Raw genomic sequence first — 72089 nt, 5'->3', positions numbered from 1 at the left:
TTCCTTTTCTTTTCAGCAAAATCAAGTTAGGAAGCCTGAGTAGAAGGAGGGGTGGGGGGCTTGGCCTGAATGGCCTTTTCGGGCACATTGCCTCTAGCATGTGACTCTAGCAGGTCCAAGAGGCTCGATCTGCTTTTGCATTGTATCACAATGGTGTCAAGGACGGTGGAATCCTCCTAAATGTAGCTTGCTTGAGTTGGGGGGAGTTGGCTGAAGTCAGCAATGGGAGGTTCGGAAGGCAGAGGTTGGTTAAAAATCCCAAAATCGTCCTTGGATCCTGAGATTTCAACTACTACTTCTTCTTCTTCCTTAACGGTTGCTTAAGAAAGGGTTGCTCCTTCCTCGGCTGTACGCAGAGAGGGTAACTCCACTTGCTGTATGCCCTTTGGAATGGGGTTGGTGACGAGAAAACTGGGAACTGCAACGTTGATCTGATGCAAGCATGGGTCTTTCACCTTGATCACACACTTGGGTGCCTAGAAGCTGGACGAGAGTGGATTGTAGCCTAGGATGAGGTGGGCCGCTCTTAATTGCCCGTCGGTGTGGACGAAGATTTCCGCCTTGAGTATCTTCATCAAATCAGGCTCGTTAACAAGGCCAAAGTTCGGAATAGCAGAATGCTTATCTGCAAATTTATTAAAAACCAAAAGTGTTATTAGAAAACAATACATACAAAAGGAAAAGTAAATTACAGGTACCAATAAAAAGGTTGAGCAAGTAGAATGTTAGTAAAAAAAAAGAAAAGGGCGTTGTTAGAGTAACAGACCTAAACCTAAGTACCCCACTTGGTGTACCCTCTCGTGTTGGGCAGTGGAATCCATTATGCCATTCCCATAAGACGATTAAATAATCCTTATCCATTCCCTTGTTGGACTCAGGGAGGCACGATATAAGCCTAACCTCGAGGGCTCTGGTTTTCAGATAGTACCCTTGCCCCGTTAATTTGTGAAGGTTGTAAACCCAGTTGACATCATGGTGGGATAGGTTCATATTCATTCTTTCGTTAAGGGCATCTACACTACCTAAGATCCTAAACATCTTAGGGGTGCACTAGGTGGGGGAAAGCCTTTATTAGATAATCCCTAGTAACTCTACCCATATGGATTCTCATCCCTCACTCTATAAAGGCAATCATAGGGATTACTACTTCTCCCTCCTGCCTCCTAGTGTACCATTCCCCCTATTTACAATACCTAATGGAAACCCCTTAGGAAATTTGGTATTGAGCCTTAAAGCTCTTTATACCTTTCGGGGTGTCTACTAAGTAAGCAAATCTACCCATGTGAAATGAAGACTGGGGCTAATAGAGAGATGAGGTGGAATTAGAGGAGCAGAGGAAGAAAGGACTCTAAAATGAAAATAAACAAAAGAGAAGGAGAAAATACTAGAGACGACTTACAAAAAGGAAGAAAGGCTCCTCGGACTAGCTCTTGATATTTGAAGGTGCAAAAAGTGAAGTAGTTAAAGTCCTCAAGCAATATATATGAGAAAGAAAGGCAAGCAGGAAAACTCCCGCTCAAGTCCCTATAAAATCTTCAACTGTCGAATCTCCATCGTACCGTAGAACGTAGGGAATATGGAGCCGCAGAAAATAAACGCGAGGAGCGTCCCAGATGTTAAAACATTAAGAGCGGGCTTTGGGCAGTTGAAAAGACACCTACACAGACAAAGGTGACATATGGTAAAAGTAGGGTAATTGTAGTAATATCGAAATCCTCCTTTTTTTCGAAGAGCAAAAGAGGAAAATTTCGAGAGGATATTGTAAGGAGGATAGGCCCAAATGTATATTGGGCCACGGGCCCTATCTGAGGACAAATGCCACCTCGGCTTAACAGAGTAGAGGTCATAAGGGATGACATACCGTCAGGAGCAACATTCTGGGCAGTTCTAATGGAAGGAACAAGATAAGGGGAAGGTAAGAAATATCTAAAGGAAAGCTGCTACCAACGTATTAAATGCTCTCTAACTAAATTTCTAGCCGCATTAATATGGAAGTGATATATGAACAGTAATGTTTAGCCTTACAACTACCCCAAAAAGCTTCAGAAAGGTGCTGATGGGACAAGAATGAGGGTCAGCCATTTTATCTACACGTGAAGGGGTGAGATAGAGGAAAGAAGGGTAATATAAAGAAGAAAAACCCCATTACAATGGGATCTGGGAATTTGTAATAAACAATACTATAGCACTAAGAACTGGGATTGTAACCAAATCTAAGATAAATATATTCAAAGAATTACTCTCCTCGGACTTCGCCGAGGAAGAATCTCTTTGCAAAAACTTGTTTTTCTATGTTTTCTTACCATCTTTAGTCCGTTGCGAGCGTGATCCAATTCATTGAAACCTAGTTTTTAGTCCACTCTCTATAAATTCTTTGTATTGGGCTCTTTGGGCCATAATCATTTTACCTTTTGGGCTTAGGATCCAAAACTTGCCCTTACATTTTTCAATTAAAACAATTGATTTTAGAATAGGGAAGTGAATAAGAAATAAAGAAAAGTTAATTATTCTTTCTTTTTAGGAGGGTAATTTTGGAAACATGAACTTAACCAAAGGATAGGTTAGTACACAACATTTTTAACATTAAGTGTGTGTGTGTGTGTGTGTTTGTGTTTTTCCCTTCAAATTAATGTTAAGGGGAAATGTGTGTGTTAAGGGGAAGTGTGTGTGTGTTTTTTTTCCCTTCAAATTGTTGTGTAATTACCCATTTTATTTTTAAAGTTAAAGTCGACTGGCAAATTTTATTTGATAGTCAGAGTATTCGCATCAGTTCGTGTATTTTTTTTTTTTGTTTATTTTAGCATAAGCATCTACTTTTTTTTTTTATTTAACATGCTCTTACTTTTTTAAACACTCTACATCAAATTATTTATTTTACATTACAATTTATTAAAATATCAAATTTTCTTAAATTTTTTAGTTGTTTTTCTTTTTTCATACACAACAATTACCATTCACTTTCTTCATTCATTATCGAGATGCATAAAAAAATAAATATAAAATAAATAGCGTTAGTGTAAATTTATACGGTTACTATAGTAATCATGTATTTTTACATAGCTTTGCATGACTTAATATGAGTGAATTTTAGGGTTATAGGGCTAAAATGCGGTGTTTTTCTATTACACAAGCATTTCGATTAGAGCATTAGCATAAGATGTTCTAAAAAAATTATATTTTAACATAATTTTGGTTAAAAAAAATATATAAAAAAGTTACTTTATTTATTTTAGTATAAAATTTAACATTATACTCTACATCTCATCTCTTATTTTAACATGTCGCCCATTAAATAATCGAAATAACATCTACCATCTATTAGAAAACAACAAAGTAAGTGAGAGAGGAGAGAGGAGCGTGAGTTAGTAGAGAGGTGAGAGAAATTTAAATTATTAAATATTTTGAGCACATATAGTTAGTAGAAGTGTTCTGTGGGCTGTAGCTAGGTGCTAAAAATTTTGGCATATGGCACAACTTTAAATACTTAAGGGGTTGTTTGATAATATTGTTCTAGTAATGTTGTTTGTATTTTTTAAAAATAGGTGTAGTTGAAAGAGTATATAGAAATACGTATAATGTTATTTAAACACCGAAAATTGTTGCTCAAAATACCCTAACAAATTGCCCTTTGGTCTTTAAACTTAGGGATAATTACAGTAAACCCACTTGATGTTTGGCCCATTTGCGCTTTGCCTATCCGTGGTTCAAAACTTATCACTTTGCCCACCTGTACATCAATCCGTTACCCCCCCGTTACCCACCTCACCCTCAGACGTTAGGAAAACACCCTTTTATGCCAAATTAGAACATAACACGGATCAAACAACACGAACTCACTCTCTTTTCCTCACGAGCCTTAGAAACACGAAAATCCCTGTAACTGAGCTGGGGTTTTGATTTTTCTGATCGTGCTTTCGTGTGAGGGTGAGGTTCTGACTTTGGGTTGTCTTGAGGCATTGAATATTCGAAGATAGATCATCACCAGGTACAACATTTCTGCTTTATGGTTCTGAGCTGGGGTTTTAAGTTTTGATGATAGCTTTGATTCACAGGAAGTTGATAATTGATGTCTTCTTCGAGTGAAAATTACTCAGGTTCAAGTAGGCATATGTGTACATATGAGACTTGTGTGTTGAGAACAAGTCTGACAGTGGATAATTTTGGGAAAAGGGTTTTGGGTTGTAGCCGATATAAGGTAAGTATACTTTTTACTTAATCTAGCTGATTCACGTGAGATTGGAATGTGATGTGTTCAATTCAATCTATGAACAGATTGGTCCCAAGTGCCCTTTAGTTAAATGGATTGATAATTCCACTTGTATGCGTGGGAATGAAACTGCCCATTTGGTGCAACAAAAGCTGGATTTACTGCGGAGTGAGCTGCAACTTGCACATGAAAGGGAAAGAGAAGCTACCCAGGCAGCAGCAGGAGCTACCCAAATGGCAGAAATTGCTCAAGACAGGGCAGCAAAAGCCATTGAGAGGGAGAGAAAGTTTCGAGTTTCCTCTGTTTAAGCTAAGGAGATAGCAATAAGAGCTTTAGAGCAAGAGAGAAAGTGCAGAATTGTACTAACTCTGTCATGGTTTTTTTTTTTTTTTTTGGTTATGTTGTTTTCATATTTTGGCTCAAGTGAGAATGTTGGAATGATGAGATTGAGTTTGCCTAATGGGTTGTAATGTAAGCTGGTCCTCAATTGTATTGTAATAGAACTATGAAAGAATTTTTTGAGAATGAGAACTATGTAAGGTGGTAGATGATATTGGCTTGAAGCCACTTAATAATATAAGCCTTTTTAAGATAAAGTGTTATTTATGTTAGATGCTGTTGGTATTTTTGTTTAAAGTGAATTGGCTACTTGTGAGCTGTGAGTTGTTGGTGTTGGTGTTTTGTTGGATGTTGTGAGTTGTGTTGGTTTGTGCATAAAGTGCATTGTGTGAAGACAATTGTGTTGAAAGTGAATTTAAAGTGCATGACCATCTGTCAACTTGCAAGAAAAGACAACAAATGCACACATACACCTTCTATTCAACACATACACCCTGCACACATAAAAAACTCATATAATAATAACTCATATGACAAACTGCAATAATCAGAATAATAATTCTGAACACCTGTCATTAAGTTGGGAAATTGTATACATATTTTAAGGTGGTATTGAATAGTCTTTCATCAACCACTAGTAAATATAAGGCATTTGGTACAACAACCAAAACAGTTGCAGCTGCCCAATGTTTACAAAACTTACAAAAATACAAAAAGTGTTTGAATAGCTATATAAAAAAGTGTCTTGCCATTGTTTGCCCTGCCATTATCTACAAACTACATAAAACCCTAACACTACATAATCCTAATACATTATACATAGCAACAAAAGTGTCTTGACTTAGTCTTCATTTACTGCCCCTGCCCCTGCCTCTCCCACCACAGCTGGCCTTTCCACCTCTTGTTCTACATTTTTGAGCCCTAGTTGCATCACCCCTTCCTCTCAAAGCAGCTCCTCTGGTACCAGGTGGTCTTGTAGGCTACAAAGTACAAGAATTCACATGTTAGCTACCAATATCACAGTTTTATGAATAAAACATCAAACCTAACACTACAGTACCTGTGATGATAGTGCTTTACTATCCCATGTTTCTGCAGGGGTGTGTGGTGTTGGCTGGCTTGAAGAGAACCAAGGAGCTCCTCTAACTGTGTACCTGAAGTCTAAAGAATACCATTGACTTGGGTTCTGTGACCATGGAGCTGGTGGCCCTAACCATGGAGTTTGTGGCTGTAGAGCTGGAGCTTGTGGCTGTGACCCTGCTGCCTATTTGGATGAGGATGAGGCCATAGTGTAAGGCTGATGTGTTGGTGGGGGCTGAGCTGAGGATTGGGTCTGTGATGAAGATGGGGTCTGGAATCCTTGTCGGTGTGTAGAAGGCCTTCCACTTCCCTGAAACCAAATATGAGCATGTTTTTACAGTGTCAGCTATTGGAATTTTGCATTTGAATAAAAAAAATTTGTAAAAACTTGCAGATTTCCCTTTCTGCAATCTTTGCCTCCTCTCCCATGCTGTCTCACCAGTGACATTGACCTTGCATCCCCTTACATTGTGCCCTTCCTGTTGACACCTTTCACACCTCATAGGCCTGTTTGCTCTAGACACCTTATAAGGGTTCGACTTATCAACATTTCTCTTCCTCTTCATGGGTGGCCTGCCTGGTGGCTTATAGACAGTAGGTGCAACAGGCTTGGGTTGGCCACTTGACATCCACTCAGACTGGTTAGGCATGGGAGGTATGGGTGTCTTGTATGTCTCCACATAAGCATCCTTGTAGTAGCATGGATGGGTGTAGTCTTTTGGTTTCTCACAATTCACAAAAATGGCTGCAACTCCATGCTTATAGGGGATTCCTGTCAAGTCCTATACTCTACAACTGCATGTCCTATTTACCAAGTCCACCACATGCCTTTCCCTCTCATTGTCAACCTCATACACAAACCTCCCAGAAGGAACTGCACAGAAACCCTTACACTCTAATTTTAACTGCTCCAACTTTTTTTGTATGCTTGGACACAAATTGCCACCATACTTTTCTATGCCAGTCTTCTTTATATACAGTCTGCTCATAAGCCTAACTCTAATCCACTCCAGCATTGATAAGATGGGCTTATCTCTAGCCGTTACAATCATAGAGTTAAAACTCTCACTCAGATTGTTTACCATACAATCTGTCAAAGCTCTTGAAGAAAAGTGGGATCTGGTCCACTGTGTAGGCTCTATATCAACCATGTACTTCTAAGCTTCTTCATCCAAACTCTTAAGATGGTTCATCCCTCTCTCAAATTCCCAGGCTGATGTTGTGCCAGCACACCTCCACAGTACACTCTTCAACTTCATGCCCTTGTGGTTAACCTTGAAGTTGTTGTATATGTGCTTCACACAATACCTGTGCTCCACAGTTGGGAATAGAGTTTCCATTGCAGGTAAAAAGCCCTGTAATCAAGTAAGCATTCAATGTCAGCAAGTAAGCATGTAAAAAGGTAAGTATATAATGAAGCCATGAACATGAGCTAGATGATAATACCTTCTGCCTGTCACTGATGAATACTAGATTGAGCTTCTCTGGCTTGCCAATGTCATTTACAAACTGCTCCAAGAACCAGGTCTAGCTATCCTTGTTCTCTTGCTCAACCACAACCATTGCCATTGGGAATATATTATCATTTCCATCATTAGCAGTGGCAGACAATAATTGCCCACTAAACCTACCCTTCAAGTGGCATCCATCTAGCCTAACAAAGGGTTTACAACCACCTAGAAAGCCAACCTTCTGAGCATTGTACCTAATGTACATCCTTTTAAACTTGGGCTCTACATTCTCATTTTTCATCTCTGTTTGCAGAATCACCCTACTTCCTACATTTGTCCTTAATATCATTTCTGCATAATCTCTAAGTAGGCCATACTGAGCCTCTTCATTCCTAGTAATCAGCCCCCTAGCTGCCTTCCTTGATCTATACACCTGATTAAGACTTAAATCAGTTGAAATCTTCTGCATCACATGATGCTTAACACTTGAGACCTCCCAATTAGGATTCTTACCAAAATTCTCCAAATACCTCTTTGCCACATAGGCTGATGTAATTTGCCATTTTTTAAATTTTAGGGGGCAGGTACACTCAGGATAAAGTAGCTTGATCTCAAATGTGCACTCTCCAGTCACCATTGAGGCATAACACCTCCATCCATAATTGTTATACAATGTACATAAATCTTCTTCTTCTCATTCAACTTCCACTTGACATAAATGTGATGCTGAATCACATACTCCATCAAAGCCTTCCTAAACACCTGGGAGTTTGGGAATTTCATCCCTTTTGCCAACCTAACATTTTTCATATCAGTCCTCTCATTGAACTCCAAATTGCCAGGCCCTTGCTCATCATCAGAACTATCCACACTTGCAATATCATCTTCTAAAGCTGGTTCAGCCCACTCTTCATCTAAATCTATGTTTGAAGGAGGAACATTGCTTGGGCCAGGTGCATCTGTGTTTGGCTGAGGTGTATCAATGTTTGGATGAGGTGTATCAGTGGTTGGAATAGTGTTAGGCTAATGTGGCACTGTGTGAGGTGGAGAAGACTCACCAAAAATGTCATCAGCAAAGTCTTTTCCTTCCAGACCTTCATTCAACCAATCAAACTCCTCCTCCAGACCATCACCCTCTGCAGCAGCTCCTGCACCACCCCCTACACCAGCCCCTGCACCCCCTATAGCAGCCCCTGCACCAGCTCCTACACCAACCCCTGCACCATCAAGAACTTCAACTGCAAGTGGAGCATTACCACTTTCCACATACAGTATGATGGTGTCTCTTGGCCCTCCCTCATTGGACTTGCACATGGGTACCACATCTTGATCATCTTCTATGAGTCTTAAGACTTGCTCCAAGTTGCCCCCAGAACCTAAATAATGAACCCTACACGGTTCATCAATCCCCAATTCCTCACATATACCTTTTATTTCAAAATAACTAAGCAAATCAGGATCCCTATACATTATTTCAACTTTCCCACCAACGTATTCTAAACTAGGGTTCCACAGAAAAGCACCCTCATAATGTACCTCCAATTTTAATTCAACATCCATTTGCAATAACAAATTACCAGTTGAAACGTATACAATTAACAATTAAAGAATTGTAAACAGTTGCATGTTTCTGTTTTGCTTTTGGGATGCAACGCACACAGAGGGACCACATTTTCAGATTTTCTGATTTTTTTTTTATTCTATTTTACTAAATAGCACATGCAAACACTAAAATTTAAACCCAATAGAAACTTGGGTCCACTGTGAGACACAATGACCACGATAGACAAAATGCCCATAAACAAACACAAATCCAAAGAACAGGTGGTCACATTTTTCATAAATATCAACAAACACAACCAATATTCTCATTCCATTACATGTAACATTGACCATTGATTGATTACTCAAAAAACAATAAAACAACCACAAGCTCAAAGTAAAAACCCAAACAGTGATTGATTTCTTACCAAGATTTTAGTCCCTCAAACAACCCGTTGCTCGTCTAGGTTTACACTTGCAACAGTATGTCAATATCAGATGCAGAATGGATTTTTCGCGTTTCTAGGGCTCGTGAGGAAAAGAGAGTGAGTTCGTATTGTTTGATCCATGTTATGTTTTAATTTGGCATAAAATAGTGTTTTTCTAACGTCTGAGGGTGAGGTGGGTAACAGGGGTAACGAATTGATGTACAGATAGACAAAGTGATAAGTTTTGAACCACGGGTAGGTAAAGCGCAAACGGGCCAAACCTAAGATATGTTTACTGACCTCAGATATGTTTCCTGTAATTATCCCTTAAACTTGTAATTAGAGGAAGGAATATTCGTATCCGGTTTTCTTCAAAAGGAGATTCGGCTGTGCCAAGCTACAAGCCTCATCAGAAAAAGTCATTTTAAAATGAAAAAACCCAGTTAATTCGATCATTTCAGCTCAGTCTTTACCCACCTCCTTGTCTGAAGAGTGTTGCTCGTCGATCGTTCTTTCTCTTCACCCATCACAGCCGGTAAACCGTACACCCATCACCGGCAGTGACTTTGTCGGGCAAATGGAGTTTTTGCTTTTATTTTTATATATTTTTTGATTTCTTTCTTATTTTCTCGCTTTTGGGTAAAAAAATTTTCAGATCTGGGAAGTTACTTTGTGTTTGAAGTGTGTAGGTGTTTTGTGTCCATTTGGGCTTCTGAAATTCAGATCTACAGTTAGCTTCTGCCACGTGTTTGTTGTAGTTAGCTCTTAACCTTTATCTTCGTGCTTTCATCTAGGCTCCTGTATTAGGGGGTAAGTTTGGTTCAATTTTTTTTTTTTTTTTTTTTTTTTTTTTTTTTTTTTAAATTAAGTGTTTTGTAAAAACCGTTAAAAAGTTGGTTTCATCGCTACTTTTGAAGTGAAGGTACTCAGAAAAAGAGAGCAACTTTCGCTCCTCAGTCCTCACTGGGAACTAGGAAGTGGAAGTACTCAGAAAAATAAAGAATAATTTCAGTCCTCTTTTCATCTCTTCCAAATTTCAGTCTCTTCTTTCTCTGTCTTATAAGTTCCAAATTTCAGATTCAATTCCATATCTTTCAAAGCTACGCAATTCAGGTTGGGGATCAAGTGGTTTCTTCTTCCTTTAATTTGTTTTCTTTTTATTCTTTCTACGGTTCTAAACTAATTCTAATTGATCTTTTTTTTTTTTTTTTTTTTTTTTTTGCATGTCAGATCTATAATTTCTAATGGATTTAATGGGCATGGAAACGGACTCCTCATCTTTCCCAAGTTCCTTTTCTTCTTCTGTCGCCCGATGGAAGTATGATGTGTTCCTCAGTTTCAGAGGTGAGCACACCCGCAACACATTGGCGGACCTTCTATATGATGCTTTCAATCAGAAGGGCATTAACGCCTTTAAGGACGATGAAAAACTTGAGAAAGGAAATACTATTTCGCCAGAGCTTTCAAGAGCAATAGAAGAATCGCGATTTGCTGTTGTCATTTTCTCAAAAAACTATGCATCTTCGACTTGGTGCTTAGATGAACTTGCAAAGATCATTCACTGCGAGGAACACATGGGAATGCAAATTCTGCCAGTTTTTTATGACGTGGAGCCCTCTGATGTGCGGAAGCAAATGGGAACTTTTGCACAGGCTTTTATTGAACATGAAAAACGTTTCAAGGAGAATATAGAGAAGGTGAAGATGTGGAGAGATGCTTTGACTCACGTGGGCAATCTCGCTGGATGGCCTTTAATGAATAGGTAATTTAATTTTAATTGATATATTTATTTGTTTTAAATATTCTGATTACCCATTTCATGTATATGACTTCATTTTGAACCTTTAGCAGATCTACAATACATACATGTTTGCATTTCTATGAATTTTATCTTGAGCCTATCCATTTACATCATTACATGGTTTTGTTTCAGTAAGCGGAATTGAACACCAAATATCTTCTATGATCTCTCTTTATTGCAGGCCTTTCTCACAAGTTATTAAAAGCATTGTGAGGCTTATATGGCATAACTTGAATAATGATGCATTCTCAGAAGTTACCAAGGGCCTAGTAGGAATATACTCTCATGTGGTGGAATTGGAGTCGTGTTTAGATGTAGGGTCAAATGATGTTCGCTTTGTAGGGATTTGGGCGATGGGGGGAATGGGTAAGACAACTCTTGCTTGGGTTGTTTATCATATGGTTTCTAAAGATTTTGAAGGTTGCATTTTTATTGAGGGTGTTCGGGAAAATTTTGAAAAATATGGTTGTGTTGCAATGCAACAAAAAATTATTGAACAAATTTTGATGGAAAAGGATTTGAAAATAAAAGATAAGTATGATGGAGTTAAAAAGATCAAAAATGTGTTACATCATAAAAGAATTCTTCTTGTTCTAGATGATGTAGATAAACTACACTCGTTAAACATGTTAGCTGGGGAGCATGATTGGTTTGGCCCGGGCAGTAGAGTTATCATAACAACAAGAGATCGGCACGTGTTGGAGACACATGGAGTAGATGAAATATATGAAGTTAAAGGATTGAATAATGAAAATGCTCTTCAACTTTTTTGCTTGAAAGCTTTTAAAAAAGAGCATGTCCCTGATGATTATATAGGGTTGTCTAACCATTTTTTGGAATATGCTGGAGGCCTTCCTTTAGCTCTTGAGGTTTTGGGTTCATTTTTGTTTGGAAAAAATATTGCTGAATGGAAAATTGCGTTAGAGAGGCTCAGAGAATATCCTAATCCAGAAGTTTTGCATGTACTTAAAATAAGTTTTGATGGACTCCATTACTTAGAGAAGGAAATATTCCTATATATTGCATGCTTCTTTAATCATAATATGAAAGATCATGTTGTAGAAGTATTGGATAATCTTGGCCTTTATGCTAGTATTGGATTGAAGGAACTCATTGATAAATCTCTTTTGAAAATTATGGATCACAATGTAGTGTGGATGCATGATTTAGTTGAAGAAATGGGTAAGAACATAGTTTTTCGAGAATGTCCTGGTGATCCTGGGAAGCGTAGTAGACTGTGGTTTTATGAGGACATTGACAAAGTATTAAGAAAAAATGAGGTAAGAGATTATTTAGAGAAATTGAATTCATTCCCTACCTTCATGTTCAACAAATTTGAAATTTGAATTGTTTTGCTAATAATAGTTTTTTGCAAATTATCAATTCCTTCTTGAATTTTGATTATTAGGGAACAAAAGCAGTTCAAGCTATGGATATTTGGGGTGGTTATTTTCTTGAAGGAGAAGGGGCAACTTGGAACCCTGATGCCTTTTTGAAGATGTACAATCTTAAATTTCTTAGAGTTAATTCCATTGACTGTGTCCCCACACATCTTCCTGATGATTTAAGAATTCTTGATTGGACCAAGTATCCTTCAAAATCTTTGCCATCAAGTATCCAGCTAGATGAGCTTGTTCAGCTTTGTTTGCAAAGGAGCAAAATAGAACAACTTTGGATAGGAATAAAGGTAAGTGTGTTCTTAAGTATCCTCTTACAACTTTGCTTTTAAATCACAATAAACAAACACTAGGAAGCAAATCATTCTAACTTTTTTTTTTTTTTTTTTTCCTTTTAACAGCATTTTCAAAAGTTGAAGTTCATTGACTTGACTGATTCCTCAAACCTGATCATAACTCCAGACTTCACTGGAGTCCAAAATCTTGAGATATTAGTTCTAAATGGTTGTGAAGAATTACGCGAGCTTCACCCATCCATCGGACTTCTTAAAAAGCTTGTTCGTCTTGATCTAATGTGTTGTGAAAAACTAGTTGGTCTTCCTAGCACCATTTGTTGTTTGAAATCACTTGAATCTCTAGATCTTTCTAGATGCTCAAATTTTGAGAACTTGCCCGAGAATCTAGGAAATGTCAAAGGTTTAAAAAGGCTAGATTTGAGTGGGACAGCTATAAAAGAGTTGCCTTGTTCAATTGAATGCTTGCCAAGGCTTACTTCATTGAATATACATGATTGTGAAGATCTTGTTTGTCTTCCTAACACCACTTGTGGTTTTAAGTTCCATGGTGCTCTTGATCTTTCAACATGCTCAATATTTAAAAACTTGCCAGAGAACCCATGGATAATCGATGGTCTAGGGAAGCTTGATTTGAGTAAAACAGCTATAGAAGAGTTACCTTCATCAATTGAACACTTGATTGGCCTGACTTCATTGACTCTTAGGAGTTGCAAAAATCTTGTGTGTCTTCCTAGCACCATTTGTAGTTTGAAATTGCTTGAATCTCTAGATCTTTTTGGATGCTCAAATTTTGACGAGTTGCCTGAGAATCTAGGAAATATCAAAGGTTTAAAAAGGTTATATTTGAGTGGAACAGCTATAAAAGAGTTGCCTTTATCAATTGGCTGCTTGACAAGCCTTACTTCATTGAATATAAGCGATTGCAAAAAATTTGTGCATCTTCCTGGCACCATTTGTAGTTTGAAATCGCTTGAATCTCTAGATCTTTCTGGATGCTCAAATTTTGACAACTTGCCTAAGAATCTAGGAAATGTCAAAGGTTTAAAAAGGCTAGATTTGAGTGGAACTTCTATAAAAGAAGTTCCTTCCTCCATTGTTCTCCTTAAAAATCTTGAACAAGTTCTTGTCCATGGATTGAAAGAAACATTATTTTCATTTAATTCCATGCCAACGAGTCAATTGCCTTCCTTATTAGGTGTGCATTCTTTAACATACTTGGATCTTTGTGACTGTAATCTTTCGTCTATCCCCAATGATATTGGCAACTTGTCTTCTTTAGCACACTTAAATCTATGTGGAAATAATTTTGTTTCCCTTCCTAAAAGCATCTCTCAACTCTCTAACCTTCAAACACTCAATTTGGAGGGTTGCAAAAGGCTTCAATCATTGGAAAATGTTCCATTAACTGTTGAATTCATAATTGCAAACAATTGTACTTCACTGGAGAGATTGCCAGATCTACAAAATCATCCTTTTAGGTCATGTCCCTCCCGTTTGCTTTTCACGTATCTCAACTGCTTCAAATTGGTTGACAATATTCAAAGTGGAAGTAAGCTGCTTAAGGTCTCTCTCTCTCTCTCTCTCTCTCCCTCTTGCTATGTCTTGGTCTCTCTGTCTCTCTCACAAACATTATGCATTGTATTTTTCAGGGACAAATTGGTAGACTACCAAACATGTTAGAGATTATTATTCCTGGAGGTGAAATTCCAAAATGGTTTAGCCCTGCAACGTTTATTTTGAAAAGTACCCCACGAAGTAAGCTTCAAGTGTTGACGGGTCATACATGGAAGATACAACTACAAGTGCCGTCTTGTGGGTGTGATGAGCTGATGGGAATTGTGTTGTGCATTGTTTTTGTACCCAACGGGTCATATCAAAGCAATTGTGCATTTGAGGTACATGGATTTCGAGGGGCAGTTCCAGTAAAATCCAATTTTGCAATAGATTATGGTAAATTTGAGTCACCTACCATACTAGACTCTGGATTTATGACAAATTATGGTAAAGTTGAATCACCTCACCTTTGGCTGCTCTATTTGTCCACTCACTATTCTGGCTCCAATTGGGGAGAAACATTTAGTCAAATTGATGCAAATGGAACTCATCAATTTGAGATTGAAATATCTTCCCCAGAATATGAGGTGGAGAAAGTTGGGTTCCATTTGGTATACAAACAAGACATCGAGGATCTCAATCAAACTATGGCACAATGCTGCAACAACAGCATGCTCTATGAGGATTTGGGTGATCTCCATCATGATCATTACAATTCAGCTGTAGAAGGTTTCAAAAATAAGCGAAGCAATGATGGGGATGACGGGGTTGGACCTAGCAGAAAAGGCTACTCTAATAAGAAACCACAGCCAGAGAGGATTCAGAGACTCGGAAGATTTATGGCTGATTCTGAGGATTCTAGTCAAAGGGAAATTTTTTACTTCAGTAAGTCATCATCTTTCTTGTTACTATTACAATTTACAAGTCATCATTTTGGGACATATATTAGCATTTTTTCAAAATTTTAACTTCAAAGCATTGTGCTTTCCTCATATTATCAGAGAACTTAGAAAAACATAAAATGCATGTTTGGTTTAACATATATTCTTCCAAATGTCAAAGACAATTATGCCTTTCCATAAGATGTCTCTCCGTCCCTCAGTTTGTGAGGCTTGGATGAGATACTCATTTCTACGACTACGATATATACAATGACAGTACATTAATCTCCCATTCATATTATATTTGATCTCTGTCTGTACAATATGGATAAATGTTGACCAAAAATCTATTGGCTGGCACATTCATACCGCGTTCTTAATTAACTCATGGTTGCCAATTAGCATAAGGGTGTTGGCAAGGCAATTCTACTTCAATTATTATACACCACTAGGACCACAACATTTCATGAAACAGGCCCTACTAGAGTATAATAATTTAGTAGGAGCATCCCCATGAAATATTTAGATGGTGAGTTTATCGATTTCAATTTAGGATGTGACATAAAATGAATTAGGATGAAGCAAATAAGCTCGCAAAAAGCCAAACTGGGGTTCTGATAATTAAGCTACATTGAAGGAAAAACTACGCCTAAACCAAATGAAAACTACGCCTAAACCAAATGAAAACTACACTAACAAATTGGTCTATAACATTGAAGCTGCATTGCCTGATATCCGTGTCTCGTGTGTGATAAACGCAAAACCACCAAGCCAGTCTCTCCAATAGCTAGCTACACCTTACGGCTAACCCTTACAGGCCTTTAGAAGTTTTGATTGAGTCTGCCCTGGGGTTGGAAAATGTAAATCATGTCACAAGAATGAAACCTTACGCAGTGGTTTACATGTGGGACATAAAAAATAACCTCCGTTCTTCCAAGGAAATATCATCGCCTGACGTAAAAGGTGGTTCAAACCCCACATGGAACTTTAAGGTTAATTTCAACGTTGACTTAGCCATGGCCCAAGAGAACCGCTTTGTGTGGGTTGTTAAACTCAGGTCGTGCCGGAGAACTCAGAGTGTAAGGGACAGATATCGGTGAAGTCTGTGTGCTCATCACAGAACTGCTGGAAGGTGCTGCAGGAAATGGAAGTTGTATGAGTAGAAGTGTTGACACTTTTTCGGATGGGAGTATTGGGACGGAGCAAGGGCAAGGAGAACTAACATTTTCTTATAAGTTCAAGGAACCAACTGCTGATAATCCTACACTGCTGAATATTGCAAAGAAGAGGAGCGGAAGACAGGTTATCAGAAAACTGGCAAAATTATCGGGCACGGTAGTGCTGAGTGGGCTGATTTCGGGACTGACAGGTGGGTTAGTCAATTGAGCATTCTAGTCAACGCAAGCCCACCTCAAAATCTATGTGGGACAGTGGATTATCCATTCTCGTGGTTTCTGTTGTTTAATGTCTTCTAATGTTCTGTGTGACTCCCTAGCTATTTGGTCTTAATTTCCTAGAATGTCAAGCTGTTTATGGTGTTGTTATGAGTAATTCTTTGTTTCCTTTTGGGGAAGAGTTTAGTCTTTCAATTTCTCATTATTTACTCATTCTATTAAGGTACCTTTGTACGTAGTTTCATTCAGTTTAGTTGCACCGATAATCTCTAAACTTCTAATATGTTGCTCAGTTTGTGTTCTTTAGTTTCGGGCTCAATTCTTTTGGATTTGGAACCATATTCCTTTTTTTTTTTTATAATTTTTTTTTTTTATGTGCATGCAAGTATGCAACTTCTTCAAGAATTATTAGATACATTGTTTTAAATGGAAGTGCTTTTTATCATTTTGCTATGAATTTTGGCCCATTTTCAGCATAGAATTGCTTATTTTATGAAACTTATTCACACAGTTTTCATTATAAGATATAGTAGGCCAGCCCACTGAGTTGAATCCGCCATTAACTTCGAGGACCCATCAGTTGTGGGGAGGGTGGTTCCATGGTGGTTTGGATATTTTTCAACCTATTAAGGTAGGTTTGGTACTTCGGTTAATTGGATTCTTCCCAATAGCAATTGCTGATTGTTATTGCAGAACAACATTGTAGCGCTTTCTTGCTTTTCTCCAATGTCTTTAAGAATTCTCCTTCGCCACACTCCTTGTGAAGTTGCTTTAGCTGCTGCCACATACTCTGCTTCTGCAGAAGATTGCGCCATAATATTTTGCCTTTTCAAAGTCCATGAACATATATGCCAGTACCAAGAGAGAATTCATAGGCACTTGTACATTTCATATCATCTAGACATCCAGCCCAATCATGCCAGTATAACCAATTAGACTTGAACCTTCTCCAGCTTTGTAGAAAATCCCATATCATGAGTTGCTTTCAAGTATCTTTATTTATTTATTTTTTTGATAGGTGTTCCTTGCAAGTATCTCAAAACTCTTTTTCCAGCACAAAGTGATTCTGACTTGGTTCTAGCATAAAGCGTGAAACTAGACTTGCAGCAAGCATTCTGTCAGGTCTAGTAGCTGTTAGATATAATAGACTACCAACCAGACTTCTATACATTCTAGCATCTGCTTTTTTAGCACCATCTTCTTTCTTCAGCTCTTCATTTGCAACCAGGGGGTAGCAACAAATTTGCAACCAAGCATCCTGAATTTGTCGAAAATGTTTTCAGCATATTTTTTTTGAGAAATGAAGATCCTATATTTTGTTTGAGATATTTCAATTCCCAAAAACCAATGTAGTAGCCCCAAATCACTCATCTAGTAAGTTTTTTTTTATGCCTTTCTTGAAATCTTGGAGCATCTTCTCATCATTACTGGTGAAGATTAAGTCATCAACATAAACAGAAACAATGAGAATACGGACTGCCTTCTTCATGACATAAAGTGTGGGCTTACTTTTGCTTATTTCAAACCCTTTGAGATGATCTATTAATCAATTTGAGTATACCATGCTTGAGGAGCTTGCTTTAATCCCCCTTGTCTTCTTCCCCTTTCACCAAAAATCCTTGGGTTTGCTCAAAATATATATCTTCATTCGAGACTCCTTTAATTTCTGTTAGCTCCTCTTTGATTTATTTTATATATATATATATATATTTTTTTTTTTTGTTTCAAGTGCAGTGGGTTTACTATTGTAAACACAGTGTACTTTTCTAATCAATAAAATTTTGATTACCTATCCAAAAAAAAAAAAAAAATCTTGTAGTTTCTAGTCTTGAAACAGGAGCAAAGGTTTCAAAGAAATCAGTTTCTGGCTTTTGAGTAAATAGGATCTAGAGTTGTTGCAGAAAGGGTTATGGGGTTGTGTTAGGAATTAAAAGGTGGCTTGATGAGTTATTTGATGGCCATTTGGAAGAAGAAAGTATTTGAGGATTAGGGTTTTGATAGGTAAAAGAAAGGGCTTGATTTGGGGTTGTAAGTAAGAAGGAAATGGGTAGTTTTTATGGTGTTTATAGGCTATATGAACAGTATCCGTGAACTATACCATAAGAGGAGGAGGAAGAAGAAGGGAGAAAGAAACCATATAGGCTGTTGTGCCTCTATGCCAAAACATTCAATAATTTTATTAATCAATTCCATCTCTTTTGAATATGTTGAGCACAAATATATATAAAGGCAATTTCTTGTACTAATAGCATTAGGACTCCTATTAGGACTACTAGTTTAATTAGTAAACTAAAACCTAATAAAATACTAACTTGGGCCTATGTCTGTAAACAAGCCCAATTGGTAATTGAACCTATAACTATAAGGTCATTGCTTGATTAATTTATTCTTTTCCCATATATGGTAAAACCATAATTAAAATTTTTTATCCCATCACAAATCTATAAATTTTTATTACGAATGGTTTGTTAATATTAGCAATGCACTACAAATAACTATTTTATATCATATGAACCTATTTACACACTTAGAAATTTCAATCTCGATTCTATATGTGTATATTTTTAGACAAGTATAATTATTTATAATGATTATTTATAATTAAATTGGGCCTTATGTTTAGAGCCTAAACTTGAAGTTGAGCTTGGCTTGCTTGCTAAGCAAACAAACATAAACAAGCTTTTTCATGAGCCGGGCTCAAGTTGTTCATGAATAGTTTGATTCATTTACAGCCCTACTTTGGGCCCAAAGAAAATAAACCTAAGATACGTAGGATCTCCTAGAAGATTCTAGACTCAACTAAATTACCCAAAATACCCTTTATTCGCATGAATTGCAGAAATTACAGATTTGTCCCTAACTACAAAATTGACCATAGCTAATGAAATGAGGATCCAAATAAAAAACTGTTTTAACCCTAAAGGACTCAGATGTTTAAAACCATATGACTTTTACTTCAATTGGACTCGCATGTGAACCCCACAAAATAATTCTTGAATAGCCAATAGGCAAATTGTAAAATATCCATCCTCCATGATTGCACCAAAAAGAGAGAGATGGATTGTTTTGGGTGGCAACAACAGTGGGGTGCGTTGGGTTGATGGGTTGGTCATTGTTGGGGATGGGAGTGGGTCAATGGGTTGGGAATAAAAACTTTCTTACACATCAAGAAAACTCAAATAGGTAACCAAGCCAAAATAAAATTTTGAGGCCATTTCCATTTTCCAACACTTGTTTATGAGAGAATGTTAAAATTGTTCATTAAAAATTACCTATTTTTTGTTATTATGACAACCAGCTGGTGGTTCGGTGGCGGTTTGGGATTTTTTCCAACCCACTAAGGTTGGTTCAGTTAACTATATTCTCCCCTCCCTCTTAGAAACGACCTGTGCACAATCCAAACATTGACCTTAGTTATCCTATTTTTAGGGTTGGAACTGGCTTTGTGAAAAATTAACTGCTAAGCATGTTGCTGGTGCAGTTAGTCATCATCACTTGGTATTTTTCTCTGCATTGGGTTTATTTTCTTTGAAAATTAGAATTTTATGTGTCCTTTGGTGATTGGTCCTTTCCTTCAAAAAAAAAATTTCTTTGAATTCTATTATCATATTTCTTTATAATTTTAAAATGGACAAAAAACTTAATCAATTAGTTTTGGAATACTGGATGATACTCACATGTACTTTATTCAATATAGATCTTTTGAATATTTTTTTTACCTATTTTTTGGGGTCATTTCTAAACAGGAAGTGTAAGTTGACTTGGAAGCTTTTTTTTGCAGAAGAAAAAACTGAAGATGAAGTAGCGTCAGAGCCTCATGGTATGGTGATTGATGTTAAAGAAGTTAAGATGACTAATTCAAGTGGACAAAAGAAATTTGAAATTGAAGAAATTGGGAATAAAGCTTCTTCACAATTAAGACAACCAGAGGGTATACAGGTTGAGGAAATGCAACTGCAAGCATCAAGTGAAGCAATTATGATCCTTAAACCCAGTGAGATGGAACCAGAAGCAAGTGAGCAACATGGATTATTTCTCATGCAGGGTGGTTTAGTATTAACTAAGCTGCCAAAGGATGAGGATTGGAAGAATGCCAAAGAGATTTACTTGATGGACAATGAGTTGTCTGATTTACCTGAGAATCCAAGTTGCCCCAATCTGTCAGCTCTGTTCCTTCCAAGAAACTACAAATTAAGAACGATTCCTCAGCCATTTTTTAATTTCATGCCAGCCCTTCAAATCCTGAACTTATCTAGGACTGGTATCAAGTCTCTGCCTGATTCTCTTATCAGATTGGTAAGCCTCAAAAGATTGTTTCTAAATAATTGTCACCGTCTCATGATTTTGTCACCGAAAGTTGGAGATCTCAAGCAACTTGAGGTTCTTGATCTCGAAGGGGCAAATATTATGGATTTACCCAAGGAGATTAAGAATTTAACTAATCTGACATGCTTGGAAGTTTCATTTTATGGATTTACAAGTAATGGTAGGAGAACCATGCAATCAAATGCTGTGGTTCCTTGTGGGGTACTTTCTGCATTGTCTCAGTTAGAGGAGCTGAATATTGATGTAAATCCAGATGACGAGCGGTGGGATGCATTTGTGGAAGATATTGTTAATGAAGTATGTACCTTAAAGAGGTTGGAAACTCTTAAATTCTATTTTCCAAGGGTGGAACTTTTGAGTCACTTCCTGTGGAATAGCCTATTACTTCCTAATTTCAGATTTACTGTTGGTCACCATGTCAAGCGCATTTTGTCTCGAGTCCCTTCTGATGCTGAGTTTGAGCTGGAACGATGGGAGAGATGCTTGAAATACATAAACGGTGAGGGTGTCCATAGGGATATTAAGAAATTACTCCAACACGTGACTGCATTTTTCTTGGACAGGCATGCGACTATTAAGAAGCTATCTGATTTTGGGACTAAAAATATGAAACAGCTAAAATGCTGTGTTGTGGGGGAATGTAATGAGCTTCAAGTGATTATAGATGCAGCAGATGCTTATGGGGAAGATGGTATAAGTGAAATAGTATCTGAATCATATGGTGCTGAAAGAATTGTTCTTGGATCACTTGAACACCTGTATATATATTATATGAAGAGTTTAAGGAGCATATGGGAGGGGCCAGTACAGCAAAATTCTTTATTTCTTCTCAAGTCCTTGACATTGAGCACATGTCCCCAATTGACCACTATTTTCACGCAAGGGTTGCTTGATAACCTATGCAATTTAGGAGAGCTTAAAGTGGAATACTGCCACTCCATCAAAAGCATTGTAAGCTGCGAAATCTCTGCTGAGCATGGTACCTCTTATTTTCTCCCAAATTTGAAGAAGATTTCACTTCATTGCGTGCCTGGATTAGTTAGCATCTCTAATGGTTTACACATTGCACCAAAGTTAGAATGGTTGAGTTTTTATAATTGCCCAAATCTTAAGAATCCATTAATTGATGAAGTTTCTAGTCAAGATTTGAAAAAGATAAAGGGTGAGAGGCGTTGGTGGGAAGAATTAGAGTGGAGCAATGGTCGTCCAGGTTATTTGGATGAAATTTTTGTTCCAATTGAAGTAAGGGATTTCTGAGCACTTTTAATGTTCCCTAATCAAAATTAGTCTCTGCATTGCCTTGTGGAAGCTCATTGGTGCAATGTCAATGACTGTATAATTGTTAGCTGAGGCATCCTTGGACCACTTTCTGTTTGCTGTGTTTATGCTCTTGTAGCTGCTTTGGCGGTGAGACACTACATTGAATATAGTCACTCTAGCCCGATGTATCTTTCTCATGCTATTTGTGAAAAATGTATTGTGTTCAGAGCACTCACAAGAGTGTAGCTAAAATAGCTATAGCTATTTTAGCTACACCAAAACACAAAAATTCACACTACAGCAGTGGAGCTAGTGGAGCTAAAGGTAAAATTTTTACCTTCATTGCTTCAGTGCATGGTTATATATGGCTGTGCACTGTTAGCTGAAAGCTTTTTTGTTTTTTGTTTTGTTTTTTTTTTAAATTTTGCATTCACAATACTTTTTATTTTTATTTTTGTATTCTTTCTTGCTTTCATTCTCATTTCTCTGTGTCTCTCTCCTCACTGCCTCTCCATCTCTTCAGCAGTTCAGAATTTCAGCCACAGATTGTTACCAGAGATTGAGGATGAGAAAAGGTGTGACCTTTGTGGGGTTGATGCTAAATAAGAAGAAGAAGAGGGTGTTGTAGAGAAAGAAGAATAGGGAGTTGGGTTATGTAAAGGAGAGAGACACAGAGAGGGAGTTGGGTTTTGATCTTTGTTGGTTTTGATGTGGTGGCGTGGTACTGGTTTTGGTGACTTTTTCTTGTATCAAAAAAAGAGAAGTGACCTGTGAGCTAATCTAATTAAAATAAAGAAAAGGGTGTTGTCTCTCTCCTCACTGCCTCTCCTCACTGAAATTCTGACACTCATTGCCTAGGTTCAATCTCTGGTAAAATAAAAATGATTTTTCTGCTTTCTTTTTTTTTGTTCTTCTTCACTGGTTTTGATGGGCACAGGGTTGTGGTTGTGCAGTGATTTTTGTGGGTTTGATGGTGGGTGTGGTTGTGTGGTAGTGATTGAATGAAATATTATTTTATTATAGTGTTTATATTATTTTATTGTGTTAAAAGCTAAAATAGCTCAACTACTGTAGAATGTGAGAAGGTAAAATAGATAAAGTGACTTTTTGTGTAACTAAAAAGCTAAAAATTTAGCTTTTTGATCCTCTAAACACAATGCTAATGAAATCCAAGTTCTTGAATATGTGTGAAAATATGTCCTGGAATCCCAAAAAGTACAGACTGTAATGTAGGCCATTTGTGTTGGTATTCTATCTGTGATTGTGAGTTATATATATAGATGGGTTCAAGTTACAACTGGTGTAACTTTTGTAAAGTTACACCTTTTTTATACTATAGATTTTTAAGAGATTTAACGGTTAAAAAAGACATCATTAAATGTTATTACTTTTCACTTTTGTTTCTCTCCTTATTTATTGGTTTTTTACTTGATTAAAGGGTACTTGTCATTTTCAACTACCTATTCATCCTAAAAGAGAAATTAAATAGATATTTGATGATAAAATCAAATTATTTTAAACAAAATTTATACAATTATATATACAATTGAATTTAAAAGTAATCTGCTGCTTTTTATTTCAAAAAGAAAGATTTACAATTGAATTATATATACAATTGCTTCACACTACATCGTTGTCTTCTTCTTCTATCTCTCTCTCTCTCTCTCATATGCCAGGACCTTTGTGAAGGCTCTTATTATGTGTTTAATGAAAAGAAAAACTGAGAGCTTTACACTATATGCTTTTGAGATTGAGTCTTGACATGAGTTGGTTGGAGACAACACACCTGAACAAGTGAATTGATGTAAGGTTTTTATACGCAAATTTCATTGAATAAAATTAGATGTATTTTATAAGGATTTCCGTGCCACTAGAAATTTAGGGGAAAGAAAATATTTTGAAAGACAAAAGTATAGTAAAAAGAGAAATACTGGGATGTTCAAGTCCAACTACAATTGCAATTGACACGCATAATCCATCCAAATGGTCACTTCAAGTCTGAGTTAATGGCTATGCAAATGGGCAGTCCTGTCTAGTGGCTTGTTGTGGATTTGAAGTTGTCTTTGTCTTCTTTTTCTGCAATTTTTTTTTCTTTGCTTTCTCTCTCGCTGTAATGGTTTAAGAGTTCTAAAATATCTAAACTTTTAATGAATAAAGGGAGAGAGAAAATAAAATGGCAGTATTAAATGAGTGAGTTGACTTTTTCATAGCATTAAATATTTAATAATGACATAATTATTAGTGAATTTTTTACCGTTAGATTTTTTGTAAATCAATAGTTTAAAAAAAGTGTAACTCTTACAAAGTTAGACCAGGTATAACTTGAATCTATTTCATATATATATATATATATATATTTTTGGAGCCAGAATTCTATCTTGGTTGCATAGCCAAATGGCCCAAAACTATTGTGCGTACAAAGTAATGACCTAACATGAGGAAATCTTATGGATGATAACGTGTATGTTGTTTTGTTTCAAGGATGTTAGTTTCTTGGATGTTGCTAGGCCTTTCACCAAAAAATTTTCTTATCAACCCCGTCCACTTTGCTCCTAGTTTCTTGGATGTCACTGGGCCTTAAGATTTGTAACGGAAAACACATACCGGTAACACAGGTACCTTGACCTTGGAGTTGGAATAGTCACTATGCGGATATTATCCTTGAGTTCACCTCAAATCATTATCTTAAACAAAAAGTAAAGGAAATTAAAATCATCACGTTTAGTATATGCTTAGTCTTTCTAACACAAAAGTGAAACACACTTTGATGCTTATTATTTCAAGGGCGAGACTTAGATACAGTGCTTAGGTGTTGTTCTTTAGATTCCTCTCTTAAAATTCAGCCATGTGGATAATATTCTTAAGTTGCTTTGGCAAAAAGGAAAAAAAAAAAAAAAAAAAAAAGGGTTGTCATAAAATAGGAGTTCATGTAAGGCCCCCAAACTTGATAATTTGCAAATAATGGAACCATTTGCAACAATATTTGCATAGGTATATAGTTCTAGGTAAAGCAATCAAGCAATCTTTTAGTTTTCAAAAAACCCATATCTACCAGTGGTTAAACGTTCATCTTGGATAGTTTTAACTTTTCATATAATTTTACCTCTACATATTCATCTATTTTAATTTAGATTAAAAAAAAAATTCATTTAGATATTTATAAGTAAACAATGAAATAATGATTCATGAATTAAAAAAAAAAAAAAAATCATCTATACATATTTATCTTGTGTGGTCTACTATAATTTAGATGATTATAACTTAATAATGAAGTCTATAAACAAGGTAATTAAAACAATCATATTTCTACAATTCAAAAAGTTCCCATTTATTTTTTTCAAATTAAGGCCTTTTACATTTCCTTGGATTTTTTTTTTTATTTTTTTATTATTTTTTTTAAACTTTGACATACCACTAACCTAACCACTTCATACATTAAAAAAATTTAATGCTCATTATTACTTCCGTTAAGATATTATGGATGTCCTAATTAATTGAGACCAAACTAGAGAAATGTCTTTCATATTTCCTTGAAAATTTAAAAAAAAAAAAAAAAAAAAAAAAAAAAAAAAAACCTTTGATATACCACTAACGTAACTAGGTCTATAACTATTTAAGTCATCCATGATATCTATTTCTTATTGATAACTATAAAAACTACAACTAGCGAGAGAACATACAAAGTAATCAAGAAAAAATGATGGAAGAAAAGATGAAATGAAATCAAACGTCAATGGTAACCATTATTTGGAAAATAAAAAAGTGGCCAAGAGGAGTAAGAAATAAAATAGAAATGACTATACAGAAGACATTGAACTTTATAGTGCAACAAATCAACCATTACATTCACTTAATTAAATCAATAGTCAACAATTATATATAATAATACAAAATTTAAACTTAAAACTAATCAAACTCTAACTAGGGAAATTATATTTCCTATCATAACTAAAAATGAGATGTTCTTTAGTAATTTAGAAATTATATTAGAAATAAAGTTGGAAAATTTTATAATCTTATTTTTTGACATTTCATTTAACCTTTTATATATATATATATATATATATATATATAATATATACCATGACTTAAAAAAAATCTAATAAACAATTCTATCTTTTATTTAATGTCTACGTTATGCAAATCATCAACCAATAAATATATGATAATGGTAAGAAACATTATAAACAAGATTATAAAAAATATGATAATCTTTTTTTTAAGTCCTTTACAAAATTTAGGGACTAAAATAGTATTTTACCTAAAAATATCACGCGCAACATGCGGGTTTGTGACTAGTTATATTTAAAAGTTGAAGCGTAGCATTTATTGTTGCAACGCTTCTGTTTTGCCATATTAGCAACCATGTCAACTACCTGTAAAGTTGTAATTTACAACTATCTGTTTTGTTGGCTTTAATTCTATGCTAAATTTGATTGTAATTTTATTCAATCTTTTGTACTCTGTATTTATTGTGGGATTTAATTATATGGGTTGTGTGAGAAAGAGAGAGAGTGTGAAGACTCAAGCAAATTGAAGACTAAAGATTTTTCGTGGGTAGCTTGCGACTAAGCATCCCATTAAATGATGCATGTGCCTTGTACATGACTGGAATGCGAAGAGTCAGGACAAGATGGAGACAGCTGTGTTTCGCGAGTATCTCGCAGGTAAAGCCTTTCCGCGAGACACTTGCGAAACATTCTGTTTTGCCAGATTGTCGTATCTGATGCACACTTCTGTACCCACATTATATATACCCACATTACCCACAAATGTTTAGGAGTGCTTCTGAGAGAAAACTCTAGCCACAAATCTTGAGAGTTAGAAATTGTTGTACCCACATATCTCTACACAATTGCTTGTAGATTTTCCTCAACTCCTACCTCTCCATTTCCATACCATTGAGAGATTGATAGCCCAAACACTTACCACACCCTTTCAGAGTGTCAAGTGAGGATTTGGTGCTACTGGGAAGCGTTGGAAGAAGCCAGGCTTTGGCAGATGCAATCGGGCGTATTGTAGAATTCGAAGAGGTAGACAAGACACGGTTCCGAGAAGCCTTGTTAGAGTAGGAGCTTTGAGGGTTTAGGTACAGCGGGTAGATTAGGCTTAGAGGGTCTCTTGCTAATCTATGTTTCCCAACTGATTGTCTAGTGGATCGATTACCGCTTGGAGGGCGGCGGAGAGGTTTTTCGTCGAGTTCTTCGGTTTCCTCTATGATAACATATCGGCGTGTTATCTTGTGTTTACATCTTTCTTCCATACTCTTTTACCTTTTATTTTACTGTTGTATTATTATGAATATGAGTTAGAGTAGCTTGTTTGTTTATATGCTCGCATTTACTCTTTTCCGCACTTAGTGTAAGTTAGAGTAAAATCTATCGAGCCGTAATTTTAATTTGAGGGTCTAAATAGTTTTTGTGTTTTTACACATTTTAGAGCATTCACTATCTATTCTTCATTTCTCTCCACTACTTCCAACCATAATTTCTCTTTTACTTTTTAATCTCTCCACTACTCTCAACCTTCATGTCACTCTTCATCCATCTCTTCCTCTTTCTTTTATTTTGGCTCTTCTTATTCTCATTCTATTATTGTAAATATGTCATTTTCTCTCCCATTATATACATCTTTTCTCACATGAAAAAGGTTTGGGTGAATTTTTTATTTTTTGTATCTCTACTTTAGATTGATGAATTTATGTGTTCTTTAGAATTCTATTTTGGGTTGATGCAATTTGGTTTTGTGTTTTTAAGTTATTATCTTTTTTCTTTTCTATGACTATTAAATGTTATTCTGTTATATAGTATGGCTTGGATAATTTGTTGTTTGACTTATTAATATATTTTTTATTTTGATACTTCTTCTTCTCATTTTATTTTCTATTTTTCTCCTGAAAAAGGTGATTATTCTCTCTCTCTCTCTCTCTCTCTCTCTCTCTCTCTCTCTCTCTCTCTCTCTATATATATATATATATATATATAAATACACACACACACACACACACACACACACACCTATATAGTATTCTTTTTTCAACTTTACTTTAGGTTGATGAATCATTGTATTTTTTTATACTACTATTTTGGGTTAATATGATTTAGTGGCATGTTTGGTTTTTTAAGTTTTCCATCACAAGTCTTCTCTCTCCCTCTTATAGCTTTTGTTTGATATATATATATATATATATTTTTTTGGGGACATAATACTAGTTATTTTGGAAGTGGGATTTTGAATTTACATCAAAATAAAATCTTAGTTATGAATTTGAATGTGTCTATCAACTATTAAAACTGCCCCAGATGAATATGTACAGACAATATGTTTGTTTTAATTTTTTTATTGATTTATTATTTAGTTATAACATTAAAATTAAAGTAGATGAATATGTAAAGTTAAAACAACCTAAGATGAATTTGTAAAGCCAATAAGTTTATATATATATATATATACTATGTTCAAAAAATTAAAAGTAAAAAATAAGTAATAAAAAGAATAATTATGTAGCTAATGATGTTGCGGATGAGAAAACTTAATAGGAGCGTCGCTACAAAAATGCTATATGAAGATTGTAGGGGGCTCGGGCCTAGAAAGTCAGTACTGATCCGTTTAACTAAGGCCTGAGATTGGCCTGAGTAGCCAAAACCAGCCCATGATAGGGAAGTGGACCTCAAACTCGGTTGGAGTGGGCTCAGTTCAATAACGAGTGTATTGGGACATAGAAATTATCGTTCAGGGGAATCCTATAGCACTCGGCCTACCGCCGATTGATGAGATGGTGAAAAATTGATGAAGAATTGGTTAAACTAAAGTTGGTTACCGAGAGTTGTTAATACCTTTGGGAAACTCGCTACCAAACGCTATTTGGCATTTGGAACAAGTTTCAAGAGAATTCTCAAAAGGCATGATGATTCTTTGGGATTCTGTCGAAAGTGGAAATGCATGTGAATTGGTGAAATGATAATGATGAGTGCCCCACTAATGAGAGACTATATAAGGGGTGAGAAGGCAGACAAGAGAGGGTGGTTGGAGAAACATTGGGAAAACACTAGGACAAGAGGGAAAATACTGGGAAAAGAGGGAAGACACACAAAGGGAAGGGAGTGCGAGTACAAAGAGAGGAAGGAGAATGGCAAGAGGGTGAGGTTTAAAGGTCAAAAGGTTTTCTGGAAGGATATAGCTTGGACTATCTAATTGGTGCTTGGATCTACCTATAGGATTGATAAAAAGCCCACAAATAAATAAATTGGGGCCCAAATCCTTCGCCCAGTACCACAACCCAAGCAGGTTTGGGGACCACAAAGATCTATTTAAAGACAATTAAATCTTAATAAATGAAAGTGTATGTAATTTTTTTTTTTTTTTTTTTTTTTATAAATATCGTTAGATCATGTTCTCATTATGTTGTTATACAAATTATTTTCTTTAATTTTGATAGGTGAAGTGTTCAATTTTAGACTTAAAGTCTACTTTTTTCCTACATATTATTTTAAATATTAAATATATAATATGGTATAGTCTCTTAGGAATGTCTAAGAAATATGTAGTTCTAATCTCGTGTATCTATATTAATAAACAAAACCCAATCAATAGTACGAAACTACTCCTATGATAAGAAAAATTATAAATATAATAATTTCTTTTTAAGACAATGAAAATTTTGAATAATATATTTGAAACTCAAACAGTTTAGTTGTACAAGAAAACAAATTAGGAAAATATAATGCATAATAACATAATTTATGCCTAAAAATTGAATAATATTAATCAAACAAATTCAAATAATAAAATGATGATATATTTTCTGAGATAGATAAATGAAAAATAATTTTAGAAATTGTTTAATTTTTTGGGAAAACAAATTATTTTCTACAAAATATAGAGAACAAATTATATATTATATAATAACTAAAATATAATTATCTATTCTCACGCAGCGCGTGAGTTTGTGACTAATCTATATCTATATATATATATATATCTAAAAACTGAAGCGTAACATTTATTATTGTTACACTCCAATTAAGCCACATCAACGTCATGTCATCGTTTATTTTCTTTTTTTAGTTTTTAATTTACTAGTTGACATTTATTGAGCATCTCTTTAAATTCAGGTGTTACTCTATTTCTAACTCTATTGTGTGTCTCTTCATTAGCCTAGACTCTTTAGATGTCGTTATTATATGGAATTTTGATAGTCACTGGTAGATTGCAACCTCCTCACCTCCTCACCTCTCTCTCTTTTTTTTCTTTATAAATTTTCTATTGTTCTCTCTCCACAAATTGATCAGTATGGCCTACAATGAGACATTTTCTTAAGTGTTTTTCCCATTCTTTTGGTCATGGCTCAAGTCCATCTGCCAAAACCCAATCAAATGAGTGCAAGAGACAGGGATTGACTCTAGAGCTTGCGAATGAAATTGCGGCACATGAGAGGTGAACATTAATAGCTCATGTCCAAAGGGTTTGAACTCAAACTAAGTTTTGTTATTTGTATTATTCTAATTTTTATTTGTTTACTTCCATCTCATAACTAGGGGAAAAAATGTAATTCAAATTTGGGATTTTATGATGAACGAGTTTGAATTTTTATGGTCTCAAAACTATTCAAATATATTTTTTTCTTTTTCAAAATTGATTTCAGCTGAGCATTTGATCATGTTTATTATAAATTGCTTTATAGTTGCCTTTTTTGAGACTGTAGGAATGTTACTCTTAATTTGCTTTCTATTATGTTTTTCTAATTGATAATTAACTTCGATGTGATGTTTTCGTATTGGCTTTTGTTTTTTATCTAAGAATTGAGTTAGAGAAACAAATAAAAAATAAATATTTTTATCAATGATTCGAGTATCTCAACTTTGATTCGAATGAACTTTGTTGGGTCTGTGGTAAATAAATGACTATGTACTACCTCCACCAATCTGTGAAATTGGTTTTGTTTTGGGCAAGATCTATAAAATGGGTACATGGACTAGAAATGGGTTTCAATTTTGGGGTTCTCTTGCTGTATATATTTCTTTGTAGGTGTAGAGATTTTGGTGTTTGATTCAGGGTCCTATTTTGTTATGGGTATTGAGCTTGGAAATATTCATAGAGCAATCTACATGTTTAGAATAATTTAGTTGGTCGATGAGTATTGTGGTTTCTGTCAAGGCCTCATGGAGATTCTCAAATGATTCAATTTGGTGCACATATAGTACTTGCTGTATATATTTCTTTGTAGGTGTAGAGATTTTGGTGTTTGATTCAGGGTCCTATTTTGTTATGGGTATTGAGCTTGGAAATATTCATAGAGCAATCTACATGTTTAGAATAATTTAGTTGGTCGATGAGTATTGTGGTTTCTGTCAAGGCCTCATGGAGATTCTCAAATGATTCAATTTGGTGCACATATAGTACTTGTATTAGATATTTACTTGCTAACGAGCTGAAGGATGCTTTTAGAGATAAAATAATGAGTGATGGTGATCTCATTGTACATATGTCTTAACTGTTAAGTTTATATGTATTTTTCTAAAACTCCTCAAGTAACTGCATATTATGGGTTTGGGAAGAACATTGTGAGAAAGTAAAATGAAATTCTATTTGATTAAATAAAAAGTAAGAAAATAAAAAGGAAAAGTAAAGAAAGGAAAAAAAATTGGTACATAAAAAAAAAAAAAATTTAAAGCTGATGTGGCATTTTCTACCATCTAAGCGTTGATAGGGCATAACAACTGATACAATCTAATAATTTCCCATAGCCATTTAAAGTTCATGACCTAGAATGCTAATAACCATCATCTCCAAAGCAAAAGCAATTGGTCAAGTTCAGCAAGTTTGCCACCAAACCACAATGTCATGGCAATACAAGTGACTCACTTAGTTATAATTTGTGTACTCACTATTTTGATTTTCTATGGAAACTTAGAACATTGATAAAATGAATGTAATGACAAGTGGGTGATTTGTATATGGACGCATTGACGAATGTGTGTAGTGGACATGGGCGGTGGACATGGGTGGAATCAATGGCACATTACTGTTTTACAATTTGGTCTTTGATGGAAATTGGTATAAGTGAGGGTCTATTAAATTTGATCATTTTGCTGAAGTAAGGTTTGTTTAAAATGTATTTTATTTATTTACCTTATTGTAAATAAGTTTATGTACATAATGATTCTAACCTATTAAACCTTACTTTATTTTTATTTATTTTTTGGTCTTATCCTTTTCTGTTGGCATTTAACTAGACATCGCTTTTAGGAATAAGGGATGCATGCAGTTGGTACAAAGAATTCACCTGAAAAATCAAAAGAATTAAAATATGATGCAATCTCATCACGTGAAGAAAAAACGGAAATCTAACATTTTATTGGCATGTCCCTCGATTATTGGTTATAAATATCGAATCTTAAAAAAAAAAATCTAAAATAATAAAATGATATATTTGTAGAGATAGAGATTTGGAAAATACCTTTAGAAATAGTTCAATCTTTTAGGAGAATAAATTATCTTCAATAAATTTTAAAGAGAATAAATTATGGATTATATCATATTATAAAATAATTATATATTTTCACGCATCGCGTGAGTATGCGACTAGTTATTAATAATAGTGGAACAATGTGCAAAGTTTCCTCCCAAAGTGACTCAACATTTGTTGCATATCTGAATGTACAGATTATTAAGATGGTCAATTATTTTAGATGAACTTTCTAAAAAAAAAAAAAAAAAAAAATTTATTTTAGATGAAAGTCATGAAACTATATTAAAAAAAAAAAATCCACGGTGTGTATGAGCTGGTATCTTTTTCCCGATGTGTGTATATATATATATATATATATATATATAGATATATAAAATCTAGACTGTCTAGTGCATGAAAGATTTTTCCCGGTATATATATATATATATATAAAATCTAGACTGCTAATAGAATATATTTTCTTATTAAGATAGTCTCAACTTTCAAGTGATTCACTGATATATAAAGATAATTTCGATTATATTAATAAAATATTTTTAAAATTACATATATTTCTAAATAATCTGTAGGGATGACCATATGTATATTTTTCACTTGGTCTTGGTGTGAAATTCACAATAATAAGGTGCACCACACCTTGATGTTCAAGCCGGACCAGCCCACACGAAACCAAAGCCCATTTATGAACTTCTCCTTTTTGATTTCGGTCACTTTCATGCTTTTGTTTCAGTGTGAGACACAATCCTGTTTACTTTGTGTCCAGGGTTAGTCTCTCTCCCACTGTTTCGAGCTTTCCTTCTACACCCATCTTTAATTCAACGCTTATAGCAAATCCCTTTGATTACAAATGAGCCCTTTTCCCATAACTCCCAAAATTTTATATCAATGCATCTGTTTTTTCATACTGCACGTTAGGTGTTTGACAAAATGCTTGACTCACAATCTTTTGCATTTCTCTTTGTATAAAAATTATTGACTGATTATCTTTCATTTCCTCATACCCTTTCCAATGTTATGTGTTCGAAAAATATTATTAATTTTGGATTCTAACATTAATGTACAATTTCTGGGTATATTGCGAATCTTTTGGCAATTGTAATTTTTTGGTGATGTTCTATTGTTTTTTATTTTTCAGGAGGATTGCATTGAAACTGAAATAATTTGTGTTTGTTAGAAAAGGGTGTTGGGTGTTTGAAAACATGTTGAAGCATGTGCTTGGCAAGGTGTGTAACAGAGGGGTTGATGCGTATGGAGGAGACAAATTTAGGCCTTACTTGTACGTTCTCACAAGCGATGTTCATATTGGACAGGTATCTACTTTGCATGTATTCAATTTTTTTTCTCAAAATGTTTCCTTTTGTTGATTACTTGCTGTTGTCAACATTGCACGCACTAAAACTGTCTAAAAGTTGAAAGAAAAGTAATATATAGATTGTTAGTCAAAACTGCTTAGTCTGATGTCTCTACTTAGCGTAGTCAAACAGTTGTTCTTATTTGTGCTGTGGACTGGCACTACTTGTGGCTAGGTGGAATAACAAATGGTTGAAGTGTTAGGAGCACTTATAATGCATTAGCATGAGTCAATTGATATCCAATGAAGTTTAGGAAGTGCAATGTTGAAACTTTTTCAGATACTTAAAATTTAATATAATTGTTTGAGCTTAAACAATTTTATGCATTATGAGCTTAAATATACAGTGAATTCCTATTTAGTTATGTCTGTGGTTGCCCCTACTAATTTGTTAATGGTTGATTTTATTTCTTTTCTCAAGGGATAAAGTCATGCCCTCAAAGTCCACCATTAAGCAAACTAAGAAAGGGATAGAAGGCATTCATAAATAAGAGAGAAATAGGCACTGTATCAGACACCTCATCAATAAATTATCTAAATAGCTGCAAAAATGGAGCCTAGAATAGAGCAAAACATATCAGGTCTTTGTATGTCACATTATTGGAGTTATTAAATTAAAGAAGTGTGGTTGACAGTAGTCAGATACACAATTTTAGGTCTCCTTGGGACTTGTAGGGTTACGTTACTTGTATCCTAGCTCCTACTTGTATGAGATATCAAATTCTCAATAGGTTTCCCTCCGTTGGCTAAAATGATGAATGATGGTTTTGGAAATCACAATTGCTAAGTTGCTCATATTGATATCATTTGAAGATTTTTCCAAAAATTGTCACAATTGAGAAACAAACATTTTTCTAATATTGCACTTTTACAGGTTCATTGTGCTCCAAGAAGCTTTTTTGGGGTAGAGGATTTCCTAGATGATGATAATAGCCGGCCATACACTTACCAAAAGGAGAAGAAGTCAAAAAATCCAAACAAGCATGTATCATTCAAACAACGCACTGTAGCATACATGGAGCCATTTACACTTGATGTGTTCATCTCAAAACGCTTTGTGTCAGCCTCACTTACCCACAGGGTGACAAGCAAGCAGGTTGCAGTTGCCGGTACCAACTCTAAGGACATTAAAGCTGCACTCAAGTCCCGATCAGATATACCTGCATGCTTGGCCATTGGTCGGATATTAGCTGACAGGGCAAGAGAGGCTGATGTCTACACTGCTTCCTATACTCCGAGGGATAGGGACAAGTTTGAAGGGAAGATTAGAGCGGTGGTTCAATCCCTTATTGATAATGGGATTGATGTAAAAGTATATCTTGACTGATTTCAGTGGTTTTTGTATGTTAAATAACTTTCATATGGATCCTTGGAAAAATGGTGTATGTAATTCTAGTTTATGAGTTATGAAGGCATTATTTCTTATTCTGCGAATCAAAGAATTGTGGAGTGGCTTGGTTTTCTTTCTTTTGGGGTTAGGGTGTCAGGGTAATGGTGAATGCATAAGCTTTGGTTGTTTATTTGTGAGATCCAATTCTCTCTCTCGCTCGACTGAATTCTATCTTGGTTGCATTCCCACATCTAGTGCATATACTAGAGAAGTAATGGCCTAATATGATTAAGCGTTTGGTCCCTATCAACTACTTTTTATGGCAGATGTCACTGGGCTTTAATGCTTGAAACCTTACACACGTACCACAGGTTTCTTGACTCTAGACCTTGGTGCAATAAAATAAATTAGCAAAAGAAAAAAAAAAATCACTATGCAGCTACTATAAATTTAGATCATGATTTCTATCCAAAAAAACTAAAGAGAAAATTAAAAACTTAATTGAGATTAGTGCAACCCAACATTTTGATCCTTTCAGTTCTAAAACTCTCTAGTTTCTCCCTCAAATTTTGGTAATTACCTACACTTACCTCCTCTTAACTAATTGCTAGCCAAAGTTTATTTTCCATATTCTAACCAATAATTTATGAAAATGTCCCATACTGCTCTTAATGCATATTGAAATAAGCTCTGTTGCTATTAAATTACTGAGTCACCTGAAATCATGATTCGCATTCTAAAAGAAAGTATGAGGTTGGAGAACGAAATGAATTTCTACAAAAAAAAAAAAAAATGGTGAGTTAAAAAGATTAGAAAGGCCATGAAGTAGATGACAAAACTCTTAATTACAGTATCTAAATCATCTAAACCAATGTAGTTACTTGCACAGTGCATGAAGTCCGAGCCTTATTTTCATGGAAGTTGGTTAAAACTTAAATATTTGCTTAGAAAACAAGGTTCTCCAAAGAAAAGAAAAATAAGAAAGCAGAAAACACACAAAATTGACAACCTCTCTCTTTCTACTAGTAAGCTGTAAATTTAAATATATCTCTCTTATGTACATTCAAAATTTTCTGTCTACATTTGCACTGTCTCTAAATCTACATTTAATCCAAATGTGGCATCTATTTTACAAGCTTCCACCAGACCTGACAGTAACCCAAATCTCTGATGAAGCCAAGTCACTCTCTGCCTGCTCTCCTCTTGTTGTTTCGTTTATTTCACTACAACACCTTGAAAATGGGTTTTTGCTGGGAAACTCATCTAAATTAGAACTCTCCGAAACATCCGAATCATCTGAATCATAATTTCCAATGTCCAAGATACTTGCTGGTGAGCATATATGTTCCTTTCTTGTATGCATCCTCATTGAATTCTCAGAAACAAAGGGATGGTTTAGCAATTCCTCAGATGTCCACCTTTTTTGGGGGTCTCTCTCCAAGCACTTGGCCAAAAAATCCTCACCATCCTCTGAGAGCTGAGTTGGGAACTGAGGCCTCTCATTGCTACATGCAATCTTCAAAACTGCAGCTTTTGGATTTGAAATCTCTTCACTCCAAGGAGGCCTGCCAGTTGCCATTTCAATAACCGTGCATCCCAATGACCAAATATCAGAAGCAAAGTCCAGCCCTTCATTTCTCAAAACTTCAGGAGCCATCCACAATGGAGTCCCACCAATAGAATTCCATGAACCTGATATACCCTCAATAGCCTTGATTTCGTTATTTCTCTTTGCACAACCAAAATCAGCCAATTTGACATTCCCTGATGAGCCTAAAAGTACATTCTTGCACTTTATATCACAATGCACAATCCCATTCTCATGAAGATACTTAAGTCCATGAAGAATCTCTCTCGTATACAATCGAATCACCTCCTCTTCTATCACCCCTCCAAATTTTTCTGCCACATCCGACAAACTACCCCCTGCCATGTACTCCATGAAGACATTGAGTTTGTGTCCACCATTTGATCCCCTCAACATATCCCTCCCTATACAATGGACAACATACTGTGAATTCAAACTCTGGAGGATTTTAGCTTCATTCTCTAGGGCCTTAAGTCCTGCCCCAGACTGCGCGGACTTCACAACAAATAGTCCTCCAGTGGCTTTGTTCATGGCCAAATGGACAGTGCCAAAAGATCCTGATCCAACCAACTTGCCCTTCACCCATTCATCAGGCTGAAGAGTGGCACATTGACATTGGCAATCTCTGGCCATTTTTTCTGCTATTTCCCTCCTTGGAAATGTGATGTGGAAAATTGTGGTGTCTCTTGAATTGGGCTCCAAAACCCAAATCAAAACAGGAATCTCTTAGTCCTTCAAAATGCATACAGATTTGAAAAAGTTTCCCCCTTTAAAATTAAATACAAAGAAATGTAAAGAAATATCTTCAGAGGATTCAAAAAACGACAAGCAGAAAGAAACAGATTGATCAAACTTTTTATCCAATACCCAGAATGAAATGTGACAAGAAGTACAATTTAACAAAAGCAAAAGACAAAAAAGCTTATATATCAAAGTTATGCTTTTCACTATGATAAAGCAAATAGAAAAAATACAAGTTCTATGACTTCAACACACAAAATTCACTAAGATTCGAAATCTTACTTTGTTCCCTGCTGCAATTTTAAACATAAAAATACAAAATCAAACGTTTTGAGCGGTTTCCGATTAATCGGAAAACCGCCCTCAGGGCAAAATATAAATATATGTAAACCCCCTTCTTTCACCAGCAGGAGTCTATGTTATTTTGTTTGTTTACAAATGTTTTTGTTGGAAAAGACAATAATAATTTTGAAGTGGGGATTGAGCTTATATAGAGGTAGGTTAGTGGAAGAAAAAACGGTTGGTGATCCTAGTCCTAGACTTTTGGAACCTGATTTGGACATGCCAAGAATGAGGGTGTAATGGGTGACTGCCATGTGGCATTCCTGTTGTTTTAATGTGTGATTGGTAATATTGTACTTTGCCTTTGGAAAGAAGGGTATTCTAGATAAAGATAAGAGTTATGGTGGTCCTTGTATTTCCGAAAGAGATGGGCCTGAGTTGGTTATTAGCATTACATTTTTTTTTCCTAGTAGAAAAAAGTTAGAAAATTTCAATAAGATTGCGATTTAGTGGTAACTAACAATGTAACTCAATCGAAGACCACTTTTCACCTCTCAATTCAAATACCAATTTCATGTAATGACAAAATTAAGAAAACTGCCATGTTATCATAATTTTACAACAAATTTTAAATGATAAGTTGTTATTGATAGTAATTGATTGGCCAAAAAAAACAAAAAAGTAACAACTTACCACCTAAAATTTGTTGAAAAAATGTTTTGGACATAGCATTTTTTAAAAATTAAAGGAGTCAGTCTCACATTTTAATTGATCCTATCAAAAGATATTCTAAACCTCTTTTTGTTTTGTAGAAAATAACTTCCAGCCAAAAAAAATGAATATGTGTCATTGAAGATCATTCGGCACGTCTATCAAGCTTGAAACAGGCATATCAGGTGCATTGCTTGATGCTCGCAAGGTCCACCGTGACATATAGAATATAGATTGGTGAATATGTGTCATATAATCTATTTGAATTGGAACATAGTGTCGGTCCCATATGTGGAGAGGACTAACATATATGCATGAGTAAGAGAGTGAGGTAGGATTGCAGTAAGTAGAAAAAATGATGAAATTGCACAAAAAGATTAACATGGACAAAGCCTCACATGAATGGGAAGACGGGTATATTTACGGTTGCTCTTTACATAATTTTTCAGTTTTAGTTTTGATTTTGTTTACAATTCCCATCATCAAATGTCAGAGCCAAACAAGGAAATTTATAAATGATGGGATTTTAATTTTTAAATAGAATAATTTACAAGCCTCTGCATAGTTGTGGAACTTGATTTAAATCCAAGTCCTTTTGAGGTATACTGTTAAGTGTGTGACTAGCTCTTTTTCATATATAAAACCAGTGAGAATCAATAGATCCCATAGTTGTAGTATAATACAAATCAATTAATCAATATATATATATATATATATTAATATTATACATGTAACAACAGAGATCTCAATTGAGAAAGCACGGGTTCTATCAAGTAGCACATTTCTCAGATCTCTCTCATTTAAGTTTCTGTCTCATCAAAGTATAAAAACATAGACCTTATTTGTCCCAAAAAAAAAAAAAAAAAAAAAGCATAGACCTTATGTGAGAGACTATGAAACTCTATTAAGAAGCACATTCCTTGAAACTATTTTGTTTAGGCTTCCACCCCGTCAAAGTTTGCATTTATGTCAAACTTTTAATTCATTAAATATGTCAATAAGTAAATACACATTAATTATTTATAAGTGTGCACTAATTTTATACACACACGTATTTTATATATATAAATATATATATATAAATTTTATTTAAGAAAGCAAAAACCTCATATTGAAGATTATACAATTCTACCACGTGGCACTTTGTTAAAATAAATTTTCATTTAACTTTCCCCCTCACCACTCTTTACCTCTTTACATATTTTGGATTATAATAAAATTCATTTAATAGAATATTACTATTTTCACTAAGTGTTTTACCTATCACTATCATATTTCAATAATATAAACGTGATATCATACAAAAAATTTAAGAATGATATTACAAAAAATTAATACTAACTCCAATGCATTGAAAAAACAAAAATTATGATTAAACAAACAATCAACTTATCAGTTACACGGTCACACCACATAATAACTAATTTCTAATTTATATGACATTTACTCTATAGTCCAAATTCTCCATCTCCTTAATTTTGTATTACATCATTAATTTAAAATAAACCTCATCTTCTTCTCAAAAATAAAATAAAATAAACCTCATCATATTATCACAACACTACTTCATATTATTACTTGAAAATATTTTGAATATTTTATATAATCTTCTCACATAGCAGCTTAAAGAATTATGGACACATCGCGCGGGCCTATTGCTAGTACATCAAATAGCTGTCTCAACTAAGATTCAGGGTGCTATATAGTACATACAACAATCAAATAGAATGATTTACAGGCCTCTGGATAGTTGTGGAAACCTGACTTAAATCCCGACCCTAGTCAAGGCGAACTCATATAAAGCCTGTAAAAGACTTCTAGACTTTCCCTCTTCAGGCAACTTTAAAAGGCGAGCAACTTTTGAGAACCCGTAATGGTGCACAAACATAGAATCTTCCTTCACTTCTTGTCTCACCTCTGCGTCAAGAAGGTTTGGTCTCGTTAGTGCCCACTGCATGGCCCATATGGCCAAAGGGCGCATGTAACATAAAGATCTGTATTGGTCCTCCTTGTTCCAAGCTTCCGGAGTTTGGAAAGAATAACTGTGCACAAAATGGTAACTTGTTAATAATCTAAAAGAAGGAAATTTAGGTATCACCTAAATGGATTAACCAACAGTTAACTAAAAAATTCTTCCAAGAATAAACTGGGCAAAAAGTGTCTTGAATGACATCATGAATATCCAGTTTTGTGTTGTATCTTTCCTTTCATTTTTTGCCTTCTATACTTTTGCCTATTTCTTGCTACATAAGATGTCATGACCTCAAGGTGACAGCACAGAGCACGATTTATGTCAAAAAGATCATATGGGCTTTAGTTTTGAATAATGGGATTAAAATTATTACTGACGAATGGTTCAAAATGAAACTCATAAGCCAAAAGAAATATTATCAAGAAAATAAGTTAATAGCATGCTACATCCGCATCCTTTCTTTTTTGATGAAAATATCCTCACGCTTTTGGCTCTTGTAAATAAAGATATAGTTATATAAAGTTTCATAAGTGATATGATTTTATCAGGCCACAAAGTCAAAGAAAATATCAATTTGATTTAGGCAAACTATTGAATCTACTAACAGTTAACGACATAGATTTGCATGAAAATTTGTACAAGATTGACAATTATATATATATATATATTGCAAGTGGGGGAGGAGTAATAGGAATATAGGATTAACCAAGAATCCTTATCAAAAACAAGGAAAACGAAACGAGCAAAGTTCACTTCTGTTCGATGCAACAAACAGTCATAATAGCTTTTGGTTATTAATCTTGAGCTGCTTGAGTTAATAAAAAAAACTAATTCTAGAAGAAAAGGCAAACGAAGAGCTAACTCACCCAAGTCCTTCTTTAGACCATGCAGCTTCGTAGACTCCAACTGCAGTCTGAAATGCCATATCAATCATATCTTCATGGATCATTGTTGCAGCAACAGCATATGTGACTCCAGGCCATATTTCTCTTGATTGCATGGATGACATGTCAACATTTCCATCAGGTAACATCCCATTGACAGCTCCCCACCTTCCATTCTTCAACTTTGAGACATTGTAATTAAAGACCTTTTCTAGTGCACTTTTGGCCTTGTCTTCGTCAACAATTGGTAAAAGACCGCATGCTCTAGCATACCTACAGAGTTAATATGCAGAAACTTCTAATCCACTACCATTGTTACTGAAAGAAATAAAATAACCATGGATGACACAGTACAGAAAAAAAATATATATATAAAAAAACAAAAAAAAAAAAGACCATTTTAAGGTCAAGAGTATGGACACTTTAGTTCTCCCACATTTTTTTTTTTTAAAAAATTCAAAAATCATTTTTTTACACAATACAGCAATAAATCCATAGTCCCAAAATTTTGGAGTTGGCTGCTAGTAGAGGATACCCCAACTTGTGTCTGTAAGGGTTCCATTCATAATAAAGTGACTAAATTTTATGCTAGCCGTCAGCCTACAACCACCTCCCCTCCTTTTCTGGGCTTAGGACTGGCAATTAACAAAATATATGACACAAAGCACTGACATAGGTGGAGTTATGCACCTGTATATGTATTTCTATAAAAAATATAACATAGGCTCAAGATAAATCCAGAAATTGTCCCACATGGAGACTATTGTAAGCATAATGTATACTAAAAACCATTTGGTACACATGCTAAAGATATTTCCCCGGCCTTGGATAAGAAAATTCAAAGGATTTTATCCTGATTTTAAAAGCAAAAATTGGATAAGCAAGCACACGCATGCACACGCACACACACACACACTTGCACACGCACACGCATATGCAAGCATAAATTGAAAGAACCATTCTTAATGTACATAAAGAATATGATATTAAAAAAAATATCTAGACAATTGCTTCAGTCACAACATACCATTGTCCAGCTAATTGGTCAGCTTGAATGGATGAACTTGAACTTCTGCCACTGCTGTCATAATTGAAGTAAGAACCATTCCATAATTTATCATACACAGCTTTTGCCTTCTGAAACTTAAACCAAAAGTAATCCTCAGATGCCTTATCACCTACTTCACGTGCCATGGCAGATGCAGCCTGCAAGGCTGCCACCCACAACCCTCCACTGTATGCACTCACACCAGTGACAGACCATGTATCATAAGTTTGATCAGGGAAGCCTTCGTTCTCAATCATCCCATCTCCATCCTTGTCAAATTGTTCCATATAAGCCATTGCAACATAAACAGAGGGCCAAACAGCTTGTGCAAAATTCTTATCACCTGTTGCAACCACATCCCTATAAACTTGGAGGACAAATTTTGGATTCAAGTCTTTCCACCTGTCAGTGTTATAAAGGCAATAAGCATTTACTTCAAACCATGGGTCATTCTTTCCAATATCATGAGGAACAGCTCCAAGCACCTTTCTACCGACCCACTCTCCATCATGTAAAAGTTTCATCTTACTGGGATCATGCATCATTACTGCCGCCGCAAAGTCTCTTTGGATACTAAGTTCAAGTTTTGGAAAAAGCATGACTAATGCAAAAGATGAGTAGAAATGGACATCATAAGTGTTCCACATGTGATATTCAATCCCTTCAAAATAAAGGAATTGCCCAATGTTTTCTTCTCCTTTCTGAAGAAGATTTGGCCCAAATGCAGAGTTTGATGAAGTTGTGGTGTGGATTTGATCAAGTACTGAAGTCATCCTTTCAAGAATATCACCAGCGGTATCATTTTGATGGGGTACATCGATTATGTCTTTCAAACCTGGCCTGGAACTATCAAGGGAAAACTTCTTTTGTACAATGCTTACTAAACTATGAACCGGAGGTGATCCATCTGCAAAAATAAAAACTAACTCGTGGTTACTTACTTGAGTCAACAATCACAAAAACGTTTTTGATACAACACCACCCAAGTCATAGTCCCAAAACTTTGGTGTTGGCTAAGCTTTATTAGAATAGAGAGGAAACCTCATGTAAACAGGATGTGCACAAAATGCTGTCCTAAAACATAAAGAGAAGCTCCACAATACCTGTCCAAATTGTCCCCCCTGAATTAAGATAATAGAGCTCATTGAAGAGAGTAATAGGGTACCTGTAGAAAACCATCAGAATAAGTTAGAACCTGACTATACATGCACAACAAATAACACGTCAAAACTCACCATTCAGGAAGCCTCTTGTCTTCAAGAATAGGTCTTTGCCATGCATCTATCTGGGACTCCCAATGGCCATTCTCTATATTCAGAAAGAATAAAACAAAAATAAGGGCATTGAAGTAACAATTTCTTCACAATAAGAACAATTTATTTTGTGTATTAGCACTCCCTAGCAATCAAAAATCTTATGAATGTATGGGCATTATGGCCAACTTTATTACATATGAGTTGAACTATAGTTTATATTCTTGGTTTCAAACATGGAGTAAAACTTTAAAATCCTAGAGTTGAAACAAATCATCAATGTACACATAGAATTTAGTGTGCAATCTTTGCAATCATCTATCTGGAACATTACCAAGAATAGCATCATGTGCAATCTTTGCAGCAGCATCCCCACGGGTACCATAGAATTTAGTGTAACGCCTGTTGATAAAAATTTTCAATACATAGATAACTTTTTAAAATGTGATATTTCTCAAACAAAATTTTGGCTAGCCACCTGTAATAAGTTTTTCCACTCGAAAAGTTTACTTCAGGGCAGTCCCATGCCAATGAAAATGTTACAGAACGTACTGCATTTGATGGAATTGTAAGAGAAGCAGCAATGGCTGCCCCAATAGATGATCCTGGTTCTGAAGGCACTGACGTTTCTGTGGAACTAAGGCGGTCAAAGGATCCATACTGTTAGAAAAGAAATACGCATATCAAGTTATGTGAGAAATGAAGATAAAGCTTTTTCTTTTTATGCATAACAGAAGAAAAATAAAGATGGGTCAGATTCCTTTGAGGAAATTTGATGCCGGATGGCTAGGTTGAAAAATAGAGACAAGGGAAAAGAAGGAAAAAAAAAAGACAAATTGTACTATTCACTACCTAGAATCTGCCTAACTTCAGCACCTATGTTGCTTGCAATCAACAACAAACTTAGAGAAACATCTCAAATGAAAAAAAAATTATTTCAAATTTCAATGCTTCAAGCCATTCTTGGAGCCTCTCTTTAATAGGCATCAAGGAGTACATCACGACTCAGTTACATTCCATAAAATCATGAACAACATTAAATTCAAAATTCAATAGTAAAACTCTAGAAAATATGAAATTCAAAAAAATTAAATCTGAGATTTCAAAAAAAATTTAAATAAAAAATAATTTTGGTTGTGCTCCCAGCATCAAAATATAAACATCACCATGTACCCGAACACCCTCCCCCCCAAAAACAACAACAACAACCAAAAAAAAAACCGTTAAGACTGAAAATGTCCCTTCGACAGTGGGACAGGAGAGGCAAAACTACCAAAGGCGAAAACACAAAGAAAAAAAAAATCTTTTTAAAATAATTGTTGAATGATTACTTCACCTACACCCAACTTAAGATTTTGAGATCAATGTTATTTATCAAATCTCACTTAGGCAGTAACAGTTTCATATTCTTAAGGCATAATGCCAAATCTTATAGTTTCTGATCTACGAACCCAATTGTCAGATTTGACTGAAATTGTAATTTATCCAAACCAAGTGCAACAAGTCTAGTCCAACCCAATTAAGGACATGTGTGGATATGACCAAAGTGCAAGACAAAAGCCAAGATAGCTAAATAGTTACAAAGTAGTTGTTCAGTAGTTGGTTAAAAGGACAATCTTGAGCTTTTTTCTTGAAACTTGCTGTGTAAGATTCCTAGTATAAATACTAGGAGCAATGCAATTGGTCTTATATTGAACATTGATACAAATTCCTCTATTTTCTCTCTAGGCTCATGATAATCCCACTTGATACAAATTCCTCTATTTTCTTTGGAGGCTGGCTACCTCAAAGAAAGTCAAATCCCACTTGATTCCCAGTCTCCCAGACTTTCCTCAACCAAAATCATCAAGATATGTTATTCTTCTTCAAGCTCATGATAATCTAAGATAAAAAGGTGAAAAGAAGATGATTGGTTCAGGTAAAGAAAAAAAAGATAAGACAGCCAATCTGTCACCAAGAAAAAGCCAGGCAATATTAATTAATCAGTTTACAATCTGCTGAAACCAAAATCCTTCTTGAGTTGTGAATACACGTTAGGATTAAAACTTAAAAGCCTCGCACGAATGTGCAAATGTAGGAAACTGATGAGATGTCTTTTATTTTATTTTATTTTTTATTTAGGTAAGGAAGGGAAACTTTCAAAAGAAGAGCCCTATAGACTTGTCTCTAGCCAGTAAAACCTACGGACAACTGACCACACTCACCAGAACCTTTCTAATGAAATGTGCATGTAAAATTTGGGAAGTCTACCAACCTCCTTGATTTCCTGCCACATGTCTTTTGCAGTGATACCCTGAGATTTACCGGATATCACAAAGTAAGGGCACTCAGAGACATGAACACCATCAGTCTCCTCCGCTGCAATTGCAAAAGTCACAGGTGGGCGTTCATTTGCAGTCCTGTTGTGGCATGTGAGGGTATTGCATGGAGAGTATCAGAACATATACCATATAATGATTGAACTGATCAAACAAAGGGAAGATTTGAAAAGAGCGTACTTGTGATGTAGTAGTACACCATGCACACCATCCTTCATCCTAGCAGAATAAATAATCTTATGGGTTAGCATAAACAATTGGCGTGCTATAAAATAGATAAGCAATCTTCACACACACGTATGCTGGCACAAGTATCTAATCCTTCACAAACAAACACAAGCACGCATATGTATCTAATTATGATTTTGAAAATCAATAAAAGAAAAGGTAAGATATATAGATAAGAAGTCAAGCAAATGACAAATTTCTTACATTATTTTTGAATTGAAGTGCTGACCAGAAAATTCAGAAAGCCCCCCAACAGAATTCTAAAATGGCATTGACAAGAAGATTTTACATTAGTTTTAATGACTTCGGGCACATCAGATTCTTTTCAGGAATCTACATAAAATATACTTGGTAACTCCAAGAAGGAAAAAGCTTTAAAGAAATACAACTAACATAAGTATGGAACCAAAGGACATAAATTTGAAAGTGATGAACACAGGAAAAGGAGACATACTGCCCATGTGAAAAGCAAGGTAACATCTGCAGCAGTCTTTCCAGAATTGTACAGCTGAAGAAAATTAAAACCACAACTTAATACTGAGGCTAACTATATATCTGAAATAGACAACCATGTATCTAATAGATCCTTTCCTACCGTGTAAGTAAAAACTGATACAGGGAAGCTGCTCTCCTTGTAATTATGGGGGATAACAGGTGAAATTTGACGACAAACCATTTTAAGTTCCGGATCAGGTTCTCCTGGATTTAAAAAGAAACGGGTGACCGATGCATGAGACAAATTATCCTTGATAAATATTATTGTAGACTCAGAAGTATACCGCTTAACGATTACCCTCATAAACAGTCCATGACCTTGGGAATAAAGCATGATATGTAGAGTTTCCTCCATTCAGATTCCAGTCCCAAGATCCAATCCCTGAAACAGCAGTTTCTCTGTGGAAGACATAGTATTCAATAAGTTCAAACACAAATGAAATGAAGCTCTCAAGAATTTCTTAAGCATTCAAATTAACAGTGCAGTTAATAGTTGCTTACTTAAGCACCTCTGGGCTCCCTGGACACAACACTGTTGAATATTTTTCACCACTTGAGCGCTTAACAAAAACCTGCACAAGTATTTGTATTCCAAATTTTGCAGAAACTTGATAATAACCAATGAAAAGATACTAATGATAACAGATGTTCCGTTCTTCATTTTATTTCCATCCAATGAAAGATCAACTCTAATATCAACTATAAAAAATAGAAACAAAAATTTATCTAAGTAACATTAAGTGCTTCAATGAACTTTTCATCAAAGACTCATCCCAACATTTTCTGATCAACCATTGAAAGTCTTTGACCATTTCCCACCATCTAAGGTCACATATCCTGTAAATTGTATAAATTTCTCATAGCCATGGATGACATTATCCTTCATATTTTCTTTGTAAAACGTGTAAACTAGGACCAAATCAGCCATGTGCATTTTATTTAATGATGATATCAGAACTAAATACCAAACCAAAGATCCATAAAAAAAGATATGTGTTAAAAGTCTCCTTTAATTTCTTTGTTTCGACAACAATCAAGCCTTGGTTCCAAAATTTTGTATCACCTATGGTCCTATGGACCCTCAACAAACTAGTAAAGACTGACCACAAGAACTCTTTACTGCCATTCTATTCTATCCGGTGTCATACTCTTTGTTACTTCCTTAATTTACATGTCCTATTTTACTACTTCTATTAATGTTATTTTTTGTTTTCCTCTATCTCTTTTCGTTTTGTCAACTTAAATCAACTTACTCTTTCTCACTGTGGCATAAATCACTCTAGTTTGAACAAAGTAAAACTTTAAACCTATTTCTTAAAAGTTCAAAAACGGATTAAAACAGTTGAATCTGTCCTCAAAAGCATTATGATAATAGCTGTTTTAGGATAAATGGACCAGATAGGGCCAGGGAATGCCTCAACATATCACCCCTTTAGTTAAATTGGGAAGACAGATGTGGCATTGCATTTCGACAGCTACACAACGTCTCTAACCCTAGAAAAAACATAGCCCTAGATAAAGGAATATTTATAATATCTCCTTCAACATATCAATGACAAAATTCTTCAACAATATATTCATTGAACTTACCGAAAATTGATTTGCTAAAACTGGTTTCTCTTCACATATTTTAGGGAATAGTTGCCAGCGCTGAAACTCACCTCTGTAACTCCTTCCTATGCTTCCTGAGCTGAACATTATATTTTTACAAGAGATGATTATGTTCTAAAACTCACAAAAAAGAAGCAATATACAATAATTTGGGTAAGGTCCGAAAGTTTTCAGCTGGTTATAATCAGTAAAGATAAATGCTAAACAATGTGAGGAAATATTCTCAGCTTCACATTTTTTTCACATAAAATTCTCTTTAATTGGTCAACTACAAATGCACCTGGTGGCTCTTAAACCCATAACCTCACCCTCAAACTTACTTTTACAAGGGGAGAAGGTGCCATTTGAGCTAGAGCTCATTGGCATTTTCTTCACATAAAGTTGTGTAATATTCAATAATAAATATCTTCTACTAGAAACACAAATGCCTAGTATATGTATTAAAGATGGTATAATATGTATGGCTTTTATGTTACATTATATAGTAATAAACATCTATCATGAGTGATTAAGATTGAACACATACCCTATACCACCTAAGGGAATGCCATGACAAGATGTTACAAGGCGTTTAGCAAATGGATTGATAGTAACCCCCTGCAAAGAGAACAGAAAGATGCTCAAGGATCCCTTACCATAACCAATGCACCAATACATGCTCGATAGGTAAAAAGAAAGAAAGTTACATTTCCTTTAGCAGCCTCTTCTCGGACATGGCGCCATAGCCGAAATCCTATTGGAGCCTACCAAATATAACAAACAATATAGTTGGCACCCATGAAACCATAATAAAGGGGCTAAGGTCCTAATGTTCGTGAATTTGTCATGTGATTCTGATGCATCAGCAAGACCATGGTAAGGATGCAGAAATATAAGCAAGTTAAAAATATCTGTGAAGGAAAGCATAAGCACATACATACACAACAGATATGTGTGCATGTGTAATGTATGTATGTATGTACAGATCTGCATGTATATGTTTGTGTGTGTATATGTCCTTAGGCCTTTCAAAAAAGCAATTAATACATCTATGTGCTTGATTATATAAAATAAGGGAAGCAAAGGATTTTAATGGTCCAAAGAGAAATGGTATTAAATCTAAATCTGTAAGCATACCATCTGAACTATCTCTTTCAAACTTAGAGTGAACTCAGAAAGGGCACTTCCCTCACTGTTTAACTTTCGATGCCAGGTCAGTAATGCAGGTTTACCAGGGTCAACCTTAGACAAACAAAAGAAAAAAATATTAGACAAGCAATTAAGGGTTTTAAACATCGAGCTCAAAACAATCGTTAGTTAGAGTCATATCACAAAATATTGAAAAAGAATACTTGACTACTTTCTGTAATCTTAAAAGTAGTTGTGTCATTCATAGTTTTCATAACTGGACCAGCCGATTCGACTGGTTTCACCAAAAACCGGAGGTCAAGCCAGTTTTTTCAACCAGTTTAGGGGAGTGTGTTTTGGAAAAAAATTGATAAAATGCACCCATGGGAACTCGAATGTGTCTTTATATCACAATCTATTATATTTATTTTATGTAATTGAATTAATAATTTTTATTTTGTCATGGTTTGACCTCGGTTGAACCCTAATCCGACCTCAAAAACCTTGAACCTCTCCCTTTTCCAGTTCTTTGAATGCTCCGGGTTTCAAAACTGTGGTGTCATCTGCTGCATCAATGATTATGCTAAAAAAATTTCAGAGATCAACTTAGAAAATGATAACTTGATGGCAAAGCTCACCTATCATGCCAATTACATCCATAAACGCATTATCTATTGCAACAATGTCTTTACATACGTCTCTAGAACATAACCCATAGCAGTTAGATTTTGCAGCTGAATTAATTGGAACAGACCTATGATCCCCCAGAAGGATTTGCAGCTTGGAGACTATAATTCTTATAATAAAAACCTTTGCAAGGTGACTTATAAAAGATTTCTAAATAAATAAAACCTCCATAGTATGGTTTAAACAGATTTGAAGAGAACCTTTGCAACTCTTTCAGAGACAACAAACATCTTTGATGTTAAAATGCTGAACTTTTATGGATAAAATTGCATATGACAAACCAGAACCCTATGAAGCTGACTAAGGATAGAGATGGTAATCTGCACAGCAAAATCAATGTAAAATACAGTTTTGTACTTGTATCTACTTCTGCTATTTATAATGGCCCATCCCTTCATTCAATGGAGTAGATACCCAAGCACTTGATTTAGCCATGACTTGCTACTCACATATTTAAAAGCCTAAATTTCAGGGTTGATGTAGTTATTTCCACTGATGTGGATGATTTATAGCATCCCCCCCCCCCCTCCAAAACAAGAGAGAGAGAGAGAGAGAGAGAGGTGAAGATGAAAGGATAGAGGATCAGCAGCAAAAAGTAAATACAAAGACAATGAGCTCTACCTCAACTTCAAGACCCATCGGGAGCATGCGTAATTTACCAATCAAAAGAAAAGGTAAATATAAACATTGTATGCAAAAAAATCATTCAACAATTGGCCAAGTATGGGATAAACCATATCTCTGCCAACAAAAAAGATGGGATTGATTATCCGGCCTCTTGTAATGTAGTTAAAATTTTATGTTAAGTTACTAAAAGTATGTGCTACCAGCTGTATATTTCAGTGTTGTTTACTTAACAGTATTCACGCCTAGGGGTAATTCTATACTCATTTGTTCTGAAATCTTACAGAATTATGGATAGCAGATAATAAAGTGAAATAAGTAATAAATAATCAAAATGACAGAAAAAATAACTATTTTCTCTCTCTATAAACATAACTAGCATCATTACTAATATAGAATAAGCCATACTCATTAGCTTACAACCAAAGGCAGAAAGACAAGAAAGGAATTTCTACCGCTGAGTACAACACATCTAAATGTTGCAGCAGTTTAGAAAGTAGGCACAAAAGCTAATTAAGAAGCTTGACAACTATAAACAGAAATCACTTCACCTTTTCAAAAACAGTATACACCATTTAAACCTTTCAAACATATAGAGAAAGTTCCATTGTAGTCCTTAGAAAGTAAAAGGGAGAAGCTGTCTTAGTATATAACCAAGTACCTTATTAGTTGAAGACTTAGAAAGTTCCCTCTCTTCTTCAACGAGACCATTTCCCAACACCTTCCCCTCAAACATTTTTCCTGTATTAAACAAGGAACAACCACATCAGGCCATTTGCATTTTATACAATTCATCACATAGTTCACATTCTTTTGAAGCCCATTTGGTTACCAAGAAGTCAGAAGACAAGGGTATAAACATAGAAATCTTACAAACATTCTAACCCCATATGTACAAAATTCCAATTCTCTTTTCCTTTCTCCATTGTCTCATAAACCACAAATAGCATTATACATTCTTTCCCAAATCAATTACTAAAATATTTCATACGCAGAACAGTTGTGGATGGCCTCTAGTTATAAACTTTAAACTATCATTATAATACATGTGAACTAGTTTGATTTTGTACAGCGCATTTCCCATCATAAACAGAGCTCAATTGAAGTTATGCTCAACATTATTTAAGTATACCAAATGCGCAGCACTGGAAATCACATTAGCAACATATTTACACAAAGAGTGAAAGGTTATAAATTCCAATTCTGTTACTCAATAACACATTCCCATGAATGCATATATCAATACAATAAGTGTTAAAACAGATTTTTTTTTTTTTTTTTTTTTAATGTTGAGGATAAGGCAACCTACAATCACCTTTCACAGATCCCACAAAAGTGGGAGCTTTGTGTAGTGGTTACAACTTTTTTTGGACCTTCAATTCACCAAAATAATATCACAACTACATCAAAACTTCCAACTTCTGTAAAATTCATACCAGATCTCTCTCTCTCTCTCTCTCTCTCACACACACACACACACATGCTGCATATTCATAAGAATTATAACCCATTTCATAGCAAAATTCATCTGATTACTTTGCATCATAGAAAATTCAACTACATTACTCACCAATCACCTACAGTCACACGCCCACAAAACCATCATATATTATCCAATAACCCATTAACTTCACATACTATTCATAACCCATTTCACAGCAAAATTCATCAGATCAAAACTCACCAATCACCAACACACGCACACACACAAGCATCATATACTATCCAATAACCCATTAACTTCATAATTTATCCGTAAACCATTTCCAAACAAAGTTTCATCTGATTATTTTGCATCACAGAAACTTCATGACAACTCACCAAATCACCATACACACATGTACAAAAATGCAGACTTTCAGAACACAAATACCCACAAACACTAACACATACATACATATATGCATGTCGAATTTTCACGTCAATTTTCAATTAGACCATGAAAAATGAAGTGGGTCAAAGCAAGTGATTAATCCAACAAACTTAAGACAAGCAAAGATTTAACATCGTCCAATGCAACACATAAATCATAAATGCAAAACAAATTGGATGAACCATACGATCTCTAACCTGAGAAGTTTGATTGTCAGACTGATGAAACTAAGAACTGGTTGTGCAGAGAAAGAAAGAGTTCGACGAATAGTTGTTTTGTCTGAGTCAGATGCGTTTGCGTGGTCTGAAAATCTTATGTAAGAGTCAGATTTTGACCGTTTTTTTTACAATGTCAGATTTTTATGGTTACCTTTTTTTTCCTGTCTTCTCATTCCTTGCGTTTTTTTTTTTATGACCGGATTTTTATTTATTTTTACCCGTAAATTAGAAACACGCCAAATTTCACTACTGACTGAAATGGATGATTTTCATCTCAATTCTCATTAAAAATAAATAAAATAAAATAAAAAAAGCCCTGAAGCGGATGACTTTTTTTAGAAGGATTATGTACACAAGTTTTTTTTGGAAAAAAAAATTAAATATGGCACTTTGTTATTAGTTTTAATTTAAATATATTATTTAAATTACTTTTTTTAGTCTACCAATAATAATCTACCACGTAAAATTTGTTATAAAAATATTATAGATATAACACTACCCTTACTTTTTATATGAAACTATCACCTGCAGACTTACAGTTGACCAATTCAACAAATTAAAGTGTTTTTTTTTTTTTAAATCATACCTGTGTAATTTTAGTTAATGGCCTATTTAATAAGATATGACTTATTTAAAAGAATACATATAGATTTTTTTTTAATTCGATAACTACAACGAGAGATATAGATGAATTTATGACTAGACAGCAAACACAAATTAAGAGGTATCAAAATATATTTTTGCTTATCGTCTTTTCTCCACACACACACACAAAGTATTTTTGCCAAAAACAAAAGTAAAAGAAACCAAATCTGTTTATTATTGTGGTAATCATAGCCCCACATGCGCTATGATGTTTGAAGTAAGACGAAAGGGTGAGGGATAAATAAAAAGAAAAGAAAAGAAAAGAAGGGTGTGATTCGTGGGGTATGATATAAAATTTATTTAGTACCATGTTACTTTTCTTATTATCTTTTACTTAACATATCAAAAACTTGTAAAAATATATTTTAAGGATGTTTAAATGTTTTTTCTTTACTTAATTTTACCGTGTTATAAAAATTTAATATTTATTCGTATTTTGATTCTCAACAAAAATATAATATATATATATATATATATATATTCATACTTTAATCATAATTAATTACTAAATTGATTATGATTTAAAAACCTTGGTAATACTTTTTGATAATGTACAAAAAATCAGTAGGTTGAATGCTCCGGGCTTCAATGGGCTAGTGGTTGCTTGGAAGGCCTGAAAAAAAAAGAAACACGAGATCAAAGATGACCGAGATGAACTAGCCAAGAAACCTCCGATACTTAAGTTAGTTTTCCCTATAGAACTCAAGAATTCCAGCTTTAGGAGTAGTGGAAACTTACTTTCATTTGATGTGGATGAGTTCTTATATAGTGAGCTTTGGAGTGGTTACTTGTTTAGTAATTTCCTCGACGTGAATGGAAGTTAGAAAGTTCAAACTTAACTTCCACAACTGCTATAGAAGTTAGAAGATTCAATCTTATCTTCTACAATTGCCATTAGAAGTTAAGAACTTAGTGGGAAGTTATAATGATGAACAAGGGTTTTTTTCATACTTCAAAATAGTAGAATGTGGCTCGAATTATAAGCTTTTGAACATAAATCCATTCTAAAAATTTCTATGTGTTGAGAGGTTGTCCAGGTTCTTTCATGATGGACAACATTCTTCCCCTCAAACGACCTTCTTACCCTTGGACAACCTTCTTATATTGGGATAACTTTCTTGGACTTCGATGACACTATGGACGAACCAGAGATGGTCCAATTATTGGTTCACCATCACTTTTTATTTATTAGTCCTTGGTAATACATTGAATATAAATCTTTGCTAATTTCTTTTTTCTTTTTGGAAGGCCTCGACATAATATATATATATATATATATATATATATATATAAACGCATGTTGGATTTTCTTATTAAACATTTCAAGAAGGTTACTATCTGGATAACCTTAAATCTACATCAAAAATTTATTAGTTTATATGGAACTTTTTAACACAAAAAGTCATTTTAATATAGGTTGACTACAATAAGGCATGATAATCAACAATGACAAGTTTATATTAGTAATGAATTATTCTAAATTTTTATAAAAATTTATGTACAAAAGTTTAACAATAGTTGGTAAAAAAAAAACTTATAAATTTAGAATAAAAATGTAAAATTTATCAAGTACCAAAACACTTGTAATGGAAAATCTTTCCAAAATCCATTGAAAAAAGGAAAAAAAAATACTTAGTAAAATTCAAACATAATATTTTTAAATACAATTTAATAATTAAAATTTTAAAACAATGAATTTAATTATGAAGTAAGATAATTTTGAAAACATGCCCTCAAGCAGAGGGCATGTTAATACACAACATTTTAAATATTAATTTAATAAAGTTTGGTCAATCGGATGTTAATTGAAGGAAAATTATTTTTCCCTTTGAGTTTGGGGTAGAATATCATTTCCCCAAACTTCAAGAGAGAGAAGTATAATTTTTGTGTATATATAAAAATTAGGATTAACTATGGTATTAGTTTCATAATAATTACTTTTTCTTATAGATCAAGACGCCAAAAAATTCTTTTTTTAATTATTTTTTGAAATAGGTGGGATTGCTTTGATCACAATTTTTTGGAGTACATATATTTATTTAACTACAAGAGATTTTATCATATTAAATCACGCCAAATTTCAATCTATAATATTAATTTACTAATAATGAACAAAAGAAACTAGTATTGTGCATACGCAGTGCATGGTTATCCAAAAACAAAGAAAACTCAGAAGCTTTTTTTAACTTATTTAAAAAGACTGTGTTAATTTATTTAAGGGTAAATTATGTGTGGGGCCCAATAATTTAAGGGCCAGGCCCAGTTGCTCTTGGAAAATCCGAAGGCCCAAGCCGAGGAAAGCTGTGGCCCAAGCTCTACAATACAGAGCACAAAACAGTTTTGGGAGGCAGCCGAGGACAGTTCAGTCCTCGGCAGATCCAGAATCCCACCGGAATAAAGGGGTAAAACTGGTATAGGAACGAATTTGTAAGGAGATCCAAAATATCTTGGGGGAAGTTATCCTTACTACCCTTCCAGATAAGACTCTGCACCTGACAGAGCCGTATTCTTCAGCTTTATCGACCATCCCCCACAATTCTGGGACTAGACTGATGGGACAAGTATCAGTCTAATAAAGATTGGCCCTACACGTGGACGAAGGACAGCGGACGTAAGCTAGTATAAAAGAAAGAGTAAGTGAACCTAGAAGAGGACGCCCATTCCACCTCCAAAAAAGGGAGACGATCTGGGTGAGAACATCTCAACAACACCTGAGATTACAGAAAAAACCCATCGTCGGGTAACCGGGATAAGACCCTAATGGTCCTCGGATCAAGTCCGAGGAGGCCCATCCCATAGGATGCGATGCTGTAGGGCTTAAACGTTCAAGCCCAAATCCTTTTTCTACACGAATTCCTCTAAAACCAGGACCGGGCACCGCCCCGTGACCAACGGCTAGCTTTTCAAGCCCACTCTCTACAAATCATATTGTGAGGGATCTTTCATGCGCGAGCCCAACATCCTTATTGGGCCGCCAGAGAAGTGTGTCCTTACAATTGGCGCCGTCTGTGGGAAGGCTTGCGCATTGGCGCAGGTGGCGATGGAGTCAGCTTTCTAGCAAGCAGAAATTCCTGGGGCTTCCTCCGACTCCGGCGACATACAGTTGTTGCTCCGGCATAAGCTTCTGCTAGGGGCTACGCCTTACAGTGCCAAGGGCGCGGGCATCTCTAGGGGCTTCCGGCCTCAAGCCAACTTTCCCTGCCCTGGTATAGGGGCTTATGGTCGAAAAGTAAACCGAATAAAAGAAATTTCACAAGTTTTGGACAGAACCAAGGCCTTGCATGGTCCTCGGACTCAAGCCTATGGGGAAACCAAGTACACAAAAGAAATTTTTACAAGTTTTGGACAGAACCAAGGCCTTGCATGGTCCTCGGACTCAAGCCTATGGGGAAACCAAGTACAAAAAGAACCTCACAAGTTTTGGACAGAACCAAGGCCTTGCATGGTCCTCGGACTCAAGCCTATGGGGAAACCAAGTACAAAAAAGAAAAAATCACAAGTTTTGGACAGAACCAAGGCCTTGCATGGTCCTCGGACTTTATGGGGAAACCAAGTACAGAAGAAAAATCACAAGTTTTGGGCCTTGCATGGTCCTCGGACTCAAGCCTATGGGGAAACCAAGTACAAAAAAGAAAAAATCACAAGTTTTGGACAGAACCAAGGCCTTGCATGGTCCTCGGACTCAAGCCTATGGGGAAACCAAGTACAAAAAAGAAAAAACACAAGTTTTGGACAGAACCAAGGCCTTGCATGGTCCTCGACTCAAGCCTATGGGGAAACCAAGACATAAAAGCACTTTGCCTTGATCCTCGGACTCAAGCCTATGGGGAAACCAAGTACAAAAAATAGAAAATCACAAGTTTTGGACAGAACCAAGGCCTTGCATGGTCCTCGGACTCAAGCCTATGGGGAAACCAAGTACAAAAAAGAGAAAATCACAAGTTTTGGACAGAACCAAGGCCTTGCATGGTCCTCGGACTCAAGCCTATGGGGAAACCAAGTACAAAAAAGAAAAAATCACAAGTTTTGGACAGAACCAAGGCCTTGCATGGTCCTCGGACTCAAGCCTATGGGGAAACCAAGTACAAAAAAAGAAAATCACAAGTTTTGGACAGAACCAAGGCCTTGCATGGTCCTCGGACTCAAGCCTATGGGGAAACCAAGTACATAAAAGAAAAATCACAAGTTTTGGACAGAACCAAGGCCTTGCATGGTCCTCGGACTCAAGCCTATGGGGAAACCAAGTACAAAAAAGAAAAACTGTTACTTGAACATTAAAATCCATCCGAGGAGAACTCCCCGTTAACAGTAGGGTTGATCCCTAAAACTGCACGGATCCCCCAGTCTACCCTCGGATCCCCAACACCAAAGGGATCGATGTGATATAGTGCAATATATTACCCAAAAACACAATCAAAGTCCCTCGCTACTCGGCCACCCTCTCGGACATTGGTCTAGCATGCATCGCGCAGCACTCAGCGGTTATCCCGGTTAGTTCCAAGAGTTTAATTTATTAAGGCTTACCCTTGTTATACTTGATAATATTTGTGAGTTTAAACTGGTAGGAATCTGCGTTAAGGCATTTTCCTGCCCGGAATATTATTAAGGGCAAGCTTACATTTAATATTCATGCGCAAAGTAGTTGTTGCAGAGAAGAAAAGCATGTGTAAAGAAATGAACTTATCTTTTATTAAGAAAAAGGAACAGTACAGTGTACAGTGAAAAGCTAAAACAAGCTTACATTACAACTAACTATGCAAGTGAAAAGAAAAAAGATACAATAGAATGAAGAAAAACTAAGGAGGTAGCACAGAGGAGAGGTTGGCTACTGTTCCAAGATGTCGTCTAAGGAAACTATTCCTCGACGCTTCTACATGCCCATAACTCAGGCAGCCAAAGAACCCAACTTGGGGCCTGCACCGGTGAAGAAAAGGTGCAGGGAACCTGACCTCAGGCTAACACCATCTACAGAAAAGGTGCAGGGAACCGGAAGTTGGGGAGCCCCCGCAAAAATTTGCCTGCTACAAGGCAGACGGCGCTGATGGCGGAAATTCCTTCTTCTGACATACCAAAAATCTGGCATGACCAGAACCTGCTTCGGATTTTGACTAAAAGAGGGAGAAACACCCTTTCCCCTCTGTCGAACTGGAGTATTCTCTTGAATTTATGCCTCCTTTGCCCGTACATCACTCTTTTGAGCCTCAGGAGGACATGGCGCCTCTGTGGCGGAGAAAGTTCCTTTTCCCCAACCCTCGCCTCAAACATGATGTGCTAAGGGAGGAAACTGAAGGATTTGTGCGTAGGTAAAGCAACTTTCTCTCTTATTTATTTAAAAAGATGAGGTGGTGGCATTTAATTTACGCAGCGTCCCAAGGAACGCTACAGACAAAATGTCTCTGGCTCGATTTCCAACGTCGTCTGCAACCCTGAGGTTAAAGGAGTCTCGAGAAGGCGCACCTCGAACACTGGGACGCCAAAAAGTACCGCGTGATCAAAGACTACGGAAATACCTCTTAATTTGTGGGCCCAGTAAATTCGCAGCCCAGGCCCGTTCAGCATATGGGCCCAGGGACAGAACCAAGGCCTTGCATGGTCCTCGGACTCAAGCCTATGGGGAAACCAAGTACAAAGAATAAACCTTACAAGTTTTGGACAGAACCAAGGCCTTGCATGGTCCTCGGACTCAAGCCTATAGGGAAACCAAGTACAAAGAATAAACCTTACAAGTTTTGGACAGAACCAAGGCCTTGCATGGTCCTCGGACTCAAGCCTGTGGGGAAACCAAGTAAAAAAGAAAAATTATCACAAGTTTTGACAGAACCAAGGCCTTGTATGGTCCTCGGACCCAAGCCACCAAGGCCTTGGACAGAACCAAGGCCTTGCATGGTCCTCGGACTCAAGCCTATGGGGAAACCAAGTACAAAGAATAAACCTTACAAGTTTTGGACAGAACCAAGGCCTTGCATGGTCCTCGGACTCAAGCCTATGGGGAAACCAAGTACAAAGAATAAACCTTACAAGTTTTGGACAGAACCAAGGCCTTGCATGGTCCTCGGACTCAAGCCTATGGGGAAGCCAAGTAAAAAAAATTATTATTACAAGTTTTATACAAAACCAAGGCCTTGTATGGTCCTCGGACCCAAGCCAATGGGAGAAACCAACTACTTGGATAAGAAGAGGTTTGAATTCCGTAAGATGGGCTACTTGATGAAAAAATGTCAGGTTACTCCGTCCACGGCTTAAACACCGTAAAAGGTTAAGGCCAACAAAGGTGTAAGGACGGTGGTGGGACGCCCAGTATTCAGTAGCCTAAGAGGGCTGTTCATTTGGCGGGTGATATGTCTTCAGATGGTTATTTCTCACACGGCATCAAGCCTTCGGTTCTCTCCTCGGCTAGCGTGGGTAAGTATTACTTTTCACTGGTCGGCCTTATTGTGCCAGGCACTTCTATTAAAGTTATGGAGTTATGGCAACATCTTTTTATTATTAAGTATCTTGGTCTTAGTCGTCATTGATTTAGATGCGATATTATTGAGCCGAGCAGCACTTGCAAATTTATAAAAACAAAGAGACAGAATATGCGAAATGAAATGACAACAATTTTTTATTAATACGAAAAATCATTACAACGTACAAAGAGGGGCTCAAACAAGCCTATACAAAATATGAACTGCCTAAGCAACAATAACATCCGTAGTACAGATATGTAAACAGTCAGGCGTCTTTTAAACTCGTCTTCAAAAGTCTCTCCAATCTCTGCCTCAATGCTGCTCATGTTATGATAAGAACCTTCTTTGGAAAAAGTTGAAAGAGAAGGAAATAGTAAGGAAGAAATCAATGAAGAAGATGGAGGAGATGAATGAGGAAGATGGAGGACATGAGTAAAGAAGAAGGAGAAGAAGAGAGAAGAGATGAAAAGAAAGAAAGGGAGCAAAAGAGGGAAAAGAGAAAGCACCAGAATGGATCTGGTGCTGGGAAGACTAGGAAAGGAAGGCGGAGAGGGCCACCAGTGAACGAAGAAAGGAAGAAGCAGAGACACTTAGTCCCTGCCTCGGTCCTGACTCCTAACACGCTGGGGCCATACTAGGTGAGCTCATAAGAGAGCGGTTGGTTATGATGATGGGAGTTTTCGACTCAATCACGCCGAAAGTTGGACGTGATGAGTCCCTGCTTCGGATTCTGGCTGAAGGGAAGGTGAGACGAATCTTAAGTCTCCGCCAGCCTTGCCCTGACCGAGCCATTTCGAGCTTTATTAGAACACGGTGCTTTGAGGAGGGGTATGGTTCCTTCATCACTCGTTATGGTAAACGCATTCTGATTGGGTGTATGACAATGGGGTTAAGTGAACGCTAAGGGAGGCTAGGGGTTTCAGATCTCAGAAGGATGAGAGGGAGTCTGCACGAAAGTGATGGCCTCCTGCTTGCCTTCTTATAGGAAGGGCAAAACGAAGGGAATTAAATTCATTCAGGTTTCCAAAAGGAATCTGAAGAATAAAGGTGTGTCCGTTCCACTTCCCCACCTCATCAGATGAGTCGCCGAACGCAAATTAGCCTCGTAAAGGGAAGTCATTAAAGGCGCATCTTGGACAGCCAAACGGCAGGAGTAGATTACGAGCGGATTAAAGGGAATACCTGGTGAACCGGCGAGTTTCCTGGATAGGTGGAAAACCGCCCACATTAAATGCAGGGCTGAATTAAATAAAGCCATACTGAAGGCCCGGGTTTACCAAAACCCTCCTTTCCAACCAAGAAGTCGGGTAGCAGGGTTTTGAGGGGCTATTGTGGGGCCCAATAATTTAAGGGCCAGGCCCAGTTGCTCTTGGAAAATCCGAAGGCCCAAGCCGAGGAAAGCTGTGGCCCAAGCTCTACAATACAGAGCACAAAACAGTTTTGGGAGGCAGCCGAGGATAGTTCAGTCCTCGGCAGATCCAGAATCCCACCGGAATAAAGGGGTAAAACTGGTATAGGAACGAATTTGTAAGGAGATCCAAAATATCTTGGGGGAAGTTATCCTTACTATCCTTCCAGATAAGACTCTGCACCTGACAGAGCCGTATTCTTCAGCTTTATCGACCATCCCCCACAATTCTGGGACTAGACTGATGGGACAAGTATCAGTCTAATAAAGATTGGCCCTACACGTGGACGAAGGACAGCGGACGTAAGCTAGTATAAAAGAAAGAGTAAGTGAACCTAGAAGAGGACGCCCATTCCACCTCCAAAAAAGGGAGACGATCTGGGTGAGAACATCTCAACAACACCTGAAATTACAGAAAAAACCCATCGTCGGGTAACCGGGATAAGACCCTAATGGTCCTCGGATCAAGTCCGAGGAGGCCCATCCCATAGGATGCGATGCTGTAGGGCTTAAACGTTCAAGCCCAAATCTTTTTTCTACACGAATTCCTCTAAAACCAGGACCGGGCACCGCCCCGTGACCAACGGCTAGCTTTTCAAGCCCACTCTCTACAAATCATATTGTGAGGGATCTTTCATGCGCGAGCCCAACATCCTTATTGGGCCGCCAGAGAATTGTGTCCTTACATTATGTATTTGATCTCTATCATTAATAACATATTTCAATTTGGTCTCTAAATTTTCAATTGTGTTAATTTGACTTCCAACATTTCAGTGTCATGTCAATTTAGTCACTACCATTATCTTTGGATAGAAATTGTTGTAGTAGCAAATGCCTCAAATAAAAAGGTAGTTTATTGTCACATCAATGGAAAATAATTTTTAATCTTGGTCATTTGTCACATCGCAATTTCCATCCAAAATTGTTGCTATAGGGTATGAACCTATAGTGGCATTTTACAGTACAATAGTTACGGTACAAATAGTGGCGTTAAAATTGCCGCTTAGGGTTTAGGTCTATAGTTACAATACAATAGTGGTGTTTTGTGGCACCACTATAGTCCAAAGGGACCTATAGCAGCTTTTTTAGGACTTATATTGGCATTTGAAAACGTCACTATATCTCTTGTTTTTTGTAGTGAGATAATGGTATGGACTAAATTGACATAATTGAAATATTAGATATCAAATTAAAATCTAGTGTAAAGGATGGATACCAAATACATAGTTTACCAAATACATAGTTTACCAATTTATGTAATCCCTCAACTTAGTCTATTGACATTAGCAAACCCATTAGCCTTTTGAAAAAGGATAGCATTTTCCAGGCCAAAGACACAACGACATAAAATATAGGAAAATCTAGAATAAGTTTGTCCAAGTTAAGACAAACACAAATTAATAATACAGTAGTAACAAAAATTGAAGAATAGGAAATATCCTAAGTCCTAACCTATTGTGCTTGTTTTCTCCTGAGGAGGTTGATTATTATTGTTTTCTGGCTTTCTCCCATGGATGTATTATCAGATGTGGGCGATCCCTCTAAACTTGATAGATTTTGTTACTAAATCATGTAAAGCCTGTGTATTGTGGATAAGTTTGTAGTTTATTTTGTTTATTGGATAAAAATATACTTATGCAATAAAAAATTCATTTATTCTTTTTTATTGTGAAAATAAGCTTTGTCCAAATGATTTACAAGAACAAAATTTGGTTTCTTCAAATTTTGATGGTTGAAAAAGAGTACATTATTATATTTCAACATGTGTGAAAGACATGTTGCATGGGTAAAGTGGCTAATTTTCATCTATTAGGATTTTAAAAATAGTTTTAGTTTTTTTTTATTATAAATATTTTTAGTAGATGTTTTTAGGTGAGATTTTTAGGGTTTATAAAATTATTTTGTAATAGTTTCTAAATCATATTCATTTTTTTTTTTTACAATGAATAGATTGGATTACACTATATCATAAACAATTTAAAGGGATAATTACACATAACCCACCTGTGGTTAGGGCGAAAATCACTTTACCTACCCGTGGTTTGAAAAGTATCACTTAACCCACCTGTGGTATGTTTTCGTCAATCTCCGTAACCCACCTCAAGCCCAGCCGTTACAAAAACACCTCTTAACACCAAAACACAACATAACGCGAATCAAAACTCAGAAACTTTTCAAGAGAGAGACTTGTGGTGAGATCAATGTGTTCTTCGTGGTTTTTAGATCTCTTTTTCAGCCTTTCCCGGCCCGGTGGTTTCATGTCGTCACGATGGCTCAAACTTTATGTCTCTCTCCTCCCAAAACAAAAAATAAAGCAAAAATGCAAGAGAAACAAAATCAAAAAGTGGTAACTGGGTTTTGGGCAACTGGGTTTTGATCATTTTCTAGTTTCTACAGTTTCAAATGGTGGGTCGGGTGGCTATGGAGGTTCTGGTGGGAGAGGTGAAGGTAGTGGTGGTGGTGATGGTGGTGTTGGCAGCAGTTTATGTTGTTAATGGTTCCCAAAGGTAGTTTATGTTCCCAAATGTAGTTTATGTTGTTAACCCACCTCAAGCCCAGCCGTTACAAAAACACCTCTTAACACCAAAACACAACATAACGCGAATCAAAACATCCAAAACTCAGAAACTTTTCAAGAGAGAGACTTGTGGTGAGATCAATGTGTTCTTCGTGGTTTTTAGATCTCTTTTTCAGCCTTTCCCGTCCCGGTGGTTTCATGTCGTCACGGTGGCTCAAACTTTATGTCTCTCTCCTCCCAAAACAAAAAATAAAGCAAAAATGCAAGAGAAACAAAATCAAAAAGTGGTAACTGGGTTTTGGGCAACTGGGTTTTGATCATTTTCTAGTTTCTACAGTTTCAAATGGTGGGTCGGGTGGCTATGGAGGTTCTGGTGGGAGAGGTGAAGGTAGTGGTGGTGGTGATGGTGGTGTTGGCAGCAGTTTATGTTGTTAATGGTTCCCAAAGGTAGTTTATGTTATGCTTTTTGGTTTCCAATCTTTTTTTTTTTTTTTTAATTCGAGGAGTTAGCCAAAGGGTTGAGGGAGGCAATGGGGAAAACTTCTATCTTTCTTTTCTCTCTATTGTGAACCCATAACCACTGGCCATCGTGATTTCTGCCAAAAAAAATAAAGCACACTCAAATGCAAAAACCAACAAAACCCACAAATGGTGACACAAAACCACCAAATGGAGAGCCACAACTCATTAATGGCGAGAAAATTTGTAACCACTTATGGAGAGCCAGAACCACCGTGATGAGATGAAACCACCGGGCCAGGACAGGCTGAAAAAGAGATATAAAAACCACGAAGAACACGTTGATCTCACCACAAGTCTCTCTCTTGAAAAGTTTCTGAGTTTTGGGTGTTTTGATTCGCGTTATATTGTGTTTTGGTGTTAAGAGGTGTTTTTGTAACGGCTGGGCTTGAGGTGGGTTACGGAGATTGACGGAAACATACCACAGGTGGGTTAAGTGATACTTTTCAAATCACGGGTATGCAAAGTGATTTTCGCCCTCACCACAGGTGGGTTATGTGTAATTATCCCCAATTTAAATATAGATCAAAATTTAGTATATAAACAATTTAAATATAGATCAAAATTTAGTATTAGTTAATATTTATTTAAAATATCACTGAAAATTTTAAAATATCAAAATATCTTTAACATTTTTCTTTTAAAATGACCAAATACATCAAAGCTCCAAATAATCAATATGCTTTGCCTCCTATTTTGTTTGTTTCGTTATTAACATTTTCTAAAAAATAAATTATTTTTTTCAAAAGTATTTTCTAGAAAACTAATTCATTTTCCTATGTTTGATTGTGCCCTTAAAATGAGTTAAAAAACTAGTTCTTAACTTCCTTTATTTTTGTGGAAAACAACTCAATCTCATACTAAATTAAATAAAGAAAGTTAAAATAATGTAAAATAAAATAATTTTCTAGAAAATACTTTTTTTTTTTAAATCATATTTAAGAAAATGTTAATGTCGAAACATATATATGGTCCACTTCACTTCTATCAAACCAAAAGAGTGAATAAACGCTTCTTTTTGCCCTACAATCTCTTCTTTAACCAAACAATCTCACTTCTTGGTCCATTCAAATGATGCATTACTTGATTTCTTATATAAGTATTGGGCTGGTTTACGTCTAGTCCAAACTAACTAATCATCTACCTCATGGCCCATGGGTGCTCCTCACTGCAAGCTAAAGCCTTGACATTAAAAATTAATTTTTTTTTTTAAAAAAAAAAAGAAGGAAAAGAAAGAAAGCAAGCTAAATCATAATTTTTGTTTGAGAGAACCTTTTTTTTTTTTTTTTTTTTTTATGTAGAGAAAAGCTAAATCATAATTTAGTAATATTAAATTAATACATAAACTTTAAAAATAAAATAAATTTTATCTTTTAGTCTCACATTTACAAAAAAACTATCAAAAACTATACTTATTATTTCATATTTAACAAATAAGTTACCACAAACTACAAAATACTAAATGGACACTTAATCCTGTTGAATTAAAATTATTCCAACAAACATGAGGGTTTTTTTTGTTCCTAGCATTTACTTAATTATTTAGTAAGTATAGAAATTTGATAAAAAGAGAAAAAATGTGAAAAGAAATATATAAAAAACCAAAGGAGAATAGAAGCATGTGCTACGCATTCCTTATTATACATTTTCGTACACATTTCTTGTGAAATAAGAATTTTGAAAACGTGTATTTTGAAAATAGGATTTACTGAAATTGTTTTTTTTTTTTTTTTTAAGTTAGGATTAAAAAAATGTTATCATCACTCTAAATAAAAACAAAAACATAAAACAAATAGAAGCATGTGATAAAAAAACAAAAAACAAAGAGGTAATTACATTCCTCTCCCTTAAGATTTAGGGAAATGACACTTCATCTCAAACTTGAAGAAAAAAAACACTTCCCCCCTTGACATCTGATTGACCAAACTTTGTTAAATTAATATTAAAAATGTTGTGTTCAGCAACTAGATGAGCTTCATTATTGTGGATGAAGAGGTTTCCCATCTGTAATTCTCCTTAAGTTTTTATTTTCTTAACCATGCTTTACAATGCTTATGAACAAAATTATAGTTGCATCTCTCTCATTGCCCCCAATCCCTTCTCCCTTTCTATTCTTTTTTGGCACTCATCTTTCAAATGGTTAACTCTACCTAGCAACTCACAATTACACAGAAAATCTAACTAAAGTTAGATTTTAGTGACGTTTTTAAAACGCCGCAAATAATCCCTACAACGACGTTTTAAAACGTAGCTAAAAAGCAAGAGGACAAATCCTATAGTGATGTTTTTGAAACATCTTGATTATTTGCGGAGTTTTAAAAAGGTCACTAGATATATTTTCCTACATTATAAACAAAAATGTTATATTATATAGTGATGTTTTCAAAAATGTCACTAAAGTTTTTTGAATGCCATTAAAGAGTTATAAATGGCGACATTTTTTAAAAACCTCGCAATAGACCTATAGCGATGGCTATCTTGCAAGGCTTTCAAATGTCACAAAAAAATCGTTGTAGACCATTTGTGTCTACAATGATGTTTTTTAGGTTTTTTGTGACGTTTTACAAATAAATAAGCAAGGTAAAAAGGTAGATTTCTTGTAGTGCTAGTCACCGAAGTTTTAGGTTAGCTTCCAGAAATAATAGCATTGTGAGTCAAAAGTCAATGTAAAAAGGATAATCACTGTACCTGTAAAAAAAAGGGGCTGATAATTAACTATCATCTGTAGCCTAATGAGAACAAATCCAATTCTAGTTTTTTGAAATTATTACTTCAATTCAACTCAAGGAAAAATGTATTAAATTTTCAACCACAAAGAGCACATATATGGTATGTACTAAGTTTCAAGTTAGGTCGATAATTTTACAAAATAAATAAGCAAGGTATATAACTACATATTTGATGCAAATGTTAAGTTTTATGGTTCTTCCTATTTTATTGTTTGATGTCTTTTTTAGCGACACATGGTCTATAAAGGTCTTGAATTCATGTCTTCAAGCTAGCTAAACAACACCTTGGGTTACCTCCAAGGGATTCATCCCTATAATTACAAAATGAATTTGGGACATAGGGACTATACTATCTAAAGGAATTAGTCAAGTGAGCTAAGAAACTTGGACACCCACATTAGGGGGAAAATTCTTTAGAACAAGATTTGTATAAGTGTGTAACTATTTGGTTATTGGCATGAACCATTAATATTTTAGTAGGAAAGAAAACGACATTGCCTATCACAACTTCTCTTTTCTTTTTCTTTATTTGATAACCAGACAGAAATTCTTATTTAACTCAATAAACTGAATACACGTAAAGTAGACAACTTACAAAGTCCAAAGCCAGCTACAAAAAGTTGGCCATAGGCTAAAGCTACAACACACGTAGCTAAGGAAAAGGCACCTATATAAAAAATTAAATCCAGCCATAGGCTACAGCTACAACAACGTAGCTAGGAAAAGGCACCTATATAAAAACTTAAATTTAAGAAGCCATCAGCTTTTGGTACTCATTCAGCAGACCCTCTGCACCACTCAAAATATACCTTGGATGAGTTTGTTTTTGCTTAAAGTACACCTTTTTTGGGGCATTCCAAATAGCCCACGCCACTGTTGCCCAAAGTTCCAAATTGTGTTGGTCTAAGCTCTGCACCATGAAATTAAACAGCAAGAAAAAGTTGCGAGCCTCATTGGAACACTTTTGAATCTTTCCCTTAACCAAGGCCTACACATTCCTGGCAAGGGGACACTCCCACAGGATATGCCTAGTCGTCTTAGGTTTTTGCTGACACAACCCGCACACCTCCATAACATGAACCTTTCTTCTGCACAAACTTGTCTCGAGTGGGTAGGTTGTTATAGCACGCCCTCCATATGAAGGTTCTGACTTTTGGGGGTACATTTAGTGTCCAGAGTTTCTTCCAAGTTGGTTTGTCTGTCTGGGCCTTTGAGTGCTCCAGTACTTGCTGCTGCTTCAATCGAAGCGTTACATGGTAAGCAATCTTGACTGAGAAGGTCCTTGACTTATTCTCCATCCATATAAGGGAGTCCCTAGCATGTGTATCATTGAGAGATAATGCTAGAATCTCATTCCGAGTTCTAGCTGTGAATAGTGCATGGGCCTTGCCTCAATCCCACTATCTTATGTCAGCATCTATCAAGTCACTAAGCTTCAACTCAGGGTCGGGTTTACCATTGAAGATAGGGTCATGAGATAACCACTTGTGCATAATGACACCAATACACTCACCATCGCCTATTTTCCATTTCGAACCAGTAATGATCACGTCCTTAGTAGACAAAAGACTTCGCCATATGAATGAAGGATTGTGGCCTAGTGGGGCCTCTAAGAACGTGCTACTAGGGAAATACCGGGCTTTGTACACTCAATAGAAGAGAGACTGACTGCCATGAATCAGTCGCCACACTTGCTTGGCCAACATTGCAAGGTTAAAGGCATTGATGTCTCGAAACCCAATGCCACCTCTATCCTTGTCCGTACTCAGCTTCTACCAACTCACCCAATGGATCTTTTTCTCATTGCATTTCTGACCCCACCAATATCTGGCCAAGGTTGAGTTGATGGCGTCACACATTACTTTGGAAAGCCTAAATAAGTTCATGGAGTAAGTCAGTATAGATTGCACAACTGACTTCATACGTATCTCATGACCATCCTTAGAGATGAATTCCTCCTTCCACCCTAATACTCTCTTAGTAACACATTCTTGGATTTCCCTGAAGGTGGTTGTCTTAGTTCTACCCCCAACCATTGGCAAACCTAAATACTTCTCGCAATCAATCATGATTCTGACTCCAAGCAAATTTTTTATTGAGTCTCGTGTGTCTTGTTTGGTGTTACGATTGAAAAAAAAATGATGTTTTTTGCTGGTTAATGGCTTGTCTAGAGGTTGATTCATATTGTGATAATAGGTTGAGCAACACTTGGCACTCTTGAACCGTGGCTTGACAAAACAGTAGGCTGTCATTGGCAAAGAGCAAATGAGAAATGATCACTCCATGCTAACAAGATACAACTCCTTTAAAAGACCGATTTGCTTCAGCCTTACGAAGCATTGCGGACAAGCCTTCGGCACATAGAAGGAACAAATATGGTGAGAGGGGATCGCCTTGCTTGATTCCACAAGTGGGTTTGACCAGACCACGAGGCTCTCCAATAATGAGGATCGAGTAAGAAGTGGTGCAAACTGTTTCCATAGCCAACCGTATCCATGTATCATCAAAGCCGAGTTTAGTCATCATATTCCATAAAAACAGCCACTCAACTTGATCGTAGGCTTTGCTAATGTCCAACTTCACCGCCATTTGACCTTGCTTCCCTTTCCTCTTATTTCTCATCCTGTGTAATAACTCAAACGCTACAGTGGTATTATTAGTGATTAGGCGATTAGGAATAAAGGCACTTTGAACATCAGAGATAATATTAGGCAATATTAATTTGATGCAATTAGCCAAAAATTTTGAAAATAATTGTGATATCGCATTGCCTAAGATGATGGGGCGACAATCTGAGATGTACAGTGGCTCCTTCTTCTTGGGGATACGAATAATGTGGGTATAGTTCATCTTGTGTAGAAGGTGGCTGAGTTCAAAATAGAAAGGACAACCCTAACCACATCATTCCCTAAAATATGCCAATATTTTTGAAAAAAGAACAGGGACATACCATCAGGGCCCGACGACTTGGATGGATGCATTTGGAACAAAGCTCACTTTATTTCCTCTAGTGTGTATTGTTGTAAGAGTTGGTGGTTCATGTCTGGGGTTACTAGCCTGTCTACAGGGTCTAAAACAACCTCCATGTTAGTTGGTTAAACTGAAGTAAACAAGGCTTTGGAGTACTGCTCCGTTGCATCTGCAATTTCATCATCCGTGGTACACCAGTCATCATTGGCATTAAAAGTCCCAGCAATGTGATTCTTTTGTCTCTATTGGCTTGCCCGTTGATGAAAGAATTTGGTGTTCTTATCACCCGCAGGAAGCCAAATGGACCATGATCGTTGTCTCCACGCCACCTCCTCATGGTACAGTAATGAGTTTATATCAACCCGTATACCCTGAATGGCCTCATTGTTCTTTGCCTTATTCTGGTTGGCTAGTTCTTCTAGAAGCTTGTGCTTATGTTGGAGTCTCTCCTTAGCATTCCCAAAAGTCGTACGGCTCCACCACACCAGGGCTTGTCTACAATGCTTAATCTTTTCAAAAAGTTGAAATATTGGGCTCCCCTCACATACTGACCCTACCCATGCCTCACGGATGGTGTCTTCACATGTTCAGTGGGTCACCCATTTTTCCTCAAACCTGTGTGGGATTTTCTTCTTTCTTGTAGGCGTACTTGGGTTATGAGTGCTAACCATAATTGGGACATGATTAGAGTAAGAAGAGTATTGATGCGTGACTTTAGCATGTGGAAACTATTCTTTCCATTCCAACGTGGCACAAGCCTGATCTAAGCGTGCTTGAACAAAGTTGTTGCTGTCCCGTCCATTACTCCATGTGTAAATGTTCCCCTGAAAGCCTAAGTAGATCAAAGAACAGTTAAATAAAGCTTCTCGAAAGTCCAGCATAAGGTGTAGGGGCTTTGGGATATGACCCTGTTTTTCTTCGGACACCAAGATTTCATTATAATCCCCCACACATAACCATGGGACTGAGAATCTAGAAGAAAGGTGGCGTAAAAGCTGCCATGTCTCGTGCCACCTATGCTCTTCGGGGGTCGACCATAGAATCCAGTCAACCTTGAGGGTGTGTTACTATTATAAAAAAATAGGAGCATCAATATGGTTAGGGGAGTAGGTTTGAATATGTAAGTTCGTTTCAGCTATCTAGAGCATTGCTAGCCCACCACTTCAGCCCTCACTCGAAATTGCCAACATGGAAGGGTAATGTAGGTCAGCCTAAATGTGTTTCATCTTCTCACCAAATTGCTTTGTCTCAATGAGAAACAAAACATTAGGCACTTTCTCCTTTACCAAAAAGGTGAGGGCATTCACTGCACGTTGGTTCCCAAGCCTTCGGCAGTTCCAGCTTATCACGATCATTATGCTCGGTGGGGCTGGCCATCAGCCTCCACCGTTGATGCAATTTTGTCTGAATCATGTCCCTCAGACTAAGTACGTTTTCAAGATTCCTTGGTGCTTACCACCTTTGTGCTACATTCAATTTCCAACCTTCCTCTTTTTATGCCAACCACATCATGGTTCAAGTTATTAGTGTGCATGGAAATAGTCGTGGGCCTTAGAAGCTTTTTCCCTTTACCCTTCTTACTGTCTTTTGCATGGGATACCTCTTGTGTACGTGGAATTTGTAGTGGGTGCACAGTTCCCTTATCATGCATCGTCCCATCCAATCTTATGGGGTCTATAGCTGGTTGCATGTAAGAAATAGGCACACTAAATAAGCCACCATGCGTAGCTGTCATCTCACTAATAACTCTTCTCGTGTCTGCGGGCCCTAGTGTAGAGCTACTTTCCTTTGATGTAACGTCAACTTTCAATACAGTAGGAATGGGATCTTGTGAAACCCGCTCAATCATATTCTCTTACGAAAATGGCGTGATGGCCAAAAAATCTGCTGAGATATCATTCGTATCAAAAGAAGCATTATCCTCGATCAACGCTACGTGTTGGCTGGAGTCCGTTGGAACCCCAGTGGCTTCGTGGTTGTTTATTGGGACCCTATCATCATTGGTCTCCCCAGTTGGAGCAAAAGGCGTGTCCCTTGGGTCATTTCCCGTCCGATTTTCTATCGAACCACCACTTCCCAGAGCTCTTCGTCGGAACCCAGCTT

General features: G+C 36.0%; 4 protein-coding genes across 7 annotated transcripts; 2 read left to right on the top strand and 2 right to left on the bottom strand.

Annotated features, from left to right (window-relative positions):
• Positions 1–9452: 9452 nt before the first annotated feature.
• LOC115977599 (protein SUPPRESSOR OF npr1-1, CONSTITUTIVE 1-like) lies at positions 9453–23138 on the top strand. Of its 2 annotated transcripts, XM_031099536.1 has the most exons (9): positions 9453–9857; positions 10125–10160; positions 10278–10809; positions 11030–12128; positions 12257–12535; positions 12647–14104; positions 14191–14980; positions 20152–22280; positions 22480–23138. In XM_031099536.1, exons 3-8 carry the CDS (start codon positions 10292–10294, stop codon positions 21951–21953), a joined length of 5946 nt encoding a protein of 1981 aa, XP_030955396.1. In that variant the 5' UTR covers positions 9453–9857; positions 10125–10160; positions 10278–10291; the 3' UTR covers positions 21954–22280; positions 22480–23138. The 2 variants fall into 2 exon arrangements, with proteins under 2 accessions (XP_030955396.1, XP_030955397.1); XM_031099537.1 differs by lacking the exon at positions 9453–9857 and having other exon boundaries at positions 9892–10160; positions 22483–23138.
• A 9912-nt stretch (positions 23139–33050) lies between these two features.
• Positions 33051–35212, top strand: LOC115964761 (50S ribosomal protein L18-like). Of its 2 annotated transcripts, none has more exons than XM_031084020.1 (3): positions 33051–33191; positions 33602–33737; positions 34653–35212. In XM_031084020.1, the coding sequence occupies exons 2-3, from the start codon at positions 33627–33629 to the stop codon at positions 35103–35105; spliced, it is 564 nt and encodes a 187-aa protein (XP_030939880.1). In that variant the 5' UTR covers positions 33051–33191; positions 33602–33626; the 3' UTR covers positions 35106–35212. The 2 variants fall into 2 exon arrangements, with proteins under 2 accessions (XP_030939880.1, XP_030939876.1); XM_031084016.1 differs by having other exon boundaries at positions 33563–33737.
• A 912-nt stretch (positions 35213–36124) lies between these two features.
• Positions 36125–37583, bottom strand: LOC115964751 (mitogen-activated protein kinase kinase kinase 17-like). The gene has a single exon (XM_031084008.1). The coding sequence runs from the start codon at positions 37327–37329 to the stop codon at positions 36238–36240; it is 1092 nt and encodes a 363-aa protein (XP_030939868.1). The 5' UTR covers positions 37330–37583; the 3' UTR covers positions 36125–36237.
• Positions 37584–39978: 2395 nt separating this feature from the next.
• Positions 39979–52867, bottom strand: LOC115977593 (non-lysosomal glucosylceramidase-like). 2 transcript variants are annotated; one of them, XM_031099527.1, is made up of 20 exons: positions 52728–52867; positions 51319–51398; positions 49356–49460; positions 48926–48982; positions 48766–48836; positions 48219–48318; positions 47130–47200; positions 46927–47027; positions 46729–46832; positions 46588–46641; positions 46338–46393; positions 46086–46124; positions 45842–45986; positions 44066–44247; positions 43922–43989; positions 43570–43642; positions 43438–43499; positions 42314–43241; positions 41269–41559; positions 39979–40472 (listed from the first exon to the last, which is right to left on the bottom strand). In XM_031099527.1, the coding sequence occupies exons 2-20, from the start codon at positions 51391–51393 to the stop codon at positions 40196–40198; spliced, it is 2859 nt and encodes a 952-aa protein (XP_030955387.1). In that variant the 5' UTR covers positions 51394–51398; positions 52728–52867; the 3' UTR covers positions 39979–40195. The 2 variants fall into 2 exon arrangements, with proteins under 2 accessions (XP_030955387.1, XP_030955388.1); XM_031099528.1 differs by lacking the exons at positions 47130–47200; positions 48219–48318; positions 48766–48836; ... (2 more) ...; positions 51319–51398; positions 52728–52867 and having other exon boundaries at positions 46913–47002.
• Positions 52868–72089: the final 19222 nt, after the last annotated feature.

The sequence above is a fragment of the Quercus lobata genome, chromosome 2, assembly GCF_001633185.2.
Source record: "Quercus lobata isolate SW786 chromosome 2, ValleyOak3.0 Primary Assembly, whole genome shotgun sequence".
NCBI lineage: Eukaryota > Viridiplantae > Streptophyta > Magnoliopsida > Fagales > Fagaceae > Quercus > Quercus lobata.
The sequence above is the reverse complement of the archived record's forward strand: the minus strand, read 5'-3'. Positions and strand labels throughout refer to the sequence as shown.

Excerpts from the sequence above, each read along its gene's own strand:
- LOC115964761 (XM_031084020.1), top strand. The coding sequence starts at position 33,627 with ATGTTGAAGCATGTGCTTGGCAAGGTGTGTAACAGAGGGGTTGATGCG. Across the intron at positions 33,738-34,652 it reads GCGATGTTCATATTGGACAG|GTTCATTGTGCTCCAAGAAG; the intron begins GTATCTACTTTG and ends GCACTTTTACAG.
- LOC115964751 (XM_031084008.1), bottom strand. The coding sequence starts at position 37,329 with ATGGCCAGAGATTGCCAATGTCAATGTGCCACTCTTCAGCCTGATGAA.
- LOC115977593 (XM_031099527.1), bottom strand. The coding sequence starts at position 51,393 with ATGTTTGAGGGGAAGGTGTTGGGAAATGGTCTCGTTGAAGAAGAGAGG. Across the intron at positions 47,028-47,129 it reads GGGAGCCCAGAGGTGCTTAA|AGAAACTGCTGTTTCAGGGA; the intron begins GTAAGCAACTAT and ends TGTCTTCCACAG. Across the intron at positions 43,643-43,921 it reads TGCACATGATGCTATTCTTG|AGAATGGCCATTGGGAGTCC; the intron begins GTAATGTTCCAG and ends TTCTGAATATAG.
- LOC115977599 (XM_031099536.1), top strand. The coding sequence starts at position 10,292 with ATGGATTTAATGGGCATGGAAACGGACTCCTCATCTTTCCCAAGTTCC. Across the intron at positions 12,536-12,646 it reads AACTTTGGATAGGAATAAAG|CATTTTCAAAAGTTGAAGTT; the intron begins GTAAGTGTGTTC and ends TCCTTTTAACAG. Across the intron at positions 14,981-20,151 it reads AAGGGAAATTTTTTACTTCA|AAGAAAAAACTGAAGATGAA; the intron begins GTAAGTCATCAT and ends TTTTTTTTGCAG.